The sequence below is a fragment of the Chinchilla lanigera genome, unplaced genomic scaffold, assembly GCF_000276665.1.
Source record: "Chinchilla lanigera isolate Chin_1 unplaced genomic scaffold, ChiLan1.0 scaffold00068, whole genome shotgun sequence".
NCBI lineage: Eukaryota > Metazoa > Chordata > Mammalia > Rodentia > Chinchillidae > Chinchilla > Chinchilla lanigera.
Genome location: NW_004955469.1, coordinates 5,199,042 through 5,269,319, shown reverse-complemented (window position 1 = coordinate 5,269,319; position 70,278 = coordinate 5,199,042). Strand labels below are relative to the sequence as shown.

At 39.6% G+C, this 70,278-nt stretch overlaps 1 long non-coding RNA gene across 1 annotated transcript; it reads left to right on the top strand.

Moving 5' to 3' along the window:
* Positions 1-24,324: 24,324 nt before the first annotated feature.
* On the top strand, positions 24,325-26,180 carry LOC102020324. Its single transcript, XR_263432.1, has 2 exons — positions 24,325-24,721; positions 26,119-26,180. It is a non-coding gene; the product is annotated as an uncharacterized LOC102020324 (long non-coding RNA).
* Positions 26,181-70,278: the final 44,098 nt, after the last annotated feature.

Here is a 70,278-nt window from a genome sequence, read left to right as displayed (position 1 = left end):
AAAGAAAATAATATCAAATAGAAGAATAATCTCCATGAGATTATCTGGGCCCATAATTAATCATTAATTTGATCTTTCAGGATTCTTGCAAGAACAGTTGGATGTGTATTTCATTGTACAAATAAAGAAAATGATAAAGTTGCAAGACACATGCTGAAAGCCATAGCTGTTATTTGTAGCACTTCCTGAGTCACATTGGTGGAGGTCTCTGTGAAAAGCCTTATACTTCTGTGACACTGCTACAGCATGTCCTGGTCTGTTCCTGCAGCCATTCTTGGATTATTTTTCAGACTGATGGATGTTGTACTGAATATTCAGTCTTCAGATGCAAGGAGCAACCTGGTGCCGATGTATCATACACTGCTTAAAATGTTTGTGGTAGTGGTGGGAGGGCAAAGCAGGTAATGAAAACATAGAGACTCAGCCTCCAGCCCTGGCCCCTGGTCCTGGATGCATGATTTTGAGCTAGTATCCTGTCTTTCCTGGGCTTTGGATTTCCATTTGGAATAAAAGACCTGGCTTAATGCAGCCTTGGCCTTTAGGACTTGGGGTTTGAGGTAAGGATTCAAGAGGTCTCATGTCTCTGATTTCCACACAAAAGATTTGAATTTATTTTCATCAAGACCAGAATATGGCAGCACAAAGAGTTGAGAAGGACCTTTACAGATAACCTACGTGATGCCAATTCCAGGATTTCATCCACCATTGTGTGAATTTAGCAAGGCAATCAGAACAGACTTTTTTTTTTCTTATGTAATCCTGATTTTCCACGGAAAGGAAGATGAATATCATTTGCTATATTCATGTTCTTCAGAGTATATCTGCCGCAACTTCTTTGTTTCCATTCTTTTGCACCTCCCCCTTTTGCAGCCACTTCATCGGATGGACGGTTGGTTTTGCAAATGTACAATTGGCATAGGGTTGTTTCTTGAAGAAAGTGCTCATGGACTATTGAATTGCTATGTGCTCATCCATCCAGTTCTATAACTATGCTCTATGGTTACCAATACTTATCAATACTTAGGTGGGCTTTCCTACTAGAAACCCAAGCAGATAGTTAGCCTTTTAAAGCCCATCACTTGTGGGACAGGTTGGAGTAGGGCAGAAGGAAACAGGATGAGATGCAGTGCTGGGTGTAAGGATGAGAAGGAAGAAAGAGACTGGCTTGAAAGCCCGCCCCAGGCTGAAAGCCTCTGGTGCTGGTGCCTCAGCAGGGGATAACTGGAGAGCTCAGCTTCCTATCTTTTCAGGTTACTGCTGAGCCCCTGCTGCAGCTTGGTGACTCTGTCCCCTATCTGGAGGCAAGTGAGAAGTAAAGGGGATCTTAAAACTGCTCAGCAGACGGCCACTCCACAGGAGTATCTATTTTGACAAAATAAACTGTGGATTTGTCCTAAGAACTCAGGCAGCAGAGACTGCAGCCTCATCTTGTTCTCATGCTTGAAGACTTTTTCTCCCCGTAATGAGAGTAGCCGAGTGAGCAGGGCCTTCCCCGACAGCGCTGGCAGCAGGACAACTTGTGCCCGGGATGGATTTTTCTTCATTGATTCTAATCTTCTTCCTGACTGTCTGTCTTGGCTGCTTTGACATATTGAACACTGAATAGTCCCTGAGTAATTCTTGAACATTTGGGGATCGTTTTTATTTTTACAAGACAGTAAAATCCAATGGAGTGATTTATACATGTACTAGAAGAAGATGAAGAAAAGAAATAACAAAGTGGTTTCATTCTGGAAATAAACACAGACTCAATGGCGATTAAAACACACACAGACACACACACACACACACACACACACACACACACACACACCAAAAGATCTGCACCCAGTTCTCAATGATTTTATAATTTTGTAAGGAGGCACAGATTCATAGAGATGAACATTAACGGATAAAGGGCTCTCACAGCTGTGACTTCAGCTATGATTGATGAGAAAATGCTGCTGGAGGGAGAAAAAAGAAAATGAATATTTATTAATGGAATAGTGTCAGGGGCTTAAAACCCAAGGAGATCCATCATTTCAAATTCAAGGTTGGATGCATTCAAAACAGAAGGTTCAATAAAAGGGCCCCATAGCTGAGCCACGGACCAGAAAAATTCACAGGCGCTTCTGTCACTTGGACCATGGGGGACTTTCTGGGGATGTTATTCCTGTTTCAGTCCCCATCGACATCACCTGAACAGGGCAGCATTACATGAGTAATCACTCCAAAGATGCTATGGCAACAATTGCCTCACATATTAGAACACTGAGTGATGTGGTCTGGTCATTCATCTGGAAATTAATACATCATGTCTGCATACTTTTTCTGTATATGGTAGTTACAATCTCTTTGCTGACAGTTTGGGAAGTATTAGTAAGACCTTTTCTAGCATGACTTCATTGGTTCTCCCTGGAACTTTATAAGGGCAGTGTTCATCCAACTAGGTGCACATCTTCAAGCCTCTTTGTACAGTTCTCTCCCTTGAGCCCTTTCCCTGTGCTTGCTCTCAATTAGTTAAGACCTAGAAAAGACAGTTTCTTTTCAGTGAAATGTTGCTCACCTGACATTAACATCATAAAAATCATTAAAATTGGAAATCCAAGGGAGGCATTGTTGTTCTCCTTTTTAATGCTCTTATTTCTCCATGAGAGCAGCTTTTTCAGATAATTAACAATAGTGATACTGTGGTGTACGGATTTGACAGGGAAAGAGGACTTGACTGATGATATTTAACTCCCTAATTTAACGAAGGTGTTAAAGCCATACTGGAAGCTTCAAAGTGTAGACTTCAGCTAATGGATACTCCCCAAGTACCTCATGCCTCCTCATATAACCATGTGCACAATGGGCCATCAGTTCCTAGGCTTCCTTGGGATAGATATTATTTTATTTTGAATATGGCCATGGTAGCTTATAAATCTACATATATCAAGTTTTTGTAGTCACTGTCCAGATCGGTGGTGTGCATTTTCTAGAGGGCCAATCTTAGAATGCAAATGTTGGCCTCCCTCCCTTCCTTCCTTCCTTCTTTCCTCCCTCTCTTCCTTCCTCCCTCCCTCCCTTCCTTCCTTCCTTCCTTCCTTCTTTCCTTCCTTCCTTCCTTCTTTCCTTCCTTCCTTCCTACCTTCCTTCTTCCCTTCCTTCTTTCCTTCCTTTCCATCTTTCCTTCCTTCCTTCTTTCCTTCCTTCCTTCCTTCCTGTCTCTGCTTTTTTTCTACTGAGCATCCCTTTCTTTCTTTTTTCATTTTGAGACAGGGTCTTGCTAAGGATCAACTTGTGATCCTCCTGTCTCAGCCTCCAGAGCTAGGATTACATGTGTGTACCACCATTCCTGGCTTGTTACTGTTTTCTTGCCTTATACTAAAAGAATGATTTTTATTCTGTTAGACAGTGTATTTCAATTTCTTTAAAATCACTGCTTCTAACAAATCCTTAGCCATAGATGTTGATGATTTACCTCTTGTTGGCCACCTTTGGAAGAAGGCCAAGGAAGGGGTATGAAATTTGTGGGTATGAATTTATTTTATATCATATTACACACATTTCCTTGCTTCCAAGATAAAATGAGCAGTTTGATCCCTAGGAAAGGGTTGGACCTAAAGCTGGAACCCAGAAATATTTGATAAATTAACTAGTTAATATAATTTGTTATGTGGACAAAAAGCAATAGTGGAAGTATATTTACATTCTGCTTGCAAGACTTGAGCCACTGAAATTATTCAGCAATGGTAGAAAGTTAGGCCTTCAGGGAGACTGAAGACCTCAATAGATATTATTTTTAAAAAGACTCTGAGCTGAACAAAAAGATGAATACTCTCTGCAAAGAGTTATCCAAGATGGCTTCACATAGAGTTTTGGGCAAGTGAGAAAGAAGTTGGCCACTCAAGAGTTTGAGGACAGAGGCATTAGAAGAAACCAAACCTGCTGATGCCTAGAACATGGACTTTTAGCCTGTAGAGCTGTGAGGAAATGATTTTCTATTGTTTAAGCTGCCTAATCTGGGGTATTTTGTTATGGTAGCTGTAGGGTTCTCCAGAGAAACAGACCAAGCAGGTAATATGTTTTTGTACACACACATACACATGCATATGTACATACAAGGCTGGCAGCTTGACAATTGAAAAGAGCTGCTGTTTATGTTTAAGTCCAAAAGCAGGAGAAGACTGATGTCTCTCCTGAACAGCCAGGCAGGAAGACTCCCTCTTCCTTCTGTCAGGGTGAGTGTTTCTATTGAATGAGTCCCACCACAGTGCAGAGGGTAATCTCCTTTACTCAGCCTATCAATTAAAATGCTAATCTCATCCAAAAAATCCTTACAGACATTCTTTAAAATAATGTCTGACCAAGTACCTGGGCAACCCATGGCTCAGCCATGTTGATACATGAAATCAAACATCACAGCTACTCTAGAAAACTAATACATGTAGGCATAGCCAATGGAATGCATAATGGGAAGCAAACCTGCTATGGTGTGCATCTAGATGTCCCCTAAAGCCCCATGCACATTTAGGTGGGCTTTTTCAGAGGTAGCTAAATCTAGAGCGTGTGACTATTCCATGGTTCAGTACTGGGATTATAGGTGCTGGGATTAAGAGTAGGTGATTGCTGGATCAGTCCACCAATCAGATTGGCACCACTATCCCAGCACTCTGGATAAAAGGGGCAGAAAGAGGCTTGTTTCTGTCTTTCCCTCTTGTTGCTTTTGGTGTCTTCCACCACCACGAATGTTTGCCTCTCTGCCATGTGCCACCCTGCTTTGGAGCCAGCCAATTATGGACTGAAACCTCCACAAACTGTGAGCTAAATAAACCTTTTCCCCTTTAACTTTGGATGTCAGGTATTTTGTCTCAGCAATAGAAGAAAAATAACTAAGGTAAGACCTGAGAAATATTTAAAGTGCAATCATAAGGACTTTGTGATTGATCATACATGCAGGATAAAGAGGAATGATGAGTCAATGATATCTTCAATATTTCTGTTGTGCACAATAGAGTGTGTGGCATGCTGGAAAAACAATACAGCACAACACTACAGACAGACACACACACACACTCCACCTCTGGTATAGGTAACTGTCTTAGTTACTTTTCTCTCATTGCTGAGACAAAATACCCAACACCCAAAATGAAGAAAGGAAAGGTTTATTTAGCTTACAGTTTGTGGAGGTTTCAGTCCATACTTGGCTGGATCTGGGGCAGATTGGCACATGGCAGAGGGCAAACATTCATGGCAGCAAAACACAGCAAAGCAACAAGAGCAAAGGGGGGAATGGCAACCGAACAGCAAAGCAGCCAAGCAAAAGGGAGGAATCGCGGCAAGCAGCCTCTTTCCCTCCCTTACATTGTAAACAGGCTACCCCCACCTAAGGGACATGTAGCTCTCACATAATCTCCAAGCCTTCCTCTTTCACAGGCTCAGGATGTATACAAAGTAAGCATCCTGGCTTCCTGCTGAGTCACTTAGCCAAACCTCTAGACTCCCCAAGTTGACACAATGTATCAACCATAGCAGTAACTAAACATTAAGTGGTAAATTGAAGCTACATTTATCCAGGGTGCACTATATTTTGTAGTTTTTAAAATACACTTACAACACTGTAAGCAGGGATCTACACAAATTCAGTAAAAAAAAATAAAGATTATTCACTCAACTCTTTAGGAGACCTTGAAGCTTTAATCAGAGTTTTTAATACATTTTACATAGATATCTTTTTAGGTATTTTTTCAAGCCCCTAACGGATAAGAGACAAATGTTAGAAGAGGGTATGTTGTGTGTACCTTGTTTCTCAAGCAGGAAATATTTCTAGGCACCCTGATTAACCAAGTGTGGAAATGATGGTCAAAACAATAGCTTTGATGGTCTGGAGATAAGGTTTAGGGTATATAGTACTTGCTTACCATGCCTGAGGTTCTGGGTACTATTCTCTGCATCACTTAAAAACAAAAGATTATTTTCTGAAAATATAAAGTAAGTCTGTAGAGAAATAGATATATGAATTTAAAGCCACAAAGATTTGTAGCAATTAATATGGTGAGCAAATAGATACACTGCTCTTGGGACATCAGGGTTTGGTGACAGCCATCCATAAAAGTTTTTCCATGACACTCAGATCCACTATTTCAGCAGGCAGGTGCTTGGCTTGTGTCTAGTTGTCCTCTCAAAGACATATGGTCATAGGTAGGGCTTTTTCAGAGATGGCTGAATCTAGATTGCGGGATGCTGGGACTAAGGGTGTATGATTACTAAATCAGTCCATTGATTGGTTTGTCCCCCACTCTAAGTCTGGTAGCCTAAGTAGACTATAAAAGGGGCAGAAAGAAGCTGCTAATGTCTCTTGGACCTGGTTCTTTCCTATCTGCTTGCTCTGCTACCTTCTGCTCACCATGAACTGTTTCTCCTCCTTGATGGCCCTCTGCCATGCCACTTGGCCTTGGAACCAGGTGATTATGGACTGAAACCTCTATAAAATATGAGACAAATTTTTTCTTTCTTTAAATTTGGGTTTTGGGTATTTTGTCTCAGCAATGAGAAAGGTAACTAAGACAGAAGTAAAATAATGGATAGGTTTTAGAAATAATAAAAATATAAAAGAGTTTTGTGGTAAAATTAGTATGCAGTGGATGATAGTGTTACAGCATTTGGCAAAAGCACAAAATTGTTGACTAGAGTCATCTTTGACTGAGAGTCAGCATGGGGATGTGGGTTGAGAAGAATAGCACAGGGGCTCCTCCTCCCTTGGGAGGTGCTAATCCGCAGACTGTCTGCCTTTAATGGCACTGTAGCCACTGACTGCTTTTCTTCCTCAAATTTCTCAGTCCTCCTCCATGATCCTGCTGGTGGAGGTGGTGGATTTCATGAGCCTTAACAAAACAGGAAAGCATGGGGAAAATGAAACGCACATTCTCTAAAACAGTTTGTCTTTCCTTGTTATTTCAAAAGCTGCACCTTCACTTTCAGTCCAGTTGCTTTTCAAGTAGTCTCTGGGGTAGAATGAATTGGTTGGCAAAAAGGTGGACACCTGTTTGTTGGGAGATTAATGGCTTGGTTTTGCAAAGCCATTGCCATTCTTCTGTGCAAGGAGCTGATCTCTTTTTGGCTTTTAATCTGTTAGTACAATTGCAAGTGAAAAGTCACAAAGAATTGCATTACAAGCCATTTTTTGGTAGAACTCACACGTGATACAGGCAGGCTGATTCTACAGAAGCTGCTGATTTAGCCTTTTGTGAAACAAATTTTTTCTGTTATTAAAGGCCTATGTATACACAAAGCAGGAGCAAAAGGTGGGAAGTAGTGAGCAGATATAAATTCAAGGTGAGTAACTTGTGCAACTAATTAAAAAAGGAGTAGCAATTTTTGTAAAACTTTATCTCATCATCACAAATGACCACACACACATGTACTTATTGACATCAAAGCATTTGCCACATGAGTATGCTTGCAAGCATGTGGTAGGATGACTTTAACTGAGCTTTGACCGAGAATCTGATCTGGCTAAGCAATGTTCAGACTCAGCGACACTATGAAATCAGAAATGTGTGTTGTTTTAAGCTGCTAAATTATGGAGTCCTTTGTTACACAGCAATAGATAATTAATACACCATTTTTTGCTGAAGTAAAGATTTTGGATAAACACTGTATAAACTAGGAGTAAGCCAATTATAGCAAGAAGATTTCTGTTGATATTAGGTAAATTCCTGTTACCCTGACTCTCATTCACACTCCTGCCCGTAATCTGCCCAGCAAGTTTCATGGCTCATGACTGATTTCTATTTCAAAACTCAGTTTGCTCAATCTGAAAAAAAGAAGGGATGGTGTTCTGGCTTGTGTCTAGATGTCCTCCCAAAAGCCTCACGCAGTTATAGGGCTTTTCCAGAGGTGGCTGGATTTAGAGCCTGTGATGCTGGGATTAAGGGTGTGTGATTCACTAAATTAGTCCAATGATGATTTGGCATTGTTCTGGATGTGAGTGATACCTGCCCTTATGGGAATATAAAATGACAGAAAGAAACCGTTATTGTCAGTTGTCACTTATTGTGTATCATTGCTTGTTGCTTTGCTATGGACTGCTTCTCCTCTGTGATGCCTGTCTGCTGTGTTACCCTGCCTTGGAGCTGGCCAACTATGGACTGAAACCTCTACAAACTGTGAGCTAAATGAACCTTTCCCTTTTTAATTTTGGGTGTCAGATATTTTGTCTCAGCAATGAAAAAAATAACTAAGACAGAATTTGGTACCAGGAGTGGGGTTGTTGATGTGACCGCATGTAACCATGTGGTTCAAGAGCCTTTGGGACTAGCTTGTGGGAAGAGTTTTTGTGGGAAAGTTCAGAGATACTGGCTGAAAAAGCAGCCCTGGAGTGCCTTGTGCTGTACAAGATGGGAGATTCTGGTCAGAGCTCAGAAGACCAGAATGCTAGTAGAAATGCTAGCATTTCTAGAAGACCAGACTCAGGAGGTTTCAGCTGGGAAAAAAGACTTCATTGGCTGTTAGACTCCAGAATGTATGTGTAATGCCTTGGCAGAATGTTTGTCTGCATTTTACTCATGTCCAGAGACTTTGCCTGAGCCTGAGATTAGGGGCAGTGGACTAATCAATGTAGTAGAAGAAATTTCAAGGCAGTCTAATGTTGAGGCCATGGCATGTCTCCTTTTGGGGGCTTTTAGACACATCTGTGTTGAGAATCAAGAGCAAAGAGCCCAGCAGAATGATTTTAGAAAGGTTTGGGTTTGGCCAGAAAGGAAGCTCCAGTAATGTTGAGGCCTAGGAACAGAGGAGAAATTGGTCACTGAAAAGACTAACAAGAAAAAGCCAAGTGTTTCAGGAAAGGGCAACAGAGAAGCTAGTCTGAGAACGTCACAAGAACTGGCAGGATCCCACCCTTTGCAGTCTCAAAATTGTAAAGATGGAAGACTTTGTTTTGAGAGGAGAGCCTCAGAGATCCATAAAGGTGGCAGCTTAGGGAAGTTGTTCCTTGGGGTCAGGTTCAGAGTGTGAAGAAATCCAGGCACTCAACCCAAGCAGCCAAGGAGAAGGAAGCCTTCTATTGCTCCAGCTGGCACCAGATCCTGGCATCATACTCATGGTACTGGTTGCAGGTAAATGAGGAATACAAGGGTTGTGGAGTCAGGTAAGCTTCCATCTAGGCCTGGAAGGCTAGGCAGTGTGCTTCTGAATGGTTGTGCCTCTGAGAGGGCTGTGTGTAAAGCTGAAGGTGCAGTGAAGGTCCCAGAATTTTGAGAAGCCAAGAACATGGATTGTCTGAGGAAAACTGCAAGGAGGGAACATAGCTGGCCCAAGAGAGAAGCCTTAGGTGCTATACCACCAGCAGTGTTGTAAGGGTGGAGCCACCCAACCTTTTGGAGTTCACAACTTGCCACAGATTGCCAGGGATGCTGGAAGTGGAACTGTGGGATTTAATGTTTGCCTTGCTAGATTTTGGTCTTGCTCTGTTCCCATTCCTTGCTATCCCCTATTTGTAACTTTTGAAATGGAAATATCTATCTTGTACCATTGAATGTTGGAAGTGTTTAACTTTCTCTTCATTTATACAGGGGCTTGTAGCTAAGAGTTTACCTTAAATTTCAGGGGAGATCTTGAACTTGAACTTTTTAGCAATGTTGAAACTGTTAGGCCTTTGGTAACTCTTGGAGATGGACTAAATTACTTCTGCATAAAGGGATGAGCATGAATTTTTGGCAGGGACTAAGAGGGAAATTTTATGGCTATATTTAGATGTCCTCCCAAGCCTCATGCAGTCATAGGTAGGGCTTTTTCAGAGGTGGCTGGATCTAGAGCATATGACGCTTGGATTAAGGGTGTGTGGTTAGTAAACTAGTGCACTGATTCATTTGACATAGTTCTGGGTGTGAGTGCTACTTGCCCTCAGAAGAATATAAAGGGACAGAAAGAAGCTGTTATTGTGACTTATTGTGTATCACTGTTTGCTGCTTTGCTATGGACTGTTTCTTCTCTGTGATGACCCTCTGCCTTGCCACCCTGCCTTTGAGCTGGCCAACAATGGATTGAAACCTCTACAAACTGTGAGCTAAATAAACTTTTCCCCTTTTAACTTTAGGTGTCATGTATTTTGTTTTAGCAATGAGAAAAAGTAACTAAGACAGGTGATAATTTTTTTTAGTTTTGGAAGACTCCTTTAGTTACACATTCATGTTAAGCCTTTGTTTGTGTTTTGTAACAAATTAGGTCTCAGTGTCCATAGGAAATGGTCCTCAAAAGCAATAACAAATCAATTAATCCATACTTAGCAGCCCATTTAAGAATACTGAGTTAAGAAAATCATTAATATGAATGAAACTTGTAATGACAGAAAAAAATAAGTGAAAGCTTAACAGCTCATTCTCAAATAAGGTTTTTTTTTTTAAAAAACAAAATTGTTTTTACATCCAAATATGACAAATACTTCTTAAAAATTTTCCTGCATGGGACATAGGATGGCTGGTGATCCTGAGGCTGCAGTAACAATCTCACTGGTTATTTATTACTTGTAGGCTCTTGGCAGCTCCAGGGCTCTGAGCTCTGTGAAACTGACAAACATCTGGCCATAAAACAGCTCTCTTATTACCATGAAGCTGGCTGGATCTAGAACTTGCCTTTCTTATGGTATGAAGGATGCTCCTTACCTTCCTTCAGGGTAGGAAAAGCAGCCACCTTCCTTAGTCTGGAAAACAATGTAGATCAGTATGGTCCAACAGAGGTATTATGCAGGTCAAAAATGCTTACCTTATATGCAATTTTAAATTTTCTAGTAGCTATGTACAAAGTAAAAACAACTGGAATTAATATTAATACAGTATTAATTATAATATAGTATCAGTTAAATTAGCATTTTAACCTAATATAGCTAATGTTTCATTATTTCAAAATGCAGTCAACGTAAGTCATTAACAAGGTACATTCTTCTTTATACTAAATCTTCAAATCCCAGTGTGTACTTTATTGCACATTTTATAATGCATCTTGGTCTACACCATTCACAATTTCAAAGTTGGATAGCCACATGCGGGCAGTGGCCACTGCAGTGGAGCAGGTTATTTGAGAATGTGTGCAGAGCAGCTTCTGCCTGAGAACTGCTCAGGACCCAGTCCAGGGCCATAGTGCAGCCCCCTAATTGGTTACCACCTTCTTTCTATCCCCTGACCTACGTGTTCTGTGACCCTCTGCTCCACCTGCCCCTTTGGGCTCCCCACTTTCTTGTACTGCACAGCCCAGCTACCCTTGGGTTGACATTCAGTAGCTGCTTCTTGGGATATTCATCTAAAGCTCCTTTTCTGAAATAGGAAATACATTATGGCTGCATTTAGTGTGTTCATCAACTATCCATTACATCTGCCATCTCCCTTCTGCCAATTGAGGTAACTGCATTATTACTGAAAAAAAAATCTTATTTTAATTATAATCCAACCAGAAGATGCATCCATTATGTAGAGTGCTCTGGCATGTTCTAAGGATTTAATGTTTGGACAAATAGAGGAGTACATACTGTAGAGAGAGAAAAGCTCTTTGTAGCTTCATTAATTCTGTGATGAGAAAAAAAGTGTTTATGTTATGTAGTGGCATTACATTTGGTGGGGGATACAATTGCACAGGCCATAGCCTCTCCTTTTAAGAAACCCATACCCTGGACAGGGAGTTAGTTTTGAGCGGATGCACTCTGTGGTCACCTGTCCTTAACAGGGCCCTGTGTGAGATGCCCGGGAAGAGAGTTTGAAGGGGGTGAAATTACACTGACTGGGGAAGCATGGGTAGAATTTTGATGTGTCATCATGGATGAGGAGAAAGAGGTGGGGAGGTTATTTCAAACAGTGAGAGCAGCACGCTTCTGTGATAGAGAGGTGAAAGTATACATTTGGGAATTTCTGCAAGAATGCATCATTTTAATAGGCAGATGTGGGGGCTGGTGTGAGGCCCCTGTGGGCAGCGAGGTTGCACTGCTAGGTCGAGCCGGATTATGGTTGGGTTTTCCAGCTGGGCTGAGGAGAATCTTGTTTTATCTTATTTTTCAAGGCTGGGTGGAGCCACGGCAGATTCTGGGAGAGGCTGTAAGAGGCTCATAGCTGGGGTTTGAGGTGAACATGAATGTGTGTGCATTTGTGCCTGACAATCTGGAGGAGGAGGGAGCTCTGAACACTTTGTGTCTCATGGGAACAAACAATATTAAAGTAATGGGTTTATGCATCTTTTGACCTTTAAAAAATAGTATTTTCAGCAAACTTCCTCCTCCCCACCTCACCCTTGTTAAATATTTCATCTCAACTGGAAAATATCCACAACAATGATTTTTTTTTACGGTTTTAGCCTTTCGGTAATAAACCAAAACAAACAGTGGGGAGCTTAAAAGGCCTTTCAGCTGACAGAGATGAAAGCAGATGCCTCTGGTTTATATTATTGTTAGAAAGCACAGGAGTCTGTTTCTTCTGGAAATTCTGTGAGGTGGAGGGAGCAGAGGAAGTATAGATGCCATGTCCAACGATCCCTGACTTGATAATTTCATAGTATTTCTTACTTGCCCGGGGTTTATGCGTGTACCCGAGAATCTCATTGTCTCATTGCTTTTTTTTCCCTGTTTAGCAGGATCTGCAGGGAAACCCCTAGTGAAAGGAAGAAAGACACAAAGACTCATCTTTCATAAAGCTATTGAGAAAACAAAGATGCTGAATGCCTTAATGCCTTAAGTGTGGTGGCAAAGCTGCTTTCTGGCGGGAGGGCATGGTTTCTAACGAAGCATTTTACCTAGTCTAGGGATTTGAGACACATCTATCACCATACCCTTGAATTACCCCAAATCTAAGTTAACAGCCATGAGAAAACACCTACGCCTCATCTCTCTGCACCAGGAGTCTTGCTCATTCCCTTCCTCCCACCTGGAATAGCTGCTGATAGATCTATTCAGACATTTGTTCAGCAAACGTTTCATGAGAACTTCCTGTGTGACAAAGCCCAGTGTGTCACAGATGAATAAAATGTAGTCTTTCAGGAGTTCCCAGGCTACTTGAGTATTAAAATGTCACGTGGTCAGTTTCAAAACCAGCATGGTTTTCCAGGCTGGGGGTACACTCTGTTTCCCCAGAACAGAAAGGTCTTTTCTTGAATTAGCGACTTAAATGCCAACTGCTATGGTCTGAATGTTTGTATCCACACCCACATCTTAGTCTTGATTTCCAAGTTGATGGTATAATGACACCTTTCACAAGTGACTGTGGCATTAGCATTAAGGTATTAACATCGGAGGGGTCTGTGCACCCCTTCGTCTTGTGAGGACCCATAGAAAGTGCCATCTATGAGGAACAAGACACAGTTAGCCACACCCTTTGATCTTGGACTTCCCAGTCTCCAGAACCATAAGTAAACAATTTCTGTTCTTATAACATACATGGTCTCAAGTATTCTGGAGGTGCAAAGCCCCACAGTGAGGGCATGTCTCCAAGATTAGACTAAGTGAACCCATTCCTCTATTCTTTCATTTAGCAACCATATTTTAAGCACCACTATAACTTATGATACCTGTAATGTGAACAAATCACAGCCCTTCCTTTCATAAAGCTCACATTGTTATAAAACAAGGGGACAAAACAAAAGACTTGATTAGAAGTACTATGAACAAAAATAATGAACAATAAGGATTTTGGAGAAGTGAATTCATGTTTTTCTGCTCTCATACTGCACACATTGTCATAAATATTCACCATGGCCACCTTCTTGGCTGGTAGGGAAGGGTTGGTGCTAACAGATGCAAAGCATACGTTTGGGAGAGCATACCTGGGCTCCGCAGGGGCCATGCTGGAGGTGGGTAGTGGGAACAGGCTGGATCTGCTCCCGGAAAGACTCACTGAATTGGTCTCAACTCTCAAGGCTTTTCTGATGTACACTTAGGGAGGAACAGTAGCCTCACACTCTCAGACTCTAGTTACCTTTTCTGCACTGATTGCTGAGAAGTACTCCCCATTTTCTGTCCTTACAGAGATAGCACTGTGATCTGAGTGTGGCACCATTAGTGACTCCGGCCAGGAAGAGTGAGCAGAGTCAGCTCTAATTAATTTCCAACAATTTTCTAAAGAGGTACCAACCAAATGGTGCTTTGAAAGAAGGGATGTTTAGGTGTTGGGAAGGGAAGGATGTAATGCAGGGTAATAAATCACCCCCATCCAGTCCCAAGCTGACCAGAGGAAGGGAAGAAAGGACAAGGTAAGCTACCATGGCTAGAGAAGAGTATTCATTTGATGGTTAGAGTTGGTATAAAGAACCATCAGAACAACTTACCCTACTAAAGCAATTTATGAACCTATGCATCTGGCAGGAGACATTTTTGAAGTGAGGCTCAGAAGGTCCCTCGCCTTTTTTATGTGACTCAAACACTTCAGTAGTAAAGTGTGAAGTGTGAGGAAATACCAGCGTTTGAAGAGCTGTCCCACAGCTGGAGGCTTCGAACAGGCAAGACCCTGTCCAAGACACATGCACAACCTCTCTGGGCTCCTCAGGACCCTAGCCAGAGTCCTGGACAAGGTCCAGATGGAGTGGCCTGACCAGCTGGCACAGTAGTCAGCCTTTATTGTGTGTTGGATATGAGACGTGTGCAGCGAACCATCTGACAACCAACCAACATGCTTTAATTGGTGCTTGCTGTGTGCCCTGGCCATGCAAGACTGCTGCAGGGAAGACTCAGCCTGAGAGGAGCCATTGCCAAGGAGCCTGTGGTGTAGGCAGTGTGGGTTTGCAGGTGGTCCTGGGCCGTGGTTTTCAGCCATTTTTGTGCAATCAATGGATTCTTGGATCCTATGCTGAGATATTTTAATTTGGTAGGTCTAGGTTGGTGGTCCAGAAATGTGAATTTCTGGTAAGCCTTCCACTTACCAGAAGGTAAGGTTGAGAGGCTCTGGCTTCTGCAGTTTAATCTGGTCTTTGATAGGACTCAGTGGTACAGTCCTGGAAACAGGACTGCTAGAATGAGCTTTTGCACAGTTTTAGATTCCTCTGGGCTTGGTGGACCTACCCTGACCCTAATTTCCTACATAGTGAAGTAGGTCACAGTTAGTGTTGACAGAGGAGGCCTGTAAGAGTTGTCTATCCCTGTTCATATCTAAAAGTAAAGGTTACACACAAGGGCACAAGGGGGGTATTTATTGAACTACTGCAGTGATTACTGCTATTACCAATTTTTCAAGTTGGGACCATTCATTGAGGGCCACTCTGCCATGCAGTCTCCTAAATTCATCTCATTTAATTCTAAAGAACAAGCCCTGATGTCTATATTACTGTTACCCTCATTTTACAGATGAGGAAAATTAGGAAGAAAGAAGTATCTTTCCAGGAGCTGTACCACTGGTCAAATATAGGTCACAGTTAAGGAACATCAGCTTGGGGACCTCCTGGCCCTGAAATGGCACCAGGCTAGAATAAGAGTATGGCTTCTGTTTCTGGGTATTAGTTTTCTCACCTGTAAAAGAAGAGTTTTTTAATGATATTTCCTCTAAGCAGGACTGGCTTCTTGGGTCTAGGTGCAATCTGTACATACTAATGAGACCCAGTGGTCAGGGGAATCCTACACTGGGTTTCATGTTCTGCTGCTGCTGTCATGGAATAAATTGCTAATAATTTTTTGAACAAGGAGTCCCTCATCTCATTTTTTCCAGACTCTGCAAAATATAAAGCTGCTCTTGCTTGCCAAGGGGCTTTCCTGTTGTCGCACTGTGTAAGTGTGTGCTTGTGTGTGTGCATGTGTGTGTGTGCGTGTGTGTGTGCGTGTGTGTGTGTGTGTGTGTGTGTGTGTGTGTGTTTTCTCACCACCCCTTAGAGCTCCTTAGAAATTCCCTGGGAATCCTTCCCTGTGGAATGGCCTTCTGCAGTGGGGATGATACAGTGAACTGACCTGAACTTCATGGTCAGGTAAACAGTTTCTGGATTGGCTGTGCCTCTAGAGAGTGGTAGTAGCCATCTGTAGGGCAGAGTGTGCGGAGCTCTGGTGGCTAAGGGTGGGGACCTCCTGAGCTGAAAGCCAGAACTTGGGAGCAGACAATTTCTGATGCTTGTGACTTTTCTCACAAAGTGGTCCATCCTTGGCCTAAATAAACACTCACCCTTAAAAGAGTGCTAGCAGTCTCTTCATGTAGAAGATGGCTGAGGATTCAAGAAGAGGGGTTAATAAATTCAGTTCTCTTGGAGAGGTTTCTTGGGCTGCATTCTTTGGCTGAGGTTCACACCCACTTGGCCAACAGCCCTCCACCCCTTCTGAGACTCAGGAATTTGTCTGCATGCCTGAAACCTGGAACAATATTTAGGAAACATTGGTTTCTTCATAACAGTAGCTAATATTTTTATGTATACAGCTCACACAGTTCTTTATACTCACTGTCTAAAAGGTTTGGCTCAGGAGCAAAGGTAGAAAATGTTTATTGAGTGCTTATCATGTGACCTCCTTATTCTCTTCCTAGCTCATCTTCTGAGTAAGTCTTAGTCCCACTTATCTTCTAAGCAAAAAAAATTAAAAGGGTGCTTAGAGAGGTTAATGACTTAGATTCCTATCGTCACTGAAACAAAACATTCAGACACAGATGATTCATCCAAAATGTAGGAAAAAAGTTCATTCTTCACACTTTGATGCTTCTGGTCAGAACCCAAATAAACCATGAAGAGGGTGTCTGAGAGTGTAGTGCTCTATGTGTGTGTGTGTGTGTGTGTGTGTGTGTGTGTGTGTGTTTACACATGAATTGATTATACAAAGATAAATTCTTTTGCCTTAAGTGAGACATTTCCCACTTTCTTTCCTTCCTTACCTTTCAACTCTTAGATGTTTTATACATTATTGTTTTAATAGTCCTCGTCTTATTTAAGTTTAGACATTCCTTCCTCCTAGAGACCTGGCTGCACTGCTGCCCAGGTGCGGGTCAGAGGTCTACTGAACATTTCCAAAGCACTCGCACCTGGCCTATTGATGCACGTTTCCCTCTTGTGCATGGCTCTTGTTTATTTATTCACACAAGAGCCCCACTGGGCTGTGATCTCCATAAAGGTTGGCAGCGGGACCGTTTTATTCACTGTTGCAACCCTGGTGAGGAGGAAGGAATGTTTGTTAAAAGAATGAATAAACAGCACAAGGAAGAGATACAAATGGCAGCAACAGAGTCCTGGTGTCTCAGATAGAGATAGATCTCTTCCACATCATGCATGGAAGCAGCTATATCTACAAAGCTCAGCCAGAAAGACATTTGTAAGTTAGTAGTCCTTACCAGGTTCCAGGTAGCCATATAAAGGACTTTATTTGCAATCACCTGTTTAATCTGTACAACACTGGGCTAAGCATATCTTGATAAAGGCTTTTTGGAGAAGGTAACCAAAACTTGAGCTGAAACTTGGAAGGCTGGTCATGCACAGAAGGCAGAGAAAGACTTCCCATTCCTAGAGAGTGGGCTGAGTTCTGCCTTTGGGGTGGGAAAATGAGTGCAGGTGAAGTGTACTGGTGGTTGAAGAGCAATAGAGAATAAACAAGGCAGATGTGGTGAAGATGATAACTGGTGCCCCATGATCCCAGAAACTGTGGCTGCTAGGAGGTCTTCCTCCTTTCTGTGCTCCAAGGAAAGATAACCACAGGGATTGCCTACTTGTACATAATCTTAGATCCACCTCCTTTCCTTTTTGTGACTTCTGTAAGACCTGGAGGCCTGCTGCTATGAGAATCAAGGCTCCCCTGCGTTTCTTGAAATACTCCTCACTAGTGAATATTCTTCCTGTTGATATAGCCTGAATGAAAGCATCTTCTAAATGATCCAATACTGTGTTAGTCAACGGGGTTGCTATAATAACATGTAATGGACAGGGTGGCTTATAAACAATAGAAATATGTTCTTCACACTTCTGAAGGCTGCAAGTCTCACCTCGGGGTACCAGCAGGACTGGGTCTAGTGAGGGGCCCTCACCTGGGTTGCCAACTGTACTATTGTTCTTGTGCCTTCTTGGGGGCAGGGTAGGGGCAGAAAGCTGGTTCTCACTTATAAGGGAATAAATCCTCATGACTTAATTACTTCTCAAAGGCCTTACTTTCTAACTCTAACATTACAGGTTAAGATTTCAACACAAATTTTAGGAGGCACAAACATCTACCCTATGTCTAATCTTGCACAAGGGCTGTGTCTGGTGAAGGAGAGGTAGCTCAGCCATGGACAGCCCGGTAAGCTGTGGGAGGAAGTATGGAATTAGTCCAGTAGGCATGGGAAGCCAAAAGTGGAGCCAAGGATTTTTAAAGGTAGAATGTAAAGTCAAATATGCCTTGTTTAAAGCATACTTTGCTTTCTATAAAGGAAAAGGATTGGAGGGAGAATGAACTGAAGACAAATGAATTGCATATTCTGGTAAGAAATGATGGGGCTGTGAGTCAGAGCAGAGCCTTATGTGTGGTGGGTCAAGGTTGGTATCCTCCAGGATATAGTCCCTGGGTATGAGGTGAGGGTAGGCAAGGTGAGGGTAGCATCCAAGAAGGTTTGTTGACCTGCATGGCATTCATGCATGAGTGGTGTCAGTCTATTGTCAGCCACTGTAAGAGGTGGCCCTGAGTCTGCCCTATGGAAACGAGGGGCTTAGAAAGCCATGGCCAGGCTGAATGCACAAAAGAGGTTACCTGGGTTTTGAGAGCACCATCAGGCACTGACCTCAGAGGCAGATGCACATGGGGCGTCACATATGGCTTCAAAAATAGAAAGACAAGGGGACTTCCGACACACAGGAACTCCCTCAATTCAGTGGAGGTGTGGATTGATTGATTGATTGATGGATTCACTGATTTATCAAACTACAATCATTGAAGATGAGATGCCCTAGCATCATGGTTCTGGCCTGAGTCACTTCATAGTAAGCTACAAGGAAGATGAACAAGGTGGACATAAAGATACCCAGAAAGGTTGCAGTTCTTATTTACATATTCGGTCTTTCTTCTGACCTACTGTTGGTTAGCAACCATCAGGCCTAAATGGAAATCTCAGCTCTGAGCTCTCTGCCTTTCTTCTGCACATCAACACTAAAGGGATACAGGTATCTCATGGTATGCAAGGAGACAGGTGTCCGGGTAGAGGTACCACCCTGGATGTAGCAGATAGTTCAGGTGCTACACCATTGGTAGGGAGGCATCTTTGGAATATGTCTTCACAGGCCTATGTGCAGGCCTGGGCTGTGAATGCAGACAGCATGGTGAAATTTTCTTCTTGGTTGTTCACAAGATAGCTGCATTTTAAAAAGTGTTTTTCAATCATGAACATCATTTTTAGGCTTTCCGCTGATCTTTGATATGCTCTGAGAGCTAACATTAATATAAACATTTCCCTGGGTTCTCAGGGAGAAATAATGCATTAAGATAATTAGAGCTATGATGGCTCACATAGTCCAGGTATCACAAATCCAGGTCTACAAATAACTATCCACATACAGCCCCGAATAAATCTCTTTCTTCCAAATGTGGCATCTCCCTTGTGCCTTGGGACCACCTTCTTGTCGGTGCTTTTACGATGGTTCACACGCTGGGGGCTTTCTGCACCTTCTCTACTCTGTTTTCTGTGTCCGATGTCCAGGCCCCAAAAAGGAAGATGCCACAGTTGACAGGAAGGGAGTAGTTCAGGGCTGCATGTGGATAGTTTTCTGTAGACCCAAATTTTTTCTACAAGTTTGAAACTCTGAATCATCACAGATGTCAGTACCTTGAACTTTCTTGGATTTTATAAACCATTATGGAGTTAATCATTTTTCTTATCCCCCCTATTCCTCTATTTCTCTCCAGGCTACAATCATTCAAAAATGAGAGGCATCTGACACAGATATCTAGAAGAAGTGATGTGAAACGTATTAACTAGGTAGTGTATTAGCTAAGCCAGCTGCAAAGTGTGCGTCTTTTTGAAGAAAGGCTTTTTCCTAGGTCTTGGGAGGGAGGACAAGCTACGTAGCTGGATCATTCCAAGATCTCTACCTGTTTGAAGTAACAACACCTAACACACAGTGTGCACTAAATTGGGCTATTGTACTGGCTGTCAAAATCCACCCTGCCGCCTCTTCCCATTTTTTCATATATTTTCATTATTTTTAAATGGAACTTTATTATAATAGTCTGAAAGTTTTGTCTATTAAAATACAAAGTTGTAAAATTTTATAAATAACCAGAGAGAGAATGGAGAATTTCCCAAAGCCATGCTCATGCCATGTTCCCCTGAAAATAAGACCTAGCTGGAAAATAATCAGCTTTGAAAATGAGAGGTCAAAAATGCACTAATCAGCCTATCTTGGCCTTACCTGACTTACAGAGTAGCCACCGAACCAAAGGATAGTGATGGCAGGTAGAGCAAGGATAGGCTGACTGCGGCTGGTACTTTTGGACTCTAATTTTTAAGGTTATTTTCCAACTATATTTCATTTTGGGAGAAAGAGGTTGCTTGTGATCAAATCCTATAGATTAAGAGGCCTCCTTTGAAAGTACAGGGCCTTTGTGTGTACCTCACGGATGGAAAAGAAAGGAGAGATTGAGGATTTGTGACAAAGTGAGATCATTTATATGGTTTTATTTATATTTAGTAATTTCTCTTTTATTTATTTATATTTATAGTTAGTAATATAATTTTATTTATATTTAGTAATTTCTCTTTCTTATTTTATTTATAGTTAGTAATTTCTCTTTCTTCCAAGACTTTGGCTTAGGATGCAGGGTCTGTTGGCCCAGAGTCAGGGAAATCAGCAGTAGCTACTCTATCATCTAATTACCTGTCGGTGAGGCCTGTGACGACAATGTCATCCTGCTAATGAAGAGGAGATGTATGCTTGGTGGGGACAGCAAGTATGGCATTTGTCAAGGGACTAAAGATTTACGTGGGGTGGAGCATTACATTTTAAACGTGGATGGAGTATACTCATGGGTGAGTGTATTCAGTTTTCTGTCCCTACTTATTGCCAAAATGATTGTGCTCAGTGGAATGATGACAAATTCCCCCCACATCTAATCTGTGCTCCTGTCTACCTGCCGGATGGCAGATTTCCTTTCACATGTGTGTTGTAGAACTGCCCTCTCTGCTTGGAATCCCATCGCCAAGAGGTTGTGGTGCATCTGTAAGGGCGGTGGAGGGTTGTGTACATCTGTGTGTATATGGGTTGGTTGGTTGCGTGTGTATCATGGTAAACCTGTGAGCTGTGCTCCTGTGTGAATATATTTACAAGGTGTTTTGCAAGTGAAGGCCCATTCCTTTTTAAAAATAGAATTGCTTTTCTAAAACAGAAATGCTGAGTAAGTAGAAGGCTGGCTCTGAGTTTTAGAAGAAGCTTTCCAGAAATTGGTGCAAGGAACTTGCTAATGGTACTGAGAGATAGAAGGGGGATGCACAGACCATGCTGTGTTTTGCATTTCAATCTCTGCGGATCCTCTCTCCCTGCCTATGCATATTTAAAATTCCTTTCAATATATAAATAGGATAATTCTCTCTCCTCATCCCCATCAGAGTTTATTTAACAGGCACAAAAAGAACTGTGCATCCAGGCCAGTCTTTTCTGCTTCCTGTTTTTACTATTTATTGGTTTTTCTCATTTTCTTTTTTTCCCTCCCATGTCGCTCCTCTTAGATTAAACTGTGTCTCAGGATTGACCAGGAACAGAAATGCCATTTATCCTAAATAGGGCTGAGCCTGAGGGAGTTGGTCTCTAGGCTTGCTCTGTTCTTTGGCACCAACCCAGACCTTCCACAATCCACTTTGAATAGAAAGCCCTGGGCCTGAGACAATCTTCCTTCTGCAACCTACTCTTAGTGCAGTCTGTTCCTATTATTGATTATAATTGCCCATTTCCCCTATACATGAGACTCCAGCACTCCCCAGTGTCCTGAAGGCACAGCTAAAGATTTCGGATTCTTGCTGGAAAAGACAGTGAGCAGAGACATGCATTGGGAGCTGGGCAAAGGTGTCTGTGACAAAAGTCTGTCAAGTTCTTCTTGGAAAAAAAGCTCTAGAAAGCTTTGGTTGAGTCTAATGGTCTCACATTATGTTGATGATGCCGATATCAGTCACTTTCGAATCTTCTTTACAGTCTCCAAAATAATGAAAATCATGTATTCAAATACCGAAGTGTATTATGCATGGATAACAAATGTGGAGGAGGGGATTTTGGTTGCTTCTCTTTTGAACATTCCTGTTCTCTATTTCTGCTTTTGTTGTTGCTGTTTTGCATTAGGCACTGCAGGGAGTGGTTCAGAGCTGGGAGTGTTGTGCTAACCTGTGTGAGATTAAATCACACCTCTGGTTTCTCCTAGTTATGTAAACTTGGGCAAGTTCCTTGACCTTCCTGTGTCTCCATTTCTACATACGCAAAGTGTGGACTAAGGTAACATTATTTTAAGAATTCAACAAGCTAATATGCTGACAGCACTCAGGACTGTGGCTGACAGCATAAGCACCGTACAAGTGTTCCCTCCTCTCATTGTAAGTCGCCATCACAGCTGCCATTGACATCTGGAAGGTGTACTGAATAGCACGTCCTGCATGAAAATATGATAATGGCTCTTGTGTTTGCAACTAGTATCTATTAATTAAGAAACCGTCATTTGTACTCTGTAATTATATTTATTAAACCTTAACTCCTATCATAACAATAATTAGTTCTTGCTAATTAAATTTATCAAATTCCCTCTGGATTCATATCTTAGGTAAATATTTAGTAGCCCTACACTAATTATTTTAATCAACATGGAGTGTATTTCAAATGACTACAAATAGTTCTAAGTAATTAGATTGAGTAGAAAATAATATCTTACGTAATAAATTTGCAGGTGCTATAAAGAGTGGGCATGAGACCCAGGATAATGTCTCACCGACCTGAGCATGTGACTTAGCCATGACAGCATTTTCAAAACCTAACCGATGTATTAGGGGCTTTGCCTGAAAAGGTTTATTGTTCCTGTCCTGATTTGTGTTCTACTGCCAATGTTTTGAGTATGTAGCAAGCACTGTGTGTGATTCAAAAACATGCCATATGATTTGGAATTGGACCCATCGACAGTAGTTAATTAATGCAGGAGCAAGAAGCCAGCGCAGTGGTGGCAGCTGCAGAGACAGGAGGATGGATCCAGCTTCAAAGAGCCAGAGGGGAAAAAAGGACAAGTTTGTTGAGGTTCCTTCTTCTGCAGACTTGGTCTCCTCATCCTCAGGCCACTCATCAGTTCTATTCATGCTGGGACGTCCTCCTCCCCTCCCTGCTGCCAGCTCTTCAACAACAAAGACAATGAATCCTTGAATTACAACTGTCTGATTGGCATCCTGTTGCTAGGAAACTGAAATGAATGTATTGTATCTCATGACAAAACTGTCTCTGACCCATCTGTGTGAAGGGATACAAGGTGACTTGTGGTTCCCTAGAGGGAATGGCCCACACAGCCTGTCTACCTCTCTTTTGTCCCTTGGCTTCAGGGGTCATTGAGATATACTTGGTTCTGGTTCACAGGGGTCTATCTCTGGTCACACACACAGGTGTGTGGCTTGCATTATGGCCCATCATTGGGGTCAGCAGAGTGGCTATCTATGGCTGCCCTGAGGGTCTCAGTTTTGGACTCACATTTGTATGCTATTGAGCTTACAACTGAGCTTTAATACGAAGCCTGAGGTTAGATTTAGGGCTTAGGATACTGTTAGGTTCCTTTAAGGAGAGAAAAGAACAAAATGACTATGACTGCTGAAATATTGGCAGTTTAATTACCTGACGATAAAAATATTCCACCCCAAGAACAAAGATATTCCACCTTGAAGTAAAAATGGTGCACTTAAGAAGCAAACAATCCAGGCAGAGAGAGAAATCATTTTGAAATTTTCTCTGGCTTTGTTTACACATGACAAGTGAATGATCATGGACAAACAGCTGTCCTAGATGCCCAGAGTGTATTGTCCGGGCTCACCCAGGCTGTCCTGGCCCTGCATTTTCACCAGCTGGCTGGTGAGGAGGGGACTTATGGCCCTGAGTTTAAATACCACATCTTATTTTGGTGGAGGATGTCTGTAACAGGCAAGGGAGACACAGGAGAGACATGTTTGGCAGTGGATCTGTCTCTCGGAGAAGTGCACACACACGAGAGTTATAGAAAATTCACGAGCTTTATCCCCCTCTCATTAAGCTGTCAGCCACTTTCACCATAGATCTATCTGTTTTGAATATCACTCTCCCACCCCTTCCTGGCTCTCCTTCGAATATTTGTGATCTCATGCAGCCACTTTTATGATAGATGACTCATTCCTATGGCAACTGCAGTCATCATAAGTCCTCTGAGTGAGCTGGCAGGAAAAATAGCTTTCAAGAGAACAGAGATCCTAGCATGGCCATGGGGTAGCAGGAAAACCTGAGAACACTGAATGAATCAAGGTGAGACTTGACCATGTGGACCTAGAAAGAATGAGGTGGCAGAGGCCCAGAAAAGTCTGGTTTTGTCCAATATAACGCAGAACTTGAACTGCAGACTTTTTTCTTGTACCCCAATGGACCGGGAAATAAATAAGCAGTGACTGGACTTGCCACATGTCAACTGAAGGCAAACAGGCTAAATAGAAGAATCTTATGTGTTCTTTATTTGAATGTACCAGCCTGAACATATCTTTGTTTAGCATCTAAGGCTTCAGAATCAAGATTGCATCTGGATTGAAGATATTTTATGTCTGAAGATTTTGTCCTCTTTGATCCCATTTCTTTTGCAAGGAATTGTCTACTCCACTTACTGGTGGAGGTCCAGGTAATGGAGGCCGCTCCACAGATAGCAGTGACAAAGCCCCTTGAGCATGTACGCCCTAAGTGAGGGAATTGGACAGTATAACCACTCCTGCCTTTGCTGTGATTGGTAAAACATGTATATATTATCTCAATAATTGTGCCAGTAGGTGGGGCTTAGCATTCCTTTTAACCAAGAGAAAATCTTACATGGTGCTGAGATCACGTTTTCCATACACATGGTTTTCTTCTCTTATGTCACTCCAAACCCCTCCATTCACCTGTGCAAACAGTAGCCCTGAAGAGTCATCACTGACAGCTGTGTGCATGAAAATGTTTCTCCATTCCACCCCTGCCCAAATATAACCAATCATTTTTTAAAAGGATGAAAGGATCTATTTTGTGCTTTGAACACTTTTTAATAATTTAAATTTAACTTTTAATTTTAGTGTGAGTGATGAGTGGGAAGAAAGCTTACATTTTTAAGAGATTCTACTCCCATGGAAGGGATATAGTACAGCTGTCTGATTTCTGAGCTGTGCACAGGAGTCTCCTGAGGTAGCTCCTGCCCAGTGTCCTTTATCCTGTAATGGGGTATCCAAGAGGCATCCAAAGCCCATGGGTGAGAACTGCAATGTCTCAGCATGTTACTCCTCAAACTGAAAAGAGTGGAGTTCCAACAGTCACCTTTCTACTACTGTCACACTGCGTCTATCCTTACAAGGGTTCCCAGGGTTTTATATCAGTAAATCCCATAGACTTTTTGTGCTTCTGAGCCTTTGGCAGAATTTAAGATAACTGGCCACATACATCTTCACTCTCCTCACTCTTGTATCAGTATTATTCCTAAATCATTTTTCTCTCTGTTGACTGTATTAGTTTCCTTGTTGGGTTTCCTCAATGCTAAATCCTAAATCTTCTTTTTATAATTATCTATTTTAATGAAATCAGTAATCATCTATGCCCGTGTCCGTTAGAGTAACCTCTACCCAAACGTGTCTACTGAGCACTTGGAGAGTAGAAATCTGAATTAGGATGGGATCAGAGGATAAAACACATATCAGTGCTTGAAGGCTTGCTATAATCAACAACAAAATGAAGTTATCACATTAACAATTTTATACTGATTATATACTAAATGGTATTTCTAATAGATTGGAATAAAAATGTATAGTTGAAATTAAGTTTACAGATTTTATGGGTCAGTATTGATGTATGCAATGAATACATTCAAACTTATCTTTAACTCAGACCTTTCTTATGAACTCCAGAAAATAGGAATAATTATTGCACAAACCTTTCTGTTAGGCTGTCTGAAAGGCATTGAAATTCAACAAAGTGAAATATGAGGTGCTTCCCCCAAAATCCAATCCTGTTTTGTGACTGGTCCCCCATTAATTTTTTCTTCTTTTCTCTCCATAGGGGTTTCCTTTTCTGGAATACAGAAATGTAAGAAATCCAGATGATAAAGGCTGTGTGCACTACCACGAGTCATGTGCTTGGGCCTTCTCAACATCAAGTTTGGTTATGAATACCTGTAGTGATGGGGAGCTCATTTTCTTACACTTTTTGATAGCTTTGCAGTTCGAAACTTTCTGACTATATTGAACTAGAATTTTATTTAGGATTTCTATCCATGTTTTTTATAGTAATTAATTGTATTAGTACATTTTATATATACATAATGATCACATTCATCATAGGACATTTACATGATTTATCTTGTACATGATTTATCTTGATTCTTTTTTTCCATTCCCCTGCCCTCTCTTCAACCCTTTTTCTCTTCATTTATAGAAGGTTTGTTTCCATTTTTTCATTCTTTTCTCTTTTCCTTTCCTCCCCTCCAGTTCCCCTTCCTAGTTGGATATTTTTTCTATTTCACAATGTTCATTTCAGTTCTCATTTATACTTTTGGTTTCTCACACCAGAGAAACCATGCAATATTTGAATGTATGTGTCCAGTTTATTTCATGTAACAGTATAGTCTCAAAGTGCATCTATTTACCTAGAAATGTCTCAAGTTTATCCTTCTTCATGGCAGAGTAGTACTTTAGTACTTCATTGCACAAAAAAAATCACATTTTCATTGCATAAAAAAATCACAACTGCCTTTGGGCAGTTTTCAAGGTTTAGCTTTTACAAACTGTGGCACTAAAAACATAGGTGCGCATATGTGGCTGTGATACTATGTTTTTAATTTTATCAAGAAGACAGCAAGAAGGGGAACAGCTGAGTCAAATGAAATCTCTAGTCCTAGTTTTTTAAGGAATCTCCACACTGATTTCCATGGTGGTTGCACCAATCTACACTCCCACCAACAGTGGAGAAGGATTTCTTTCTCCCACATGCCCTATCAACATTTGTTTTTGGTTGATTTCTTGATAACAGCCATTCTTTCTAGAGTGAGATAGAATCTCAGTGTTGTTTCAACTTGCATCACTTGAATGTTCAGTGATGTTGAATATTTTTTCATAAATTTATTTGCCCTTTGTAATTCTTCAACTGAGAAGTGTCTACTCATTTCAGATGACTTTTTTTGGACTGGTTCTTTAAATTTGGGAAGGTCCAATTTTTTGAGTTCTTTATATATGTTAGATATTAGTCCTTTGTCTAAGGAACAACTGGCAAAAGATTTTCCGACTCTGTGGGTTGTGTCTTTACTCTGTTGATGATTTCTTTTGTGATGCAATGAAAGCAGTCCTATGAGGGAAATTTATAGCAGTGAATTCCCACATCAGAAAAACAGAGTGAGTTTAAATGAACAATCTAATGGTGAATCTCAAACTTCTGGAAAAACAAGAACAACTCAAGTGTGAAGCTTATATGAGGAAGGAAATTATAAAGGTAAGAGTAGAAATTAGTGCAATTGAGACTAAGAAAACAATACAAAGAATCAATGAATTGAAAAGTTGCTTCTTTGAAAGATTAAATAAAATCGACAAATCCCTACCCAATCTTATCAAGAAGAGGAAAGAAAAGACTCAAGTCCATGCACTTAGGGATGAAAATGGTGAAATCACAAAAGATCCTGCAGAAATCTAGATGATCATCCATACTTACTTCAAGAAGCTATGCTCAAATCTGATGGAAAACTTAGAAGAAGTTGACAGTTTTCCTAGACACATGTGAATTACCAATGCTGAATCAAGAATATATAAAAATTGTAACTAGCCCAATTTTGTTAAGTGAAATTAAAGATGTAATTAAAACCCTACCAATGAAGAGAAGCCTGTCCTGATGGATTCCCTGGTAAATTCTACCAGAAATTTAGAGAGGACCTAATGCCACAACTCCTTAAACTCTTTAATGAAATTGAAAGGGAAGCAATACTCCCAAACTCATTCTTGGAAGCAAGCATTGCCCTGATACCAAATTCAGAGAAGGTCCAACCAAAAAAGAGAACTACAGGCCAATCTTCCTAATGAACATAGACATAAAAAACCTCAATAAAATCCTGGCAAACAATTTTAGCAAATCATCAAGAAGATTATACACCATGACCAAGAAGGATTCATTCCAGGGAAGCAGGGATAGTCCAACATATGCATATCAATAAATATGATACATTATATCAACAGAGCCAAGCACAAAAATCACATAATCATCTCAATAGATGCAGAAAAAGCATTTGACAAAGTCCAAAATCCATTCATGGTAAAAACCCTGCAGAAAACTAGGATATATGATCATTATCCCAGTCTGATAAAAGCCATCTATAACAAACCAACAACCAACATCATACTAAATGGCCAAAAACTGAAAGCTTTCACTCTAAAATCAGGAACAAGACAAGGATGTTCACTGTCACCACTGTTATTCAATATAGTTCTGGAAACATTAGTCCAAGCAATCAAACAAGAGAAAGAAACAAGAGGAATAAGGATAGGAAAGGAAGAAGTTAAATTATCATTATTTGTGATTGATATGTTACTCCACAGAGAAGACCCCCGAACTCCACTAAGTCTTCTAGATTTAATAGCTAAATTGAGTCATGTGGCTGGATACAAAGTTAACACTCAAAAATCAATATCATTCTTCTACACAAATAACAAATTCACTGAGAGAGAAGTTAGAGAAACCACACCTTTCACAATAGCATAAAAAATGAAATAGTTAGGCATCAATCTGATGAAGGAAGTAAAACACCTTAACATTGAAAACTACAGTACTCTGAAAAAAGAGATCAAAGAGGATATCAGAAAATGGAAAGATATCCCTTGCTTTTGGGTAGGAAGAGCCAGTTCTCCCAAAATACAGATTTCATATACATTAAATACAGATTTAATCTAATCCTAATCAAAATACCAATAGCATACCTCAAAGAGTTAGAGAAAAAAAAACCCAACATTCATTTGGAACCAAACAAGAGCTAGAATAGCAAAAGCAATTCTGGTCAACAAAGGCAAGGCAGGAAGCATCACAGTTTCTGACTTGAAATTACACTACAAAGCTATCATGATAAAACAGCACGGTATTGGGAAAAAACAGACCCAAATATCAATGGAACACATTAGAAGATCCAGAAACAACTTCAAAACACACTCAGTAACCTTATCTTTGACAAAGGGGCTTACACACTTCACTGGAAGAAACATAGCTTCTTTAACAAATGGTGACAGAAAAACTGGCTTTCCGCATACCAAAGATTGAAACTAGGTCCATATCTCTCATCATGCACTAAACTAAAATAAAAATGGATCAATGATCTAAATACTAAAATAGAAACACTAAATCTGCTGGGAGAATAGGTATAGGTATAACTCTTGAAGACATTTTGTAGGCAGAAACTATGAACAAAATCCTGATCACATAGGAAATATTTCAAAGAATCAATTTGGGATCTCAGCTTATTAAAAATCTCTATTCATGTTTTATCTAGTATTTTGAAACCATAAAAACAAGTTTAACTCCATTTCTACTTCAGAAAATTATTTAATAAATTTGTTGCAATTTTTTCTCCAAATTAAACATCTTTTGTTCCACTGACACGTCTTCACATCCTCTCATACCTCCCTCTGATATTTGATGATGACATTATCTACCTACTAAGAATGCAGTTATATCATGAACCACCAAATGTAAATCATGTCACAGACAAGAATGGGAATCTTGATTGCCTTGAATTCTGTGCATTGCCAGTATCATTTGGGTGTATACCTATTTACTTGGGAGTCAAATCAATCATGACTGTGTTGGACTCATTTTTATGTAAATCCACTCTATTTTAGACATATAATGTAATTATGCTATGCCTCACTCATTTTTTGCTTTCCATATTTAAGTAATAGATATTTTGTGCTTATATTTGTAGTTTGGCTTGTTGTCCTAGAAAACTCTCTAAATACCACTCATTCTGATTCTTCTACTCATTGGGATTTGCTTGTGTCTTAGGTCAATGCCACCTAAAAATTGATAAGCAAGTCTGTATTTTCAAACAAATCAGCAGAATGCGTCATGAAAATGGGAGTAAGTCTGTAGCATACTGAAAATTTCTGTTCAGTTTGTGTCATCTCATCTTATTCACTATTGCCACCCCCCTGGATTGGTTTAAGTGGTGTGGCTGTTTAATTAAGTACAGGCCTCAGTGGCAGTACTTATCAAATTCTTTCTCATTACTACTTCAAAAATTTTCTCTGTCCTGTCTTTTTTTTGCTTTGGGGAGATTCAATCACATTTCTGTTGACCATTTACATACATGAGCTGGCTTGGCTAAGTATCGAAATTGTAGATTCTTCTTTTTTTCTTAACCTATCTTTGCATCTTTATCTGTTTCAGACTGAATAATTTCTATTGATATTGACACACTTTTTAGCTCACTGATTTATTCCTATACTTTTTTTCCTTGAATAACCCCTTTTGAAGGAATCCATCCAATATAGTTTCTATTTGTAGTGATTCTATATGACACTTCCTGGCAGTTTCCAAACCTCTGATGAAATTCTGTATTTGTTGATGCAGAGTGACAAACATTTCCATTTGCACAGAGGTCAGTAAATGACATTTTTGTAAAGGCTGAGGTTAAATTTATTAGGCTTTATGGACATTATGGTCTCTCTCATAACTATTTTATTCTGCTTTTGCAGAACAAATGTAGCTATAAATAAGCATAAATAGATATGGCTATATTCAATAAAATTTTGTTCACAATTTCATGCAACAAGCTATATTTGGCTACAGGTTTACAGTGTTTACAATCTTTCTTCTAGGGTCTTTAAAATATTAATTACAGTTATTTTAATTACTTTATTTGATATATCTAGTCATCTCTGAGTCTGATTAATTTGATATTTTATCTCTTGACCATAGGTTTTTTTTCTTGCTTTGTTTACTTACTTCATAAGTTTTGATTAAATGTCAGAGGTAAGTATGCTGCAGAGCAAAGAGACTGGAGGAAATATTAGTTAGAAAAGTAAATGGAAACAGTGCTTATGTAAAGCCATTAATGAGGAACATTTAATCAATCTGGTAGATATTTTAGCTGGATTTTTTTATAGCTGTTGTTACTATGGTTATTTGTAGTGTAACAGCCTGTAAAGTCAAGTAGTGGTCAGTTGTTTTTAACTTGTGCTTTTGTTAGGGAATAGTGCTGAAGTCTTTGTGTGTTCCAGACTTACTCTAGCTTACAATGTGCATATTATGGAGGAAGTCCTTTACCTTTCCTGGTGGTAGAAGGCTGTTACTTTTTACTTTTTGTGTGTTCCAGACTTACTCTAGCTTACCATGTGCATATTATGGAGGAAGTCCTTTTCCTTTCCTGGTGGTAGAAGGCTGTTACTTTTTACTTGGGGTTGACACTGTGGTGTGAACTGGAAGAGAGGGGACTTCTTCACATAACAGTGTTTGGAGTAACACATATTACGTTATTTTTATTTCTTGCTTAAAAAGATATAATGATGATTCAAATGAATATTGTGAACAAATTTTCATTTTAGAGTTATTTCATTGCCCTGAATTGTCAATCTAGTAATTTTAAGCAAGAAAAAATGAGAAGTGATTTTTGACATTTTTTGGGGGAAATAATGTTAGTTCTCAGTAATTGTTCTTTCCTCTATAGATTCTATTAAATTCCACATAATTGAGTGAATAATATTTTATGGAACTTTGCCAGAGGTTGCTGTCAAGGGAGGCTATCCCTAGATTTTAGAATCAATTTTATTCTTCCTTAACCTGGATTAATATTTACTCTTGTGTAATTTTCCATGTCTTCCTCACATGCTCTGGGGTTTAAAGTGATTTATATGATTACACGTTTGGATTTCCAATTCTCTTAAAGTCGTGTAATTTGACCTGAACTTCCTTCTTTTAATATGTACATTCTTTACTGTCCAACGATCATTAGAATTTACATTGTTACCATAGACAATTACTTCTTAAAATTTACCCATTCAATAAAAGTTAGTTAGGCCAAATGTTTGAGAAACAAGCTTGAACAAAGTTTAATTTATTCCTCCTCCTTCTGGGTATCTTCCCAGAAGAATTAAAGACATCAAATTATAGTGATACATGCATACCCATGTTTATAACAGCATAACTCATAATAGCTAAATCTTGGAAGCTGCCTATATGTCCATTAACTGATGACTGGATAATGAAAACATGGTATTTATGCACAATAGAGTGCTGTTTTACTTTGCTGTATAGAAGAGTAAACTTGAGTCATTTATAAGAAAATGGATACATCTTGAAACCATAATGTTAAATGAAATAAAACAGACACACAAGGTTAAGTATCACATGGTTTCTCTTACATGAGAAACCCAAAATAAAAGATAGATAGTAGGAAATAGGGAGATAGATATTTTGTAAATGGGAGGGAGACCAAGAAATGAAAGGGGGGAGATGAAGAATTAAGAAATGTTACGAACATGTACCACCTCCCCAAGAGGAATGTAATCATTGTATGCTGCAAACATGAACTAATAAAAAAAATTGAAGAAAAAGAAGCTCCCAGCTTAGATGTTGATTTTTAACAAATATCTTGACAGTAGTAGTGATAAAAGCTTCTACTGGAAGGGTTGGCAACCTACGAGGAGGACTGGGAGAGGGGATTCAAGGTTTCAAAGACTTCGTTCTATTTCCAAACAATGTTTAAAAAGTTAAGGCATTTAACTTGACACACAAGACAGGAAAGAACATTCCAGACAATGTAGAAACACAAGCAAAGCAGTGAATGTTGAAAGTACTCTTCTGTCTGCATCTGCACACATTCCTGTTTTCTTTTGTATATTAGCAAAAGGGGAGGCAGGAGGGAGACTTGGACCAGGCTACGGGTTTTGTATTTCCCCATTTAGGAGATGGAATTTGGCCTGTAGGTGGTTAGTTTCAAGGGAAGGATTTTAAGTAGAGGCAACACATGGTCAGACTTGTTTTTACAATTTGTGATTGAAACTGGGGCCTCATGCCTACTCTGGAAGTGTTCTACCACTGAGATACAACACCAGCTTCAGATTTACATTTTTAAAATTTATTTTGGGCCAGGTGTGGTGGCACATACCCATAATCCCAGCAGTACAGAAACTGAGGCAGAAGGACCAGAAGTTTCAGCCCAGACGGGGCACCTTAGTGACTTAGTAAGAGGCTGTCTCAAACGAAAAAAAAAAAAAAGAAAGACACAAAGGCCGGCAGTACAGCTCCCTTAGTAGAATATGTAGTTCAGTCCTTACTACTGTAATGGGGGGAGACTGTACTTTTCCTGATGAATATGAGGAGTCAGTTCACTCTTATTATTTAGGCTCCCTGGACCCAGTATCTGGGATCAGGGAGTTTTACTAGGGTCTACTCGTTGTTTGAGACACGAAAGGGAAGCAATAATATATGAATTTAGTAATTGGAAAGCTGCCAAGTCAAATTAGAAATTACTTTAATTAAGTGCCTATAAACCATAGAATTATGTTAACTATTTAACTACAGATACAATGAACAAATAGTTTCATCTAAATTAAATAAGCATGTTGAATATCAGGACTTATAGACTAGAATCATCTAACCATATAACAAACTTACTTCTGCTTCCTTCTGTCTTTTCAAATCCATTCCCTAGAGTAGTTTTTTTTCCTTTGTCTTAGATAAAATATAAGGAAATTTTTTTGTTTCTCTAGTCACTCTATAGAGTGGTAATTAGAATGAGCACTCCTATTAATCAGCAAAACTCTGTATTTATTGGTTTTGGGGGTTCCAGTTGTTAGTGAAAGGACAAGTTTGTTTGACTTTTTCTGTATCCACTTCTGAGAGTTTTTAACCCTTTTTCCATTCGTTAACTGGCTTTGGAATTTCTAGGGTTGGAGCAGGAGAGAGAGAGGAAAACAAGGAAACTGGTTATAAATGGAAGTATACAAAAGTAATGTACAGCCGAGTGTGGTGGCGCACACCTGTAATCCCAGCACTCGGGAGGCTGAGGCAGGAGAATGATTGCAAGCTCAAGGCCAGACTGGGTTACCAAGTGAGCTCAAGGCCAAGCTGAACTGCATGAGACCCTGTCTCAAAAAGACCGAAAAAAACAAAAAACAAAATAAAACAAAAAGTAATGTACAAAATGTTCACAAGTTATGTGAAGAGTAAGAAAACATGGAACTTGGCATCTAATTAAAATTGAGACTGAGAGAAGGAAAGTCTTTCGAATGACTTCCGATTGGTGTGACATGCCATGGTGATGTCTTTAACTAGACCAGGCCCTGCCTTTATTCATTCAAGAAATACTAACTGCCTATGTATATTTACATCCACATGAATAAGACATTTACAATCCTCAAACAGCTCATAGCCCATTGGGGAGAGTAGTAAACAAACAATTAAAATGTGCTATGTTAAGAATTCTAACAATATTATGCTTTGAAAGTTACAAGATCTCAAAGGCATATCCCAGGCAGCTTGTGGTAAAATGGGGAAGTGTTGCCTCCAGAAATGTAAACTGGACATTTTGGCCCAGGCATACATGAGCTGGCTTGGGTAAGTATTGACAGTGGTACCTGTGGAGATGTAAAAAATGGTGTTAGTCATATACATCTAGGCCTAAGAAAAAAATTTGAGTTAACATAGATGTTAGGGGCTGGGGATTTAGCTCAGGGGCAAAGCGCCTGCCTGGCAAGTGCAAGGTCGTGAGTTCGGTTCCTGGTACCAGAGAAAAAACTAAAAAAAAAAAACAAAAACAAAAAAACATAGATGTTTATGGGTCATCAACTCATAGGTACACTCAGGTACTGCATGGTAATATTTCAGTCAATGACAGAGTGTATGTAGGACAATGGTCTGATGAGATTCTAATGGAGCTGAATAATTGCTATCACCTAATGATGTTGTAGCTATCATGGTCTTGGAACATGATGTAATATTCATGTGTTTATGGTGACAGTGGTATAAACAAGCCTCCTACATTGCTCAGCAATAGAGAAATATAGCACATAATGTTGATAAACAGCTATGTTACTGCTTTATTTATTACATTATACTTAGTATTATTTTAGACTATACTTTGACTTGTAGAAAAAGTGGATTATAAAACAATATGTCATGTTTCACTAGCAGTAGCCTCCTACATCTTAATTCTTCCTTTGACTCCTGATTGGATCATTGTTTCTTTGCTTGATTTAACCTCATGTCACTTTGTTCATCATGATCCTGGGAGCAATAAGCTATGCTGTGTGTGTGCACTATGTTATATACTGTATATTATATACTACACTGAATACTACATATCGTATACATATGATATATATACACACATTATATCACATGTAGTACACATGCTGTATATATGCTACATAGTATACATACACTATATGTGTATGTATATAATGCACATAATGTATGTATACACTATATGAACAGATGGTAAGAACATCTCTTTTCTCTATGGTGTTTAGCATAGAGCCTTGGCTATACATCTAGGTTTGTGTAAATATAGTCTATATTGTACACACAGTGATAACATTGCCCAAGAACACATTTCTATCGTTAAGGAAGTGATAGATAAGAAGATGTGAGAGAATATTAATTCTAGTATTCATGAGGCATGAGATGGTGGATTGAAGAATATGTAAGAGCTTTAAAAAATAGAGAAATTCTTGAGAGAACTAGGAAGAGGAGTAGAAGAACCCCACAAAAGGAGTGTTATAGAGGGCAAAGGAGAAGGACTATAGGAGGTGAAAGATTGTTACTGCAAATGGTACAAAGAGCTCAAGTGTTGGATTGTAAAACTAGTATTGCTGCAGGTTGGAGACCTGGCTCTTTCTCAGCTCTGCCTTCTAATTGGTGACTTTGGTTCAGTTATCCAATCATTTGGCCATAGACTGTGTATCTTTTGTTCAACCTAGTTGTTTCATAGAGCGCAGATGGCTGATTCTTTCCCCAGAACACTCAAGTCCTTCATTTATGCTGAAAGCCACCAACAACAGTGTGTCCAGAGAACCTTGTCTTTTCCTGACCTCCACAGGAGCCGTATTCTCAGCACCTCCATCCGCATTACTTGGACCATTTAACTCCAACTTCCCTTTAGTTTAATTCTCTCCTTGCCCTACTACTCACTCCAGTTTTCCCCCTCCTGCGAATCAAGGCTCCTGGAATGCAGGGCGGCAAACAGATGTTTCCCTCCTGTCTGAGGGCTTGACTGCTTCTCAGGTGGTATCTTGGAGCAGGTGTTCTGCTGAGTGCCTCCCCTTTCTCTGCTGCACTGCTTTCTGTGCAAACACCAGATTGCATTGCTGCTTCCTTCTATCTGGAGAGAACTCAATTCATGCTCGTGAGAGCTAAGTTTGTTTCCAGGCTGTTGGTGATAGGCCATGGTGCAAATGTTTTGCAGTGCACAATGTCAGGCCAAAACAGCTTACAAATTGCAGTTTGTACTATGACTTTCTCTATCATGACCTACTGTCTGTGGCTTTGCTTCCATTAGGCTGGTGTCCTACGAAAATCCTCCTCTTGTCTACTTCTTGGTCTGTGTCCCCATGTGCTCCAGGTCTTCTGTACAGTTTTACTCCCATGTGAGTATGCTGGGTTCTTGGTCCTCTGAACACAGGGGGGTTTAGAAGATGAAGTCAAAATGTCCATGGAATCCTTGTACTTTAATAGATTTTAATAAAAATAGGGAGAAAGTAGGTTCACCTCTTGGGCAGTCTAGCGGAAGGGTGGACTGTCCCCTGAAGTGGCCTGCCTTCCCCAACCATTGTCTGCTGGTTTGTGAACTTGTCTTTGAATATTTGCTGAAAATTTAAATGTTGTAAGGAGCCCAGAGATATGGAATACAAGCCTCTGCCTTTAAAAGGGACACAGTTTACCCATTCTGATTTTTCTTTGGGAATCCATGGTTCCGGCAAGTGTTTTTCATTAGTTCCATTCATCACAAATGAACACATTTTTGTCCTTCTTGTGACAGAATGAGTTGCATTCATTTGACGTTGATCACCTGTTCTTATTGAAAATAACAGTCCTCTGGAAGCTGCTCACAGTCCTTACCCAGAGGCTATTGACAGAGTATTCACAGGGATAGTTGTTAAAATATTTGAAGTAGAAACTTGGGGATTCAGGAAAAGATCCCAGAGAGAGTCAGGGTGGGAGGAATCAGGGAGGGAGCCCAAGGGCAGGTTACCCAATTGGATGCCCTACCGGGGCCCAGACAAGACAAGACCAGAGACTGATGAAAGTCAGAAGGGGAACTCAGACCTAGGTAGTCTGAGTGCTGTCACTGTGGATTGTATTTTATAATCTAAGCTTTTCTCAATTTACAGAGCAGATCATGTTCTGAAAATTTAATGTAACTTTTGATTTTAGATGCTCATGGAGGACATATTCTCTTTGAGAGAAACAGCAATACTCTCCTTATAAGGCAAAGAGGAAGACACAGGCTAAGCAATATGAACTTCAGGAGTAGGCACACCTAAATCAAATCACAGCTTTATCACTTCATTCATTTACTCAGCCATTCATTCATTCATTCAAAAATATTTATGGAGAGCATTCACTGTTCCAGGCATAATGCCAAGAATAAGGGAGATGACACTGGTGAATTTCTCATGCCAACCTAGAAGATTTAGTAACTTCTCTCAGCCTCAATTTCTCATCTATAAATATGAAGGCTATTACTTACCTTGCAGGTTGTCAGGAAGGTTGAAATAAGGATAAAATTTTTGGAATGTATGAACTTTTTATATTGAGGATTATAATTATATGATATTCTTTTTCACATATTACATGATGTTTTAAAAGTAAAGCCCACCCATTTACAGGGGCTTAAAATAATGTTATTCTTATCAAGGTTTCCAGAGTAAACATCTCCCTACCATTGATAGAGTAAACTCTTCCTTCAAGTTCATGGAGCTTTCAGAAATCAACACGTTATAAATGATTCATTTGTATCTGGGCTTGCCTTTCTCTTCTAGAGAAGAATTCCAAGGAGCATAGGATGGAAAGTCTCAAGACTTGGCTTCTTATTAGCTTTGCCACAATATACCCTGGGCTTTCTGTCTGTTTTGTTTTGCTCCTTTGTGACTTCACTTTCTCCACTTGTGAAATAGTTGTAATAATAATTTCATTGTTTACTTTGCAGTGATTTTGCAGGCATTAAACACAACAAAGATGATTGATTTTGATGCTTTGTTTAATTTTTCTTCCTTTTAAAGGAGGAAAAAGAATAACTAGAAATGTCATGGCCAGTTTTACATCTTCTTAACAATTGTTACAATTTATTATCTTTTGTAAATATACATGTTTAGATTTCTACTCAGATAGCAGTGGTGGAATATGATATGAGGTTTGTTGAGATTCAAATCTGAAAACTATGCACATTGGAAAATAGAAGTTCATATTAGGGAGAGTTTTTCTTGGATGTTCTTAAGCTAGTAAGGGCCAATAAGAGTGAATGTCAAGCATGATTTAACATTTTAGAAATATAACTATACATAATTTGAACTCCACCTGCATAGTGATAGCAGAGCTCAGGTCAGAGTTTGGAGTTTTGCTCTAGTACCCAGCTCACTATCTACAGTGATAGGATGGGGCAGTCCCCACACCTACATGAAACACTATTGCGTTTGTTGCTATATGTTTACTTTGGGGCTTTGACTTGAGGTTACTATTAAATGAATTCCAAAGACACCTTTGGAGTAGATATTCTAGAAGGAAAATGTCAAAAGGATTCTAAAATATAATCATCCTGTGCACAAAATTGCTGTGGGTGCCTTGATCCTCAGAGGTGGTATGCAGTGGAGAAATATGTGTGTTGAATCTGGAACATTGCATAGGTGTTTGTCAAGTGTCAAAAGGGTCTAAGGGGGAAAACAGGCTCAAGTGGCTTGTGACAGATTTAGAAGCATGGTGGAACCTGAGGAGCTGGTTTAGGGGGAGCCTGTAGAAGAACTGCAATGAGGAAAGGTGAAGAGACTCAAGAACCAGACTGGGGAAAGGCCTCCTATGCCACACTGTAAAGTTTCTGTAAATGCAGACAAAAGAGTGCATGCTATAAAACAGCCCTCACAAAGCACATCAGCTCTTGCTCATCCAGAGATATGCATTATGAATTTTTTTCATGGACAAGGGCTATTTTGTTCCTGTGCAGAAAGGACAACAGCTTCTTTCCTAAAGATCATATTGCTTAGCCCAGCATGCTGATGAGCCAAGGTTTATGAAGATATACTCCTGCCTGGGGAAGTCATGTTTAATGTGTTCCACCCATTAATTTTCTGTAACAATAAACCATGTGGATTATTTTCTTCTGAAGAGCTTGCTGTCTACTTAATGTGTATTGCATTTATGGGGTTATTAAAATATTATCACATAAGTGGGTCAGGAGGGTACCTAGGTAGCCTGGGTGAAGCCAGGCAGCTCCACAGCAGGGTCCAGAAGAGGACAGGAGGTGACATCACAGAGACAGGGCATGGACTGACCAGAGTCCAAAAGGGGGACAATGAGTGATAGAAAGTCCAGCAGCTCAAAACCAAGATTCTAACACTGATTTTAGAGGTAGCTGGAAAGGGAAATAATTACACATTCTTGCTGCTGGGTGTGAACTTATTTTATAGGAGCCATTTAAAGAGTGGACAGCCACAGGACAAGACAGGCATTATGTTATACAGCAGGACGATTTGTACTTACCTGAGATTGCAGAAATACTAGCATGTTTCTGGAAAAGTCAGAAAGTGTTGGCCCCAACAGCTGGTGACAGACTAAATGCAGGGAGCAGAGTAGACTCCAGGAGGACTCCTCATCTACTTGGCTACCAGGACCCAGTAGAAAAAGGTGCTGCTCAATGCTCTCTTGTTGTTAATCATTTTTTTTTCATTTTCCCTTGTTGTTAACCCTGGGACCATACTAATCAACTCCTCATTTCCCAGGTATCAGCAGCCTGCCCGTGGCTTACATGGTTCTCTGGTTATTACATCTGAGTTTAATCACTGTCCAAGCTGAGCTCCATGTCTTCCTGGAAATTTCACCTTTGATTCCATTTGTATTTTGCCAGGAAATGTAGCTCTGTAGAAGTGGAAAGATCTATTTAGAGAAGAGGAACAGGAAAGGATAGCCTAGTTGGAAAAAAAAAAGGAGATGAGACACTTGGTCAATGAATGGAATACGTTTTTCTGCCTGAACCCTGAGAGAGAAATAAGAAAAAAATCAGAAAATAAAGGAAAAAATCAATGCTTCTCATGACTTCTTGCATTTTCTCTTTTTCTCATTAAGGGAGGAAGAAGTCAGACAATGAAGTAAGAAGCAGAAAAGCGATTAAGTCCAAAGCATCAAAATGCAGTCAACTTGCCATTTAAGTAGGAATTGTCTGGAAGTCATGTGTTCTCTCCCCTCCCATCTTTCTCTGCACAGCCTTCTGCACTCTAGGACTCCTTCACATTTTGGAGACAGAGTATGAAGGAGGCAGAGCTAAGTCAATCATGGATTCTTCAATTACTAGGAACTGTCATACCGGCCAACATCAATTGATGTCCTAAGACATCAGACACGTTATTTATCTCCCTCCTCTCTGAAGTTGTCTAATTTGGAGATGGCAGAGATTAAAACCAGCTCCCCAGAGACCAGCTCTCAAAACCTTAAGGGAATTTATGAATAGATATAGATGTATTTATTTTTTCCGGAAAAAGCTGTCAGATGTTCTGATACCCTGAGGAATATTTTGCTCTAGAGAATGGTATGTTTTCTATCAGTGTACAAACATCCCATTATTTTTTCTACCTTTAAAACATAAACATATATATATCTTGACCTCCTTTTCCACTTCAGCAAATGTCTACTTTTGCTCCTTTGAAAACAAATCTCATCAAAAGAACTGTCGTGATGCACACTATGCCCAAATTTTCTCTTCCTGTTTGCTCTGGAATCCATGCAAATTAGTCTTTCACTTTTACCACTCCAGTAAAAATAGTCTTGACAAGATCATCAAGGAGGACTTTTGATAAATCAAATAATTCTCTCTTCTTCCCCACCCTATTCGCCTCTTAGAATAGCTTCTGATACAGTTCTTGACCTTTCCCTGCCAGACACATGTTCTTAATTTGGCTTTCAGATAAGTTACTCCTCTTTTTCCTCCCATCTCATAGGCTGCTCTTCCTCTCTCTTCATCACTTGTTCTTTCTTTCTCTGTGACTTCTCCATGTCAGAGCATCGCATTGCTCCACACTCAGAACCCTTCACCAGTTATTTTCACTCACCTCTCCATGATCTCCTCCAGTGACATGGTTTGTATACCATGTACCAAATGTTACTTTCTAGTTTATACTCCCAGTCCAGACCTGTCTCCCAAATCTGGCTCCTTGTGAAGTTTTCCTCTTCTCAGTCAGTGGCAAGACTATCCCTCCCATTGCATGGGCCAAAGAGCTTGCTAGGGTCCTTGACTCCTTTCTTTCATATTCCTCATCTCACCCCTGAAGAATCCTTTTTAACTTTATTCCTGAAATGTATACAGAATTGGATCACTTTTACCACCCACATCTGGCTTATGTCACTATCTTAGATCTGTTGTTGTTCTGATGATTTAGTCTCCAAATCACAGAGAACAGGCATGTCCAGGGAGATCTGGAGAGGATATTAGAGTCTACAGTTGATTTAGGTTGCTGTCACAATGATGTGAGAATAAGGTAAAGAGTGCACGGATGTTCCCAGCAGGGGAGGTACACACAGAGGACTGTGTGTACCTGTGTGTGCCTTTCCCCCTCTCCCCACCTGCAGAGTTCAGATCCAGTCTTCACATTTTATGTCCTCCTCTGTGCTTCGGAAGTCTGACTTCTGGTCTACATCCCCTAGGTTCTCCTGCCCTCCGCTCTGTTTGGGCTTAAGCAATGGGAAACATGGGCAGAATCTCATGGGGGAAGAGGAGAGAAAGAGCATTGAGATGAGGAATATGAAAGAAAGGAGTCAATTACCCTTGACCTGACCTGCTCATCTGTTCCTGACCATGTCTGGCAGTGATGGTTCCTTCAGATGCAATGCAAGTGGAATTGTGTTTACTGCACAGTTGGCGCTCTCCCTGGGCTTTGAAAACACTATTTCTTCCACTTTCTTCTTCTGGATCAAGACAGTTAATAGTTCTCCTCCGTTGCGTGTTTCTGGAAGTCTCACTAGTTCTTGTTAATTCCTTTACTGCTACCAAGTCCTCCTTAAATAGTTCCTTTATTAGGCTCTTTCTGCTGAACTTTTATGAGTGTGCCCTCTATTTCTTGTTGGGATCTGAGGTTATACATAGAATTATGTTTCACTCAGAAATAAATATTCAATTAATAAATTAGATTTTATGAAAGTAAATAAAATATTTTAAAATGTGATATTCACTGATATATAAAAAATATAAAACACTAGAAGGAAAGAAAATCTCTATCCTTAACCACAATAAGACCAGAGAGTCACCGTCAACATTTCAGTGAATTTATTTGAGTGTTCTTTTTTATTTGCATCTTTTTAATCTCTTTTTGACATAAAATTTTTTTTCATATAAAAAGAGATATACTGTAAAAAATTTGGAGGTTAGAACAAATACAAAGAGCAGCCAAATCAGAAATTCTATCATTTAATGTTAAGAAGAAAGAGATACATTGGAAAAATTTTAATTGATTTTCTTAGTCTTTTTTTCTTTGGATTTTAATATAGTTCTTATTTGAAACTCCATGGTAATTTTACGTTTTATTTTATTTTGTTGGTACCAGGAATCGAACTTAGGACCTCGTGCTTGCCAGGTAGAGGCTGCACTGCTGAGCTGTATCCAGCTCCCTGCCCCCAACCCCCCGGTAATTTTAAAGCATAGTGAATCAGTCACAATTCATAGAAGAAAGTAAATGAAGAGAAGCTTTGGTTAATATAGACCACTGTTTAATTTTTATCACTCTCTCCTATGTAAAGACAATTTATTTTGCCCATTAATAAGAGCTTAAATTATAAAAATCAGTTACTCAATTATCTCGATATTAAAACTGTCTTTAAATATGCTCTGTGGAACTCTGCTTTTGTGGAGAGGAGAGATTTTATTTGGTAATTCTCTTGCTAGTAAACTAAAGGCTCTTAAGTGCTGTGGTCTTGTCAGTGTTTTCTCTTCTAGCACAACAATGGGAGGAGGATTCTCAAGAGATTGGCCTGGTGCTGGGAACACTGTGGATGTTTTGAGAAGCTACCCAAAGTGAAGAAGGTCTAGTTTTGTACACATAATACACAATGTATGTTTCAGCCCATACATAAACTGATTTTGAATCATGATCTAACTGAGCAATGAAAAGTCTTCAAGCTTTTTTTATCTTAAAATTTTTAATAAAAGAAAGTTCATTTTGATTTCCCCCAAAGTCCCTTGGTATACCTTTATACAATTATTCTAAAGTGAATAGGCATATCAATTGTATGTGCTCAAGTTTCTTGAAGAGTGAACTCTCTCCCTGTTGCTTCAAGACAAAAGACAACCTATTTGTGTGTGAAATAATTATGTTGCAATATTTCTTCCTCAGAGCTTTAGGTATTTTCGGTTGTTTGACAGAACAAGGAGGTAGAAGATTAGCAGATTCCTGTGATTTGTTTTCTTTGATTTAAGGAAGGCTATATAAAACACTGTCCGTCTATGTCCAGCATGTCTGTGCTTCAATTGAATGCTTCAAAAAAATCTTGGTTATAGACTCCTTACTAAATATTTTCTAAAATATTAAAACTACATTTTCTTAGATTAGATTTCATATCTATCATTTTCTCTCATTCTCAAAGAATTTCTCAAGGTCATTGTACATTTATATTTTTTTTTCAGAATTAAATCTGCTCTTTATTGTCCTTATTGAGAATTTTAATTGTGCTTCTCAATATTTATTTTATGTATAATTATTCCTTCCCTCACCCATATATCCTTACATTTTATCCCTAAATTTTGACTCATATTGTTTTTGTTTTTTCTATTCCTCTTCTATTTTTCCTTTCTTTTTTTGGGGGGGGGGTTGGTGGGGTGCTTATGGGTACTGAACCGAGGGCCTCATGTATGCTAAGCAAACCCTCTGCCACTGAGCTACACCTCAGCCGCGCTCCTATTTCTTACATGCATTCTATCATCCAATTTCTCAATGAATGTTAAGTAATTTTGGAAAATTATCTTCTGAATCATACAAAATGTTCTTCAGAGTTTTACTTTTCTTGTTTGTTTATTTTTTCTCCTTTGAAATCTGAAGTAGAAACATTTTACCTAGGCTCAGTTTTGCATTCTGTGGGTCTCATTCATAGTTCACTTGGCTACTGACAAAATAACTTCTAGGCATACAGTGTAGAGAAAAGCTGGTGTTTACAAGTCTTTCCCAATTCCTACTCGTTGTTGTTTAAAGAAACTTTATTGAAGAATAATTTGTGTTCAATGAGCTCCATCCATTTAAAGTCTATAATTTGATGAGTTTTGACAGAGGTGCCACAAAACCATCATCACGATCGAGACACAGAACATTTCTGTCACTCCCCAAAATGGTTTCTCGTGTGTCTTTGCCTCCTTCCATTCCCAGGTTTTATTTCTGTCACCTTAGATTAAACATTGAATTTTCTAAATGTTTACAGAAAGGCAGTCATTTAATACATAATCTTTGTGGTTTGGTTTCTTTCAATTAGCATAGCAATTTTAGATTCCATCCATGTCACATGTATTAGGAGTCGATTTCTCTTCGTTGTAAAGGTTTCCACTGATGGTTTCTTGCACACCATGCTATTGATACAACCCAGTTGTCAATGGATGTGTGATTAAATACTTTTTAACAATTAGTGATGGAATAGCTAGATATCTGCATGGGGAAAAGTGAAACTTGACCCATCTCACATCAACATTAGCTCTGAATAGATAATAGGCCCACACATAATAAGCTATAGAACTTCTGAAATAAAATATAGGAGAAAATCTTTGTGACAATCAGTTGGCAATGATGTCTTAAACAGGACATGAATCATGAAAGAAATATCTCATAAAATGACCTTCATCAAAATTTTTAAAAATTTATCTTCAAAAGACACAATGTAAAAATGAAAAGACAGCATAGAGTGAGGGAAATTATTCTAGAGTATATAATTAACTCTTAATAATAAAAAATTCCAATGAATAAAATATTTAAATTGATATATTATCAAAGAAGAAATATTAATAGCTAATAAATTCATAAATAGATGTCCAATACTACTAATTAGCAGAAAAGTGTGAGCTTAAACCACAGTGAGATCTCAGTACACATGCATTAGAACGGTTATGATTTAAAAGGCAGATGATATCAGAAAATAAGGGAAAGTGGACCAAGTGAAATTCACACACTGCTATTGTGAATGCAAAATGATATGGCTCTTCTGGAAATCAATTTGCTAGATTTTTAAATAGTTAAACACATAAATTCACCACAGACAACAGGAGCATTGGTCTCCATGATTACTTCTATGTACTAAAATGTCCGCAGTAATTTTATTTATTATAGCTGCAACCTGGAAACAACTCAATTATCCCTTAGCTGTTGAATTGACAAATAAATTGTTCATGCACACAATGGACTATTACTCAAAAATAGTTTGTTACACACAACATGAGGAGTGATTTCCAAAAATGTTACGGTAATTGGGAGAAATGAAACAACGCACTGTATGATCCTAGGTATATGAAATTTTAGAGGAGCCAAAACTGTTGTGACAGGAAGTAGATCACTGGTTTACTGGGGTTGGTATTTGGGGTTGGGAGGTGAGTACAGAGGGGTGAAATAACGCTCAGGGTTATGGAGATTTTCTGTACCTTGACTGTGGTGGTGATTACACGAGTTTACTTAGGTGTTAGAATTCATCACAGTGCATACATAAAAGGTGAATTCTATTCTTTGTGAATCTGACCTTAAAACTGAGTGAAAAGCTTACTATATTTCCTAGTAACGTATATTTTTAAAAGGAAATAGTTTGTCTAACCACATTATTCTGGAATAAAGTTTTAGGTAGTACTTGCTTATGATATTTTTGTCCCTTTTATGTGGAATTCTGGGCTCTCCATTGTTTTTCAGGGTCTTTTCCTTTGATTTCTTGATCATGTTTAGCACATTTTTTTCTTTCCGTTTTTTCATAGTATTTTCAAAGACCCAACCGATGTTACTGGAACTTTCTATATCTATGTTGCACTTTATTAACTTTATTCTTATTTTTTCTCATATTATTTGGGATTATTTTATGATATTGATCTTAGTTCTTAAAATAGACATTGGGACCAATAATTTTCAGCCTTTCCTTTTTAGTTATGTATGGATATGAATTTTCCTCTAAATATTGTGCTAGCTTTTTATCCTGTGTTTAGTAGTTTCCTTTTTTAGATTCTAATTTAGTTTCTTTCTTGGGGTATTACTGAGAATGAATTTACAGTCTTTCCAATAAGGTGTATCCTCAGTCCTTTATTAAAATTGTTTATTTTGATACAGTCTCACTCAGTTGCACGGGCTGCATTTGAACTTGTGATCTCCCTGACTCAGGCTTCCTCGGTGCTGGATTACAGGTGTTTGCCGCCATGCTGAACTTAATTTCTAATTTCCATTATACTATTTTTGACATGGGAATTGTCACCAGTGTACTTTATGGTTACCTTGCTGATTTTGAGTCCTAACTCTTTGGAGCTCATGATTAGCAGGAACTTTAAGAGAGTAATGAGTGCCATGTAAATAAAAAAGTAAGGCAGAGAAGCTTGGCGCTGCTGTGTGTATACAAAAGAAATGTGTGTGTGTGTGTGTGTTGTGTGTGATGGCGAGGTGTTGTGGGTTAGTATTAAATATGAGAAAGCCTTTCTCAAATGCTACAGTTTGAATATATTTTGAAAGAGAAAAAGACTTTTCTCGGGGAGCGGGGGGACTCTTCTACACAAAGGGAGCCTCCAAGGAGGAATCTGTGAAGCAGATTGAGCCTCACATGTGTGAGGTCCCAGGGACCCTGTGTGCAGAGAAAGGCATTAAAGGGGATCAGAGAGGACAGGGGTGTGGACAATGTGTCACTCAAGCACTGGTAAGAGAACCCAAGAACCTGATTTATTTCTTTTTTCTTTTTTTTTGCACATGTGGGTCTCATTTATTTCACTAATGAGTATACTCTCCAGTTACATCCATTTTTTTTACACATGTGAACCTGATCTATTGCCTTCTGATCTTCAAAAAGAATTGCTTATTCAATGAATATTTTATTTCTCAGAGATTATCAAATTGGCTTTGTTCAGCCATTTCAGGAGTAGTTGGATGGTTCTAGCAGCACCGGGCCTTCGAAGCCTTGTGAAGACATTGGCAACAGCCACTTAGAGTCACAGAGACCCACAGTCTTGCTCTCTTTAATCTAATATTTATGCAAGTGTCATTTATTCACTGAGCCAATAACTTGTTTTTTCAAAATTGGTTATATAAATATCCTCATGCTGACATTAAGGAGATTCAGATGAATGAAAATGTATTTGCTCTATTTGGTCAGATTGTCTTAGAAATTTGAAGGACTTCTGCACTCATGACTGTAAAAATGGTCATCATCCAATTTCCCAGTGGAGTGAGCAGTTCCATTAATTCTACTTTTTTGTAGCTTGGTTCGTAGCTAGATTGCTTTAATTTTTGCCAGTTTTATCCTGTAGTCCATCAGATATTTGAAAATACTTTCCACATTTCCCTGAGTCTATTCTCGGGTGGCCCTTGTAGTCTAGATCCTTAAACTGTTCCTGTGTACCTAGTGTTACAGATTCCTTGCCATTTAGTTCATCTTCTCCTAGGTAAAGATGTAATTATTGTGTTTCTGTTGAAAAAAGACTCACTGTCTTGAATTTAAATTTTATTTCTTTTCTCATAAGTACAACTCCAACTACAATTATAGACCAAAATATGATCAATGAGGTCACAGCATTGGTGCTCATGCTGTGTTTTAGCGCATTGTGAAAAGCGTTTCCTTTCCTCAGAAAAATTCTATTTTAGATCTTCCTTCATCTGTGGTGGAATTGATTAATTACTTCAATTTAATTGATTGTATACAGCTTTTCCACCTGTCCAAGGCCCTAGAATCCAAACTCGTCCACAAAACAACAGCTTTCCACTTATTTCCGTCTCTGTTTATGATCTGCATCTTCCCTGGCACCACAGCGAGTGCCCAGGATATTGCAAAAGCAAAGAGGCTCAGATATTAGCCCTAGGTTAATTTCCTACGCATGATAGTAATGAAGTTAAGATGAACTTGATGAGCTGTAACTTTTCCTGCTATATCTTTGCCCTGGAGGGTACATAAAAATAAGGTGATGAATACTACTTTCTCCGAGTGCCATGCCAATTTGTTCTGCTTTGGAGAGACCCTTGATTCATTGAAAAATGGCAGAAGATGCCCTCCAGCTGTTTGTGAACCATCTGTCCATTCACCCAGTCCCCTGCCCAACAGAGTTTCATCTCATAAGGGGAGGATCTTCTGACATGAGGGTGTTTTTCTTCCTTGGAACTTCTTTCTAGACCCTTTGAATGATAGTCCATCTATCATTCAATGTTCAGTTAAAATTATTTTAATATAATTTTCCTAAGCCTTCAGCCAGAGCATTATTTTCCTTTTTTAGGTGTCAAGACTTTCCCCTAGCATCTTACAAATAGCACCTTCCAATGTGGTGTTAGCTATGTACACCCAAGCCTGGATGTACATAACTAACACAACTCTCATGCATTATAGCTCCTGGTGGACATTTCTCTTTCTCTTTTCTTCTTGCTTGTTTAAAATCTAAGTATCCTTTCTCTAGTAGATCTTATTGTCACATGAGTTTCAGGGAGAGGCTTTACTTCTTTTTTTTTCTTTTCTTTTTTTTGTCTTTTTGTTGAGGATCTTCCTTTCCTGTTCAGGCTGGTCTTGAGCTCACTTTGTAGCCCAGGCTGGCCTTGAACTTGCAGTGCTCCTCCTGCCTCAGCCTCCTGAGTGCTCGGATTACAGGCATGTACCACCATACCCAGAAAGGCTTTACTTCTGACTGTGAAGGACAAAATGTCTGGAAATAATCCTCTCCTGATCCAAACAGTAGCTCACAGACACATAATTTAAGTAGCTGGTTCTGTGGTCATACCCAAAATCTTACATTAGAATGCTAGCAATTATGACTAAATATTGTTGAGAATAGACCTAAGCCATGGGCCTGGTAAGGGCATCCTTGACTGAACAGTAACTTCAATCGTATTTCATCCAGACCGTTTCTGGGTAGTGCTCTTGCTCCTGGTCTAGCACCTGTCCATTTTCCGAAGCTGGCTCTTGGCTGTCATATTGCAGCTGCAAACCACCTAGTGCTCTTCTTATAAACTTCTTTTAGGTTCATTTTTGTTGTTTGCAAATAAAGACCCTGACTGATGGAGGAAAAAATCTTTATTTGGATTTAATTACCATGTATGTAGTATGTGCCCAATCAATGTTAAATTATTTACATTGTGCTGGATATGATGTGTGTGGGAGCCGATGAGGGATTGTCAGGACAAATTATTTCATTAACTCAACTGTCACGTTAAATTTCAGAGTGTGGAACTCTGGATCAGGCTTCGGAATAGCCGTTTTTCCTCTACGCTCCTGTTTGTTCTGAATATAGAATCTCAGTATAGATTTTTAGCAGTCTATGGGTTCGCTTGTCACCTTTCTAACTTCTGCAGGGTTGAGCTGTGCTGGGAATTGCAAGGCTGAGAGCCAGCATACTTTTGAATTCCCAGAAAACTGGAGTCATCATTAAAGGATTAAATATACAGGAGGGGCACAACCAAGTAGATCAGTCATTCTTCTCACTGTGTGGCCTGGATGGCTGCCTTGGTATTTCAAATGCCAGGGACACAGACTCAGAGAATAGTGACAGGAGGTGCCTTCTTCGTGTTATACTCTTCCTGGTCTTCATTTTGCCAAGGAATTTGCAGATGAGAGCTCTCACTGGTTCCATACTGAAACCAGAATGTGTGTGTGTGTGTGTGTGTGTGTGTGTGTGTGTGTGTGTGTGTGTTGGGGGGGCTTTTCCCTATAACTAGACCTTCAGTGCACAGATTTGTCTTGGGTCTGGAAGATGGCTTGAGGTTTCCTGGTGCTTCCAGCCACTCTACTAGCCTGCCACCTCCTGCTTGGGTGTGTGAAGTGTGTGAGTTGGGGTGCCAGGGTTGAGAGTGTCAGCCTTCCTGGGGAAGCCACACTGTGACAGGGAGTGGTGGGCTACCTGATGGACATATGATGGCCACAGCCCTGCTGGGAGCCTTGTCTCCTGCTCCACATCTGCCACACTACCATGCTGTCAGCCTTCCCCACTGTCTCTAGGGAGCCCAGTGCTGGGCTGGTGCCACTTCGCTGACTCTAGAATGCTGCGCACTTCTACCATGGGGAGTAAGATAAGTGTGTTTACCAACTGCCAGGCTTGGAGAGTCTTCTCCTTGTGGGAATGCATCAATCACTTCTCAGGACTGACCTTTTGCAATCATTCCTCTTGTAAATGGTGTGTTATTTTCCCTGATCGCAGAACAAAAATGAGAGCTTCATAATTAAACATGTGGAAGATGAGGTGGTGGCCCTTTGTTTCCCCCATCCTCTCATGTGACATTCTGCAGTAAAATTTGGGAGTAGCAGATCTGAGATGATGAGATGAATTGGAGATTCCCTTGGGCTTCCCAGCTACACTTGGCTAGAAGGATAGTAGGGGCTTCTCTTTGACCTCACACAGTGCTCCAGGTTTATTGTAGGCACCTGCCATCCATCAGCTTATGCCATACCAATAAACGGAAAGCCCAACTGACACCTCCTGTGCTTCTGCTACACAGTGTGCAGCGCAGCCTAAGCACACAGCTTGTGTTCCAAAATTGGAACAAAAGGGCATTTGTTCTCTTTGCTGTGTGGTTACAAAGCATTTTCAAGAACATTTTGAAACACGATTATGTTGATTTGACTTATGCCAAAATCAATGAGTTGTTTTCCTGAGAAAGATGAGAGGCCATGGCTTCTTTCCACACCCCCTCCATCTTCTTTGGAAGTAGACAGCCGGTGGGAACATCATCCCCTGCACTCATTAGCAGTACTTCTAGAGCTGTTCCTACTAAATAAATTGTTTTGAGGTCAACATGAAACACCAACTGGAATGTAACAAAGAGATATCAAAATAGAACAGCCCTCTTTGTGATCATTAAGACAATGTTAAAAAGTGAGAAATCTATACTATTGACCCAACTTTGATACTTTCTGCTTTCCTTTAGGGTTGTCACCACAAATCTCAGTTACTGAAAACTCATTACATGTTGCAGAAGCTCCTTAGACTGTTGTTCATAATCCTCTTCTGGAGTTGCAGTGTTGCAGATCTTATATTTCTCTTTGGTACATGAACAATAAGCCACCAGGGTCAGCCAGTGTTAGTTGCACTCCAGGACGGTACCTTCTTCTGTCTGAGCATTTGCTGAGTAACCCTTGAATTCTGAACTCTCATGAACTATATATGCCTTGAGTTGCTGACAGTATCATGGCTCTTGGTCCTTTATGGCTTTATAGGTGTCATCAAGAAGCCTTCTGATGACTAAGGAGGAAAACAAAGGGATACTAAGATCTTAAGTAATTCATTGTCATGCATTTGTTGCTATACATATCTTCTCCACAAATATTTTAACCTGGCAATAAAACTTGCAACTCATTTTAATAGCTACAAGACCAGTGGCACTAGCTACTATTTACTGAGTGATTATGAATTATGTGATTATGAATAAGTGATCCCCCCAATACCTCTTTGAAATTTGGGTTGTTATCACAATACTCCACAGCTTTTTATGCTATCTCATGAAGGAGTTGGATATTATCAGTTCAAGACGGTGGTTGTAGCCAGGAAAATCACAACTTGGAAAGTAGATTCTAGATACATATATTGGAATGGAAAGATCAGAGACTTTCTCTATAGGCTCAGGATGAGGCAAACAGAGAAAGTTCTTAGGTTGTAGACTCCAGAGTTCAGGTGTTACAATATTTAAAGTTAGTAAAACTTCATCTCTGTGGATCCTCTTTTACTCAAACTGTGGTTCTTGAATCAGCAGCATATACAACGCCTGAGAACTTGTTTAAAATGTCCCATTCAGCTTTATTGAAGAGAATCTGCATTGTAAAGCTATCTCTGGGGGATGAATGTGCACATGGCAGCTGAAGAAATACTTTCATAGGTAGTCCCAGGGGATGCTGAGGCATCTGACTGCAGCTGCATCAAGTTGAAAATGACATCATCGTGCTCCAAGAACAAGGAGAATAAGCCTTCAGACTCCATCAATTTAGGAATAAGGGCATGGCCTGAGAGGCAGGATGTGAAATTTGGCAGGAGGCTATGATAACAAGTGATCATAGTAGCACTAGTGGCCCAGGTACCACACAGGAGGCTTTTCAGAAATGCAAAATCTCAATCCCACCTCAGCCTCACAAAATCAGAACCTGCCGCCAACCAAGATTCTCACGTGATTTGTATGTACACTGATATGTAAGAAGGCTTGCTGCAGTTCCATCTAACTAGAAATGCCTGCCCCAGTTCCTTGATGAAGGAAAAAAATGTATCAGGGCCCATCAAACTATTTTGGGGTGAATTATGGTGAGTGCAGAAAAAGAAAAATAACCAAATGCCTACTAGGGAGTGCTTCTCCATGTGGGCTGCACACGGGAGTCATCTGGAGCTTTCAGAGAAATCAAAAGACTGGTATCCATTCCTTCAAGTTTGGATTTAATCTGCCCTAGGTCTGATCTGTCTTGGACTCATTTTCAAGCTCTTCAAGCAAACATTACATGCACCTCTTGTAGTTTGGGGTTTTGCAAGGGGAACAGTACAGGACACATAATTTGTAGGATTATTTTATAATAGTCACACAAAGAGTCACATACAAAGAGAATGCAGGAAATCTTTCCATACACTAGAGACCAAAAGAATCCAGCTAAGGGCCTGGATTCCATGGCAATGTCCTGCATGAGTCCAGCTGAAGACCTAGAGCCCATAACAATGAGCCCTTCAAGTCCAGCTGGGGGCCTAGAACCCATGACAATGTCTCATGCATGGATCTGCCCTTGGAAGCCCAAAGGTCAGTGGTGGAAGCTCCAAAGTCTGTGCCAGCAGGACGAAGGATCTGTGCTAGCAGGCTGAGGGATCTGCAGTGGAGCCAGAAAGTGATGCTCAAAGTAAGAACCAGAGCTCCCCTGAAAAGTACCACAGCCATCCTCAGCAACAGTGAGGTCCAAGCTCCTCTGATGATGAGCACAGCTCAGCTCCCATCAGGAAAGCCAGCACAACAAGCTTTTCCAGGAAACTGAGCAGTGCACCATCTTCCCCTCTGGAGCCAGGAAGTGATGCTCAAAGTGAAGACCAGAGCTCCCCCAAAGTGAACTGTAGCCATTTTAAGCAACAGTAAGGTCCCAAGTTCCTTCAGTGATGAGAATGGCCAAGTTCAGCAAGAAAGCCAGCATGACAAGGTCCTCCAAGAGAACCAACAGCTCAGGAGAACTAGTAGCTCCCAACAGCTTTGAAACTTCTTCCTCTCTAGTTCTGCCTCTTAAGCTTCTACACCCAGCACCACACTGATTCAGTTCATCTGGGTGTTACAAGTTGCTCACCAGGTGTCAATCCACCTCACACCCAAGCTTGGGAACCTCAGCCAGGCATAGAGCATGGACACGCACCTGCAGTCTTGCTTCCTTTCTGATTCAGATCTAAGATGAGGCATTTGAAGGCTTACTTGTATTTTCTCTTCACACAAAAATACACACAAGATTTTATTTTAGAATCAATAAAAGATATGGACACAGTATGGAATCTTAGAAAATTTGAGGTGGGCAAAAAAGGATTGAGGTGTCTCTAGAAAGGCACTGGAAGAAGCTTGATCTCAGTTCTTCTCCATAATTATAGGCATGTACCCAGCATTTGACTTTTATTTCATATGAATGGCAGCAATTACCAGGGATGAAGTAAGGTAAAATTTCAAAGCTGAGAAGCACAAAGAAACCATTGGTTGCTGGTTTTTCATTTGATGGATGTATACTCTCTCCATCAGAGTGATGATTCTTCCTTTAAAGATCATAAGGATTTTATTCCCAGTGGTATCATTTGTTCTCTTCCTTAATTCCTTCCTTCTTTTCTTCTTTGCTCCTTTATTCTCTCCTCCATTCATTCTTTCTTTCCTTCTCTCTTGAATACACAAACTAATAAGCATCTTCATCATGCCAGGATTTGATGCCATTGTCCCTTTTATTACATGTACATTGTACTTTTCTGCATTTTGTTGTTTTTGCATATCCTTTTAAAAGTCTGATGTCTAAGATGTCATCTGGAACTCCAACAATGTCTAACCAAAAGAAAGATGAAGGAATTTTGACTTCTGTTGCTAGGATATTTGCACTTAGTTTATAAATAGGTTAGAATCCTTGTTTATTTTCCCTTGCCCCAAAGTGGCTCACTTAAGTGTCACTTTATTTTGCCAAGGTCAGTTAGAGTTTTATTCCTGATTTGTGGGAGTATTAGCAGATCTGTCTAACTTAGTATAGTCTTCAAATTTGATGAACACATTGTCGATTCCTTCATCTTAGCCATCAATAAGGATATTGGATTGGCAATAAAGATATTGAATCCTGTCATAGTCTGGGACAAAGGCATGCATGTTTACAATCACACTTATGACCCAAGCACTCCTGACAATTGAACCTGTACTGCCTTCTAGATTCAAGGCATCAGACTTTTGGGAATTGTATTTGCACAAAGAATTTCAATTGTCATTGGAATTGTTGCAAACCAGCCCCTTGTCTCTCTGCTCTTGATACATAATATGCTTCTAACCACTCACCTTAGCCTACTGCCCTGCATTTCACTCTCTCTTTGTGTTTGTGATGCTGAGGGTGGAGCCTGGAGCCTTGCACATGCTAGACCAGTGCACTACCGCAGAGCCATCTCCCTAGCCCTTTTTATAATTCCGTCTTGAGACAAGGTTTCCCTAAGTTGTCTAACCTCATATTTGTCATTTTCCAGACTCAGCTTCTTTGGCAGCTGGGATTACAGGCACGAGCCACCACATGCAGCTCAGTGACTGTCTTATTACAGGCAACTTGGGCTGTGGTCAGTGATAAAACTCCTGTGTCTTGCTGTTGATATGTTATGATTTCTAACCACCTCTATTTCCACTGTAACTTTCCACTGCCCCAGCTCAGGCTGTGTATGTCTGTCATATTATACAACTTGGTTCCTGCGGTTCCTATGGAGGGTAGAGCATGAGGCTGCTTTGAAGCTGTTGGGTATACCAAAGCATCTTTGTCAATGACCATGAGAGCAGGGCTTTCATGATTATAAATGCTGGAAACACGATTCCTTACACCTGTGGTGGGGTAGCACCTTGAAAACAGTTACTTTTAGTTTTACTGAAACTGTTCTCTGATGGGGAGTCCAGGAAATGCTCAGGATATTTCCAAAGCAATGACTATTCATTCTGAAATGTCAGACAGTCAGCAGCCTGTAGAAAGGCCTTTTCTCAATCCTTCCTCTTTGCTTAGCCTCAGATTACCCCCGACTGTCTATGGCCATACCACCCTGAACACGCCCGAACTTATCAGATTACCCCCGACTTAGAAATAAAATGCCATTGCAGTTAATAATGTGACTGGTGGAGAAACAGAGTCATTTGTCTCCAGAGAGTAAAACAGAAGCCTGCATCAACCCAAACAAAAAAATAACAGCCTCTGTCTTTCAAGAAGAACTTTTGCTCATCCCTGTCCATCCACATATCGTTCGGCTTTTGCTTTAGTGCAAACCTCCCATTTGAAGTGACAATAACAACTGGGAATAAATTCAAATGAAGCACATCTGTCTAGATGTGTAAATGGGCACCCTTCTCGTCTCTGGTTATTTGCTGCCCAACTGGATACCTTGGGCTTTATTCATGCTCTTATGACAGGCTGCACATCTTTTCACTAGTTTTACATGTGAAATTCTTACTCCAACTTCCAAGGTTCCTCACCATTGACACTGATATTTGGAAAGCACATTCTCTCTTCTTTCTTCTTTAGTTATTTAAATTCTTCACCCAGTCCTGGTGTCTTGATTATTCCCTTCTCTGGTCATCGCCTCCTCTAGGAAACTTCTTTTGTCCTCTACAGCTTTCTTCTCCCCACTCTTGTTTGTCACATGTGTTGAACTTAGTGACAATCTGACAATCTGCCTGTTCATTCCTTCCTTCAGTTATCCATCAACAAATTCTAATTGAGTACCTACTATACATCAGCAAGTGTAATAAGATCCGGGGCATGATGCTGAGCAAAATAGAACTCAGTTGTGTCTGGGAAAGGACATAGATTTTAAGTAACTGCAAGTAGTATAGAATTAAGGACCATTTTCAATACATTTAAAAGCTTAACTATAAGTGCTTTGAAAGCTTATATGAATTTCTGTTCACAGAGAAATTTTTGAGTTAAAGTTAAAAGCATCAACAGCAGTTGTTTAGGAAAAGGGAAGGGGAAAATTGGAGTATTCTTGCCATGAGGAACAACACATGCATCAAGCTCCATGAGAGAAAGCAGAAGTTCATAGTCATTTGGACAGTAGCACATGTGTGCCATGGGACAGGGGTCCAGAGAGGGATAGAGTTCAGGCAGATAGTGCAGTCATTGTAAGACATTCTGGTCTTGTATGAAACTATCATGTGTCTTGTAGCTGGGCAGGAAGGTGGCCTTTGTTTGGCAAATTTTACACTGGAACTTTCTAAAAAAGATTAGATAAGAGCAAGAGTTTTAGGGAAATGTGAGGAACTAGTTGAGAAATGATGACCATATTTCAAGAGAGAAATGCTGGTGGCTTAGGCCAGGTTGATGTTGACAGAAGTAGACTTCATATGGTTTGGGAGGACTCAGGAATGGTGTGGTGTAAGGTTAAGGGGAAGAAGATGCCAAGGACAGCCCCAAGGTGCCAAGCATGCCTGACTAGCTGGAAGCTAATGTCAGAGAAGAGATTTTAAAAGAACCATTTGTAGCTGAGTAATACACCATTATATAAAAATACCACATCTTTTTTATCCATTCCTCAGTGGATGGGCATTTGGGCTGTTTCCAAGATTTAGCTATAATAAATTGTGCTGCTAGAAACATGGGTGAACATATATCCTGTGGTATGATGTCTTTAATTCTCCTGGGAAAATACCCAGAAGGGGAATAGCTGGGTTAAATGGGACTTCCAATCCTAGTTTTGTGAGGAATCTCCAAATTGATTTCCACAGTGGTTTCACCAATCTACACTCCACCAACAGCGCAGTGGCATTCCTTGTTCCCCACAGCCTCTCCAGCATTTGTTATTGGTGGATTTCTTGATGATAGCCATTCTTTCTGGGGTGAGATGGAATCTCAGTGTTGTTTTAATTTGCATTTCTCGAATGACTGATGATATTGAACATTTTTTCATGTATTTATTCCCTATTGCTGGCTTTTGTAAGTAAATGGATGCAACTAGAGACCATACTCATAAGTGAAATAAATCACACCCATATGTATAAACATCATATTGTCTCCCTGGTGTAGGAACCTGAAAGAGTAAGTAAAACTCAAAACCTACAATAGATGATATGAAAGGGAAGAAGGAAGGAACAACTGGGATGAGGGAAAGAAGAAAAAAGAAAGAAGGAAGGCAATATATATACAGATATGTGTTCATGTGTGTGTATATATATATACACACACATTATAGCTGGGATAACTGTGCTGCTGATGTCAGAGAGTATATTGAAAGGAGCAGTTAATACTTAAAATATTTTATATTTTGACCAATATTGCATGCTTATATCTGGTAATCTGAGCAACTGATTTGAAGATAATAGTATGCAATGGAGCAACCATTTGTGAATTCCTAGCATCTTGTCTAGTGAAACTGCATTATCTCTAATGTTTTAACTTTTAAAAAAATTCTCTTTAATGGTTTGAACAATCTTCCATTCTTACATCTGGTAATCTAAGCAACATAGTGGAAGATAACAATAGGTAATGTAACAACCACGGTTAATTCCTATCACTTTGTTTCAAAACCCTGTATCATTTTTAATGTTCTTGCCTTGTTTTGTTTATGTTTGTGATGTTGGTATGCTGTTATTGTTCTTTTTTTTCTTTTACAACTCTCTCTAAAATAAAAAAATAAAAGAACCATATTGAAGTGGACAGAAATCATGGTTTAGATCTCAGTGATGATAGGTTTAATGTAATTTTTCAGGCATCCAAGTGAAATTCAGCATATAGCACAGGAGCTCCAAAAAGACATCTGAGCTGGAGTTATCAGTGTGAGAACCCAAAAGTGTGGATGGCAATAGATGCTCTGACCTAGTAGCAATACCTAGAAAAAGAGATGAATGCTTACAGGTTAAACACAAACTTCCTGAATTACATTTTATTCTTCTTTTGTGCCTTTTGTTATATCGAGAAAAAGCTTGAGCTCACTCATTAATACTGTTAATATTTACAAGACACCACATTAATCACATTTAGGAGATTTAAAAAAAATTTTCATGACTTTAATGCTGATATGGTTATTTCCATTTTAGAGGTACATGCATACAAACTTTCAGGCATAAAGAAAATATTCAACTAATACAAGTAGAAAGTACCAAAGCTATGTGAGAAATCAGATTTTTCCCTTCAGATATCCACCTTGAACTCCTGCTTATAAAAACCAAGCCAAAAAGATAGCTATTTATTTGTTGATTGACTGATGCCAAATACATCAGATGTCTGAAAATTAATAAAGGCTAGTGATTTCCCATTTTTCTCATCACTAACTGTGAAACATGGCTTGCTTAGTACATGTTCAATTCCAGATGAGCCCCTGTTTCTGACTTAGGGAATCATATAGAATATTGCAGACATAGTCTGTCCAGCATCACCAAATAACAGGCTGTCTTGGGATCTATAAAGTATCCACAGTCAACTGTGCTCCTCTTCACCTGTTATGAAACACTCTAATATGAGGCCAAGTATATTTGAAATAATAAGAATGAAGATTAAAAGGAACCTTTCTTGGAAGTGATATGCTCATAGGGAGGAATAGGGGGTAGGGTGATAAAGCTACTGAGTCCCATTGGACATAAGACTGAAGAGTTTCCCAGAATATGGAAATTTTAGTATTAAAATTAGGACCCTCTTGCAGAGCAAAATGGTTGGTCACTGTACAGGGGAAGAGGCAGAGCAGTCTTTTCCAATGATTTAGGAGTTTCATGGAAGAGGTAAAATTTCAAAGATAATTTATAGAATAGAAGATATTTGAGAATGGTATTGAACTGAGAAAAGAGAAGCAAACCAAGTTGCCAGCCGAATGACCAGGCACATTAATCCCTTCAAATCTATGAATGAGGAGACATTAGGACACAACCCCAGAGTAACTGTGCACTTTTCCCAAGGCTTGGGGAGACAATGACTACATAGTTACCCTATCCTCTTCAGATGTTCCTGCGTGAATTTCTGATCTGGGGGTGAGAGAATGGGTTTCAAGGCAGTGGAGAAATCACTTTTACTTATTCCTTCTTTGCCTTTTCCCAAGGCCAATCATATTTTAAAACAAGAACACAAAATATTTTTGCAAAACTTCTGTAAATCTACTAATGACAAAACAAAAATTCTATAATTCATTAATTATATAATATAATATTTGGTCCTGCATAAGTTTCAGTTATCAAGCCCACAAGAGCAGGACAGTTGCAATCTTTAGGTTGATGTCCTTGAGTTCTTATTTCTCTCTAGTTTATTGTCAGTGCTTGCATCGTGTAAGCATTCACAAGGGACACTTGCTAGAAAGACGTAGAAACGTTGCATATTCCAGAGGAAGGTACATAGACAGACATTCCGCAAGAAAATGAAAGTAGGAAATTGAGCAACATAGTGCACCTCCACTGTGTTGCAATATTAGTAGATGAATTGCTCTTTTCCTACATTACCTTCTTTTCCATTACCTTCTTTTCCTTAATGCCTCCAGATAGACTGAATTATATTCCTAATGTGGGTGCTTGTAATAATCAGAGAAGTATGATTTATTCCTCTGAAGTTGATGTTTTAAAAACCCAAACAAGTATATGAGAACTACTACTCTATAGTTAATCATCAATATCTTTTTAAAAATAATAATTATAAAATGCAAACAATATCACAGTGGTGCCATGTTGTAATGGTGCTATGTATTGTACATTTGCTTAAACTAAGAATCATAAGCTATTAACTATAGATAGAACTTTAAAAGTACCTTGTACAATGCCGTTGCTTTTATATTGATGAGATGAGAAACTAGTGCCCTCACTGAAACTATATAATCTGGTTAGCCAGTTCTTAGTCCATTTCTTTTCGCTATGGCTGAAGACCACAGACTAGGTAACTTACAAAGTAAAGTAATTTATTTATTATAGCTCCGGAAACTGGGAACTCCAAGGGCGTGTTCCTGACATCCGGTGCAGGCCATCTTGCTGCAGTGTAACGTGGCAGAGAGGATCACATGATAAAACAGCAAGAACCAGAGGGAGCTTGGTTTTGCAATGAAGCCTAGATAATCTGTTTATCCATTAAATCATGAATGGATTACAATATTGTTGAATTGGGAATCAAATTTCCAACACGTGGATTTTGTGGAGACATATTCAGACCACAGCAGCCAGTATTAAACATGAGCTTGCCTAGATCCTACCCTTTCCTATTCTAGTAACTTCTACTGTCTCATATCTACTGTTATACCTACATGAAATCTTCCAGTGCCTGTCAGTTATTCAAGGAAGTGGGAATGGTTTCATTAATAAGGTTGGAGGAGGCACATTCACTAGAGCTGGAGGAAGGAGGTCTCTGTTTCATGGCTACAGGGGCTGTAAGAATTAAAGAAGCCAAGGGCAGAGTGGGAAGCCATGGCCAATAAACCAGTTCTAATAGTTCAGAGCCAAGCAGATAGAGCTAAACATCTGAGAGAGCAGGGAACAGTAATAAGATTAATAGATACTATACAAGACAGAGCTAACCTGGGAAATTGCTTGGCAAATCATTGTTATCTGAAGCTAGTTTTTATATGCCAGCTGCCAGGCAGAACATGAGGCCAGCTCATTTAAAGGGCCAGGTATGGCACAGCTGAGAATGAAGGAGAAGGTATGTAAACACAGAACGGAGCACTGACTTTTGCTTCCAAAATCAATGGCAATATGATGAAATAGAAAGGGAACACCAGCGTTGGGGTGAAACAGACATGGGTCAACATCAGATTCCTCTCTACTTGGTGTGATGCTGTGTTTCTCCAATCCTCTATGCTCTCCTGTGGGTTGTGCTAATCAGATGGGTGAATGTGTATAGTTGGAATCCCCAGCTCTGAGCCACACACATAATGAGTTTCGGCTTAGCAAACATTAGTGTGCTTTTCTTCACACATCTTTCCTCTCACTTTCTCACCTCACTGTTCTTGGCTTCCCTTTAATATATCTTCTCCCTCAAAATGTAAAGTTCACAGTAACAGGTGAATAATGGAGCAGATTGTGCTCATTAAGGGAACTCCCTCTTACTTTACACCTTCACTGCAAGAGCCATCAGTGGATGCAGAAATGGCAAAGACAGTCTCCTCTTAACAAGGATGGAAATGTGTGTATGTGTGCATGTGTGTGCATACCTGTGTGTGTTTGCTGTGGTCATATACTGTGTCTTGAAGTCCATTCCCTGTGTCCATTCCCAGCATATTGAAAGCCAAAGGCACAGTAGTTCTATGACAAGGTTAGTCTTCTATATCCTTTTACCTCCCTAAGGAGAGAAGAATGTGGAGATCCATGTCGCTGCATATTTCTTTAAAGCCCTTACACACTCACCCTGCATCCTTCTCCTAACTCCGACTGGCCAAGTGTCTCTCCATTGCTTGCACTTTCCAAACTCCTCCCTGATTTGCTCATCCTAATGTGATCATTCAACTCAAAATTTTAGAGCATCCATTATGAGCCCAGTATGCTACAAGCTTGTGAAGAAACATGCAGTGAGAGGGTAAGCAAAACCAACATTGTGATTGTTTCTAAAGAGCTTATAATCCAGGAGGAAAGTCAAGCATTTCATAGTTCACTATAGTGGCTGTTGTATTCACAAAATACCATAAGTTGTGTGGCTTCCACAATAACTGCATTGTTTCACAATGTCAGCAGGGCCATGCCTCCTCTGAGGGCGTGAAGGGAGTGTGAATCTCAGGCTTCTCTCCTGGCTTCCATAATTGCTAGAAATCTTCCACTTTCCTTGGCTTCTGCTACCTCCCTTATCTCTGCTTTCATCTTCCCACGATGTCTCTCTGTGTGTTTTCCTCAGTGTCCAAACTCCACCTTTTAAAAATTTCCCCTATTTATAAGGCACTAGTCATACTGGATTCAGGTTCAACCAACTCCAGTACGCTTTTTTTAAAAAACTAATTTATCTGTGATTAAACTACTTCCAAACAGGATCACTTTTTGAGGTTCTGAGGGTTAAAACTCTGACATATGAATTTGAAGGGGCTATAATTCAACTCAGATGAGCCATTAATGAAAATTAAAGTAGGAGCAGTTAATGGTGCTGGGGAATGCTTCTCTGTTCTATTTACCTGAATTCTACAATTTCATGGGGTTTTTACTCTTGGAACTCTTTCTTGGCATTTCCAGCCACGCAGGGAGCTCCCATGTTAGCTCACAGCTCTTCCCTGTTTCAGAGTGGTCTTTCCTCTACTAGAGTCTGAATTATGTAAAAGCACAGAGTATGTCTTCTCCTTCCATTTTGATTTCCTCAGTGGCAAGTAATCACCAAAGACAGCATGATTCCTGGACACTGGTTATTTAGGGAGGTTCAGCACGGAGCAGAGTGGTACTAAAGGCAAAGTCTTCCCTACCCTTCTCTCCATCTTCTGACTCCTGTCTGTATCCTGCAGATTCTGGGCTCCCCTTGGGCATAAAACCAACAGAGGAATCTCAGCTAGCACAAGCTCCCACAGAACCCTGTCCCATGGCTCCAAGGAGACTCCAAGGAGAGGATTGGAAAGGGGCACTGACAAATGTCTCTGCACCTGGACCACTCCCTGTGATAAAAGCTGCAGCATGGAAGCAAATTACATCCTTCTCTAATGAAAAAAGACAACCCCATCAGAGATCCTAATGATATCCTTAAAAATCACATACAGAACTCCTGCTTTTAGCAGGAATATTAGACCCAGGAATATATTCACACAGCTATTAGTGTTTTGACACATAACATAAAATGAAAAGAAATAAAAAGGAGCTCATGTGCATCTTCGTTTGCATCTGTAAAAATTTTAAGAAAAATATATGTCCTTAATCTATGGATAATATTCACATATTGTATAGACTATTGTGCTTGATTACAAACTTATGCCTCTGTGACCTTTTCGAATAAATGATTGGGTTTTGTAGACCAGAGGTTAGAGATCCTGGTTGCTCCTAAGGCAGCAAAGCAGATGGTGCATTAATAATGGGGATATTAGGAGGATTGGCTTCCCAATTCCAGTGTATTCATTAATACACTTTAGACAGTTTAATTGCTTCCTGAAACACTAATTGAAAGAAGTTCATTTGCAAACGCCTAGGTTCTAATAATATAAATCTGGCACCGTGCCACCAAAGCCCCTTAAATACCATTATAAGATGAATTGTGGCATTTAACTAAAGACAGCTAGGTTTAAAAAATAAAACCAGTACAATGAAATTTATAAAAAATGTTTTCTGAGTGGGGGAAAAGAAAACAGAGTTACTGCTGAATCTCTCCAGTACGGGGGTTTATGAAATACTCACCAACATCATGCAACTGAGCCTTGGGATCGTGAACATCTGGTATACTCTGACTTCAGCAGCACAAAGCAAAATGTTCTCGTTTACATAAACTCATTTCCTAGAGGAATAGCTGTGGAATCTGTTATTTCAAGAGAATATGTGACTAAACGTTGTTACAACTTTGAAGGAAGGATTTTCCTCTTAGAATCATTCTGCCTACTGACCTTCCTCAAATTGTATTTCATGCCTTTATGGGCATATTGATTCTATACACACTTCCCCAGTATTTATCAAAACTCTGAGCAGTTGAGTTAAGAATACGTAAAGAGTTTGTTTCAATACAAAAAAAAAAAAAAAATACAAATTGATCAGCACCTAGATTGCAGCAATTCTTAGTTTCGCTGGGTGGAGTAATTTCTTGGATTAATGGTATGAGTGTTGGTGGATGACTTATTGGCCAGTGACGCTGTGAGTAAGTCATGAACCTTTTAATAGAAAACAGCAACCAGGAGTTCTAAATCTTTTACCAATAAGTGGGACCATCGATGGCTTCCTCTACCCAAATGCTTCATTTAAATTGTCATTAAATTTGTTTTAAGGTGCTGATTTCAGTCTGGTGCCCAAGCTTGTTTGGGGAAATACTTGATGTCTTAGAGAACCAAAAAGTGAGACCAAATCCAAAGGTCCAAAGTTCATAGCTTGTTACTGGGTAGGCCAGAGATTTAGAGGAACAGTTACTTCTATTCAAGCTGAGAAGTGGAGTAATTAGGAGGGAGAATGGAACCTTTTCTCAAATCCAACTGAGTTACATAGTTCAGAATCTACTGGACTTTTTATGGATGAAATATTTTCCCTCAGAAAAGTAAGAAACAATTCATTGCTTTCAAGTGATTTTTCAGTCCTGTTGATTGCTGTCCCAGCTGTCAATCTTTGTTTACATTTGAACTAGAGTTTCAACTATAGTAGATCAGTTGGTTTTAGAGTACCTGTGAATATATTCATGTGATTCCAGCCACTCACATCAATCTATGATTGTATTTTTGAGTTTATTGTACTTTAGGTATCAGTTATAAGTTTAAAAGTCATGTTTTTTATTTAATTAATATAAATTACAAAATTTATTCTCTCTTTACTCCTGTCTCAGTCTTAAACTCCTTCAAAATAGAGATTATGGCTTAAATCAGATGTTGGAAGCATACTTATCACAGGAGTTATTGCACAATAACTTAAATTTTATCCTTTCCTTCTCTTCTCTTTGTTTACTTCTCTTGCTTTTAGCCCAAGGAGTGTTCACAAGTAGACACTCAGTAAACTTTGGTTGAATTGAAATGAAGATACATAATTATTATTTTAAAAGAACTGAAAGACAACTGGTTGTACCACAGCCTAAGCTGGAGCTGTACAGAGCCAGCTGTCCCATGTTTGCTTTTGTTGCTGAGGATGTGGAGAAGTTGGTATGACATCCTGCAGAAAGACAAATTTTGAGAGAGATGATTCAGCTGCAAGAAATATAATTACTTTTCATGTCATCATTCTTAGGACCAGAAGGAAAATAAGATCTCACTTGACACTAAAGCCAAGGTTATAGTTTACATCTAGATGTTCCCCCAGATCCTCAGGTGCTCCTAGGCAGGGCTATTGTGTGGTGGCTGGATCATGGTGGTGGGATAATCCTTGGTGGACTGGTCCACTGATGAGTTTACAGCTGCCTGCTGTTAGGAGGTGGGGTCTAGTCTCTGAGGGAGTGGTCTGGAAGGGTTTAGCTCTTTCCCATCCTCCCCTGACTCTCTGCTTCCCACCACCACCATGGCAAAAGCTGCTTCTCCTCTGCCACATCCTACATCTATGGAGCCCTGCCATGACTACGCCTGAGTATAGACTGAAACCTCCCCAAACTGTGAGCCAAAATAAACATTTCCTCCCTTAAACTGTGGTATTGTGTCTCAGCAAGAAGGAAATCATGGAGACAGCCAACAAACTCTGTGTGATTCAACATTTTCATTTCACTTCAATTCTCTAATTTAGATATAGCTTCTTGTATCTTGTTTCATTGCAGGCACACAAAGCATAAATCAGGCTGAGAAAGAAGTCGCTTCCCAAATAGTCCACCCTCTCTCTCTTCATCCCTCTCATCACTCCTTGGCTTAATGAACTGAGAAACATGAGGCCATTCTCAACCTCTCTTCTTTCTCATATACTCTTATTTTATAGGCTACTGTTTTTAGCTGTTCTTGTTTCCTCGGATTCCAATTGGTTTCCTAGTTTTCTGCCTTTTTCTCTCTTAATCCAGCCTTCACCCAGTTCATCTTGAGTAAAATTTCTGAACTCAGCGTCTGGCCCCATCACTCTCCTGCTTATCATCTATGAGATAAAATGCAAACACTTTAAAGTGTTCTTCCTTAAAAATTGCCCAGAACTTTCTCAGTAGTAGAGTTCTGATCCACACTCCAGGTAATACTCTTCTCTCCTCTAACCCTCTTGACTTGGTTACTTTTTTCTCGCTGCTGGGACAAAAAACCTGATGCCCAAAATTAAGGAAGGAAAGGTTTATTTCGCTTACAGTTCGTGGAAGTTTCAATTCGTACTTGGCGATTATAAGGCAGAGTAGCACATGGCAGAGGGCTACAGCTCCTGGTGGCAGACACAGCAAAGCAACAACCCACCAGGGCGGAATGGAGGAGGAATAGCCTCAGGTAGGTTTTTCCTCTCCCTTACATATGCAAACTATCCACCCCAGGGTGGGTGTAGCTCTCACACCCACAATCATTCAACTCTAATAGCCTGCCCATGGGCTGCAGGAGGCTTTGGGGGGACACACAGACAAAAACCATAACGCCTCTGGAAAGCATTTTGAGTTATTTAGCTATAATATCAATACAAACTCTGTAATTTCTTCATTTCCGTATTAGTTGGCCCCTGAAGGCACTGTTCTCATTTTTTTTTAACTTATTCTGCATTTTCTTTTAATTAGTATATGTTTGTAGTACATGTTTGCATTCCTTGTGGAGAATTGGTACATTTACATAGTACATCACAATTCCTTTTTTAAAAAATCCCCTTTCCCTTCCCCATCTCTTCTCTTATCTTTTGTTTTTTATTTTAAAAATAAAAGAACAAAAGCATATTAACAAATAGACATCCATTTACAAAATAGCACAAGAACAATACAAACAATACTGAATTACAGACAAGGTGACAGGAAATTAACAATAGTTGTTGTATTACAGATTGATATCTTCAAAGTGGTTACTCAGGAGAACAAATATAGACATGCAAGATTGATCAAATGATTAATCATTAACTGTTCCTTTCAATAAAGTGATAGATGTCAGTAGTACAACTATGTTAGCTATGCTGTATATACATATATACATAGTTTTCCCTTTCTTTTTCTTCTCTTTCTCCTCATCCCAGTTGCTCTTTACTTTTGAGCAGTTTCCTTTTATTTCACAATGTCTATCATACCTCCTAATTTTTATTCACTCTTTCAGGTTCTTACACTAGTGAGACAATATGTTGCTTGCACATGCAGGTCTGATTTATTTCACTATGCGTATGGTCTCTAGTTTGACCATGTACCTATAAAAGCCCCGAGTTTATCTTTCTTTATAACTTAGTAGTATTCCGTTATGTAAAAATGCCACATTTTTTTTTTTTTTTATCCATTCCTCAGTGGATGGACATTTGGGCTGCTTCCACGATTTAGCTATTTCAAATTCCACTGCTATAAACATGGGTGCACGTACATCGCTGTGATTTGATGTTTTCAGATCTTCTGGGAAAATACCCAGAAGGGGAATAGCTGGGTTGAATGGGACCTCTAGGTCTCGTTTGCTGAAGAATCTCCAAACTGATTTCCACCGTGTCTTCACCAGTCTGCATTCACACCAGCAGTGGAGAAGAGTTCCTATTTCTCCACAGCTGCGCCAGCATTAGTTATTGGTTGATTTCTTAATGATAATCATAATTTTCTCCTATCTTTTGATCTGCTTGTTTTGTTTTGCTTTGCTCTGTATATATTTGCAACACATAATGTCTATATTCCTGTGTGGAGTTGGTACACATACATACTACATCTTATCCTCAGTTACTTGCCAAGAGATTGGCAGGCAATAGGTGCTTAATAAATGACTATTTATTACAATTGAATATAATAAGAAGGCAAATAGTAGCCTCTGGTTTTTGGTAAGAGAAGAAACAGGCAGCATAGGAATTATGTAGTCTCAAACTAAAAGGCAGGTCGGATTATGAGGTATTTTGCTGAATGTTTGAATATTACAGCCATACATTGATATCTATACCTTAGAACTTGATGTTTATATCTCAGATCTGTCTGATTTTGAGACTCAGAGCTTTACAGCTTCTTTGTATATCTAGCTAGCATGGAATTTAGTACATTTACGTGTGTATATCTATATAATTCAGCATGTATGTACATAGATACAAGTCTCTACGATTCAAAAGAGAGGACACATCTTGAAACATAAAAACAATGGCACATTTTAATGAATATAACATAGTTACCTGAGTTGGTTTTTACATATCAAACTTTCTTTTTCAGTTTACTATATCCAATTAGGTTAAAAATTCTCAAATTACCTTGATATGAAGATACATTTGTATGAAACATTCTCATATTATATGCCATTTATGAAGAAAATTTCACCTTAGCAGTTTTCTTTTACATAAGTGTTCTAAGGAAAGATATCCTAGAGAACTAAACCCTAGACCTTAGAGGGAACAATGAAATTAACTGAGATTATGGGGGAAAGATGGAAAGAGAAGACACAATGTGAAGAAGAGAGATCTTGCACCAAGTTTTGACTATAGTGATACTGCTCATGTTTGATTTTCAGGAAGTATCTGTTATGGGATTGTCTCTTGTAACTGGTAATTAGTAAAAGCAGATTCATATTATAAGAAAGCATAAAGGTGATCTGGGGGCAGGTGATTTCAGGCATTGTTGTGACAGATCTGTGAGGCTGTCTTTAAAGGATGAGGCTGCTATTCTGCATACTTAAATACCTGTCGGACTCAATCACTCTCATTGCTTCCTCACCATGATTCTTCGCCTTTTCCTCTCACTCTTCCGGGTTACACTTTCATCTGCATGCTGTGCACTGACGTAAGTGTTGTCATTAATATTTGGATGAAATCACGGGACATGCTTGGTGTTGAACCAGGATCGAAACTTATAGCTTCCAGAAAGGAATAGGAGAAAAATGTGTCTGGTATCCCTAATAATTTCTAAGCCATTCTGATAATAAAAATGTAAAATTAGTGCCTTAGAATTGTATTTATTGAAAAAAATAACTAGTTAGTGTTAATCAAAAACGAGTTATTAACCACATCCATTGTTTCTCAAACCAAAACCGTAGCTGCCCCCCTCTGTCTCTCTGTCTCTATCTTTCTTTCTCCTTCCCTCCCTCCCTCTCATGCCATGTAGATCTCTAAAATCTATGGTAAATAATTTCATCTTTACTTGTTTGTATTCTTCTTTGTACAAATCTGTAAAGAATTAGCCTTGCAAATCAAATATCACAATTGAGAAGGAAAGCAGGCACATTTTGACTAGAGACAAGATTAGTTTTAAGGACTAGGCTTAAAGGTCTATGTACATGTACATAGATATATTTTTCATGTTAATTAAAACAAGATCAGGTAAATTTTTGATAGGGGACACGTGAATTTTTGCAGCTTGAACACAATGAAACTTTTATTTGAAATAATCTCAAATATCACATAACATCCTTGAAAAAGTTTCACGTAGAGGATATTGGTCACATTTAGTCTGGCTGGTACTTCAATCCTGTTTCTATTTTGGGGGTATTCTGCTTTTGTGGGTCTTGGTGTAAGGTCTATTCTAAAGTGTAAAGGAAGCCAGAAGATCCCCTCCTTGTTGAGAGGGTGCAATTGTAGAAAGTGGGCTTTGCAGTTGCATGTTCCTGCTCTATGAGAGAGAGGTGCAAAGAGAGTTTAAAATCATTTCTAAGGGAGCGCTAGTGCCAGCAGGAGCTGTGTCTGTCAATGGGATCCCAGCCTTATATTCTCCTGTGGCTTGATTTCAGCCTGATTCCTTTTCCTGCTACCCTGTTACTCTAGCAAAGAAAATATTTAAGGTTATTTTAAAAAATCTTGTGACCATTTTTGATCAGTTTATGTAATTTAGGTCAGTTCCTTCACATGTGCTCATTTCAGTACTTTAACATGGCATCACGGTTTAAATCGGAAATGTTGCCAGAAGTCTCACACATTCCGAGGTGAGGTTGTGAGGGGTGACTGGCCCATGAGGATGCTGACCTCATCATCCCTGTACCTAGTTTCCGCCTTGCACCCAGCCAGCTGCAACTAAAACCTCTGAATCCAATAGCCAAAAGAAAACTTTTCTTCTTTAATTTGTGTATGTCTGGTATCTTATCCCAGC